At 38.0% G+C, this 71,443-nt stretch overlaps 5 protein-coding genes across 6 annotated transcripts; all 5 read right to left on the reverse strand.

Annotated features, from left to right (window-relative positions):
• Positions 1 to 1,856: 1,856 nt before the first annotated feature.
• On the reverse strand, positions 1,857 to 12,341 carry LOC132954308 (all-trans-retinol 13,14-reductase-like). The gene is made up of 12 exons (XM_061026842.1): positions 12,021 to 12,341; positions 9,998 to 10,180; positions 9,493 to 9,631; positions 9,101 to 9,203; positions 7,233 to 7,428; positions 6,956 to 7,153; positions 6,512 to 6,631; positions 5,510 to 5,648; positions 4,992 to 5,101; positions 3,514 to 3,680; positions 2,194 to 2,353; positions 1,857 to 2,104 (listed from the first exon to the last, which is right to left on the reverse strand). Exons 1-12 carry the CDS (start codon positions 12,184 to 12,186, stop codon positions 1,953 to 1,955), a joined length of 1,833 nt encoding a protein of 610 aa, XP_060882825.1. The 5' UTR covers positions 12,187 to 12,341; the 3' UTR covers positions 1,857 to 1,952.
• A 6,211-nt stretch (positions 12,342 to 18,552) lies between these two features.
• LOC132954470 (MAGUK p55 subfamily member 2-like) lies at positions 18,553 to 31,296 on the reverse strand. The gene is made up of 15 exons (XM_061027024.1): positions 31,234 to 31,296; positions 31,090 to 31,126; positions 27,635 to 27,683; positions 27,119 to 27,219; positions 26,846 to 27,001; positions 25,933 to 26,103; positions 25,707 to 25,814; positions 23,872 to 23,991; positions 23,554 to 23,685; positions 23,234 to 23,336; positions 21,500 to 21,568; positions 21,175 to 21,336; positions 20,110 to 20,312; positions 19,604 to 19,732; positions 18,553 to 18,988 (listed from the first exon to the last, which is right to left on the reverse strand). Exons 3-15 carry the CDS (start codon positions 27,663 to 27,665, stop codon positions 18,812 to 18,814), a joined length of 1,662 nt encoding a protein of 553 aa, XP_060883007.1. The 5' UTR covers positions 27,666 to 27,683; positions 31,090 to 31,126; positions 31,234 to 31,296; the 3' UTR covers positions 18,553 to 18,811.
• Positions 31,297 to 35,664: 4,368 nt separating this feature from the next.
• Positions 35,665 to 40,780, reverse strand: pyya (peptide YYa). The gene is made up of 4 exons (XM_061026818.1): positions 40,626 to 40,780; positions 38,681 to 38,868; positions 36,190 to 36,270; positions 35,665 to 36,076 (listed from the first exon to the last, which is right to left on the reverse strand). The coding sequence occupies exons 2-4, from the start codon at positions 38,866 to 38,868 to the stop codon at positions 36,052 to 36,054; spliced, it is 294 nt and encodes a 97-aa protein (XP_060882801.1). The 5' UTR covers positions 40,626 to 40,780; the 3' UTR covers positions 35,665 to 36,051.
• A 13,546-nt stretch (positions 40,781 to 54,326) lies between these two features.
• Positions 54,327 to 55,849, reverse strand: hspb9 (heat shock protein, alpha-crystallin-related, 9). The gene is made up of 2 exons (XM_061065886.1): positions 55,554 to 55,849; positions 54,327 to 54,986 (listed from the first exon to the last, which is right to left on the reverse strand). Exons 1-2 carry the CDS (start codon positions 55,775 to 55,777, stop codon positions 54,545 to 54,547), a joined length of 666 nt encoding a protein of 221 aa, XP_060921869.1. The 5' UTR covers positions 55,778 to 55,849; the 3' UTR covers positions 54,327 to 54,544.
• A 4,365-nt stretch (positions 55,850 to 60,214) lies between these two features.
• LOC132953989 (deleted in malignant brain tumors 1 protein-like) lies at positions 60,215 to 70,518 on the reverse strand. Of its 2 annotated transcripts, XM_061026402.1 has the most exons (10): positions 67,633 to 70,518; positions 67,435 to 67,470; positions 66,244 to 66,552; positions 65,626 to 65,934; positions 63,461 to 63,754; positions 62,722 to 63,045; positions 62,066 to 62,203; positions 61,011 to 61,970; positions 60,618 to 60,960; positions 60,215 to 60,565 (listed from the first exon to the last, which is right to left on the reverse strand). In XM_061026402.1, the coding sequence occupies exons 1-8, from the start codon at positions 67,670 to 67,672 to the stop codon at positions 61,921 to 61,923; spliced, it is 1,500 nt and encodes a 499-aa protein (XP_060882385.1). In that variant the 5' UTR covers positions 67,673 to 70,518; the 3' UTR covers positions 60,215 to 60,565; positions 60,618 to 60,960; positions 61,011 to 61,920. The 2 variants fall into 2 exon arrangements, with proteins under 2 accessions (XP_060882385.1, XP_060882384.1); XM_061026401.1 differs by having other exon boundaries at positions 60,215 to 60,960.
• Between the last annotated feature and the right edge of the window lie 925 nt (positions 70,519 to 71,443).

Raw genomic sequence — 71,443 nt, forward strand, 5'->3', positions numbered from 1 at the left:
TCGATGTTGCCATTTTTTTTTTTTTTAGAACTGATGCAAACAAATAAAATATGTAGGTTTTAGTATTTACCCTCTATTGCCAGTCAGTCAGCCTAAATAATTGTGTATAAATTATAATTTTTTGGTTCAGAGCAGCAAGACTCTGCAGAATAACACAAAAATGTGATTTTGCCATCAACAGCTTACTAAGTGTGTTGCTGAAGTGGTTAGAATAACAACGCTTTCTAAAGTTATTTAAAAAAACACAAACAGTAACATTTTCTTCAGCCAAAATTCAAATCATCATAAATCATCCCTCAATCACATGAAACACTTTGCTTTGCTGGCTTACATTAGATGTGACTTTTTGTGAAGGCATGATGTTCATCAGGAAATTCTTCTTTTCCAATTCCAGTGTTTAGATGAAATGATCATTTCACATTTATTCACTGCACTGCGTATTATTTATGTTTACATGTGTAACGTTTATGTGTAACATTTTAGTTGCTAATCTATATTCTTTCGCCTTGTTGTTTGAGGAGGGACAGTAACGAGTCTGACAGTGTAGCATTACTCATGCAGCTTCAGCACCTGTAGCTAATGTAATATCAGAGTGAAGTGCTGTGCTGTCTGGTCTTGTTGTGCTGGTGTTGATTAGAGTTCAATAAAGACAACTGTTGGAAGAGATAGTTTAACCTGCTTTTTACCCACAGCCAGATGAACTGGGGAAAAAAAACAAGAAACTATGAATGTGTGTGTGTAAATGGTGGGAATATTACGTAGCCAAAAGGTGCTTTTTTTAAGATTTATTTTTTGGCCTTTATTGGAGAGATAGGACAGTGGATAGTCTCAGAAATCACGGACAGAGAGAGAGAGAGAGAGAGAGAGAGGAATGACATGCAAGAAAGGAGCCACAGGCTGGATTCGAACCTGGGCCGCCAGCTTGGAGGACTACAGCCTCCATACATCAGGCACGCATACTAACCATTGTGCCACCAGCGCCCCAAAAGGTGCCTTTTTGAAGTATGTAAACTATAATTTCTAAAGAGACTAAAGACTATATAATCTTAAATAAGCATCCAGAAATCATGAGGGGAAAAGGTGTGGCCTCGTAGCCTACTTTAATAGTCAATGCAATGATTATTTTTCAACAAAACTTACTATCAATGTTCTATACCATGATTGAATGTCAAAAGGAAAAGTTTGGGCATACAAAGCATCTAATGAAAAATATAAATGATATACATTCTGCAACTTCCTTTATCCAGAGATAATAGATTTAGACAAGGTGTTCAACCTGAACAAGTTCCCCCTAGCAGGAGTCCCCTCGACATTCCATAGTTTGTCTGCTGGGTCGGTGAAATAGATGGTAGCACAAATGGCTGGATGGCTCATTTTGTGCCTCTTTTTTTTCAGGGTCAATACTGAAAGACCAAAATAAGGAGCTTTATTCCACTTAATGCTTATCAGTTTGCAAACAAGCAGCATTTCTAAGTGAAGATTACTTTTTCATGTTGAGTTTATTTACAATGTAGCCTAAGTGTATTACTTTTAAAATGTCTATTAGTTTCAATGACCATAGGAACCAGGATGTATTAAATGAGCTCTTACCTCTATCCCTCAGTAACTTGGGTTTTTAAGCATAGTATTTTCTTCTCCCAGAATGTGTTGTATATTCATCACCTGACATGTGTGCCAATCTATTTCTATCTGTTTCCACCTGCATCATTCCATTCGATTATAAAAAAAATAGCTCTTTCTTTCTGTCCCTGCTTGCAGTTTCTTCCTCGCTTCTCTCACCATATATCTTTATGCATTCCTCTACTCTCTAGAACATTTTTTGCAGTGCATGAAGCAACTTTTTACTGTAATATTGTGTTCAATAATGACAATACAGGTACAACTCGTAAGTTTCCATAATGTGTAAAAAAAAAAAAGGCATGTTCACAGGGTGCTCTCCCACAGCCCTGTTGCTACCAGATCTTCTTAGAATTTGACTGTTTGTTTTTGAGACGCATCTTCAGGGCCAGGAGGTCAATGTAGAGGGTCTGATTGAGGACAGCAGAAGCACAGAGTAGCCCACCGTGCAGAGCCCCAGCCATACCATTACAGAATACGTCCTGACCTGCACACAAACACACAGAAACATTAAGCATGGTGCGTCTGTTTCAGTCTCTGTTGAAACTAGTGTACATATGACATCAGTCAGGTCACCTGTTAGGTACAGTCCATCGATGGGTGTCTGTGGACGTGTCCTAGCAATTGTTTCTGGGGTGAAACGCTCCAAGTTGTGTTCAGCACCATACATCTCTCCTCTTGGAGCACCCAAATAATGGACATTAGTTAGAGGAGTCGCTGCATCAACCATCACCACCTGAAAAAACATTTATACAGATGTTGTAGGATTTTCATAGAATTGTAGTTTCTTCAATTTTCACTGCATACAGGATAATCTTTGATAATAAATGATGATCAAGTCAACAGCAATATTTTAGACTGGCAACGTGCGATCACAGAAAACCCATTCATTTTATATTTTGATTCAGTAATGTTTACATACCGTATAAAACAATTCTTATATGTTCTCAAGTGTTTTTGTAATATACCCTGGCCTTTAATAGCAGGTTGACAAGTGACACCTTTGCAATTGTCATTTTACCAATAAAAGGTCATGGGGTATGTCAAAATCCATACAAAAAAAAAGAATGTTAGTAAACATTGTCTTAAAACTCTAAGGTCTGGGGGCAGAGAAACAAATGAAATCAAACTGGAAAATTATATTCATAGCAATTGTCTGTTGATAAAGCTTACATATTAACAAAAAATATAATCCATGATATTAAAATGAATTATCTAAAGAAATTTAAAAAATATAACCAAATAGGCCAACTTAACAAAGCAACCATTTTAAATGTTAATGTTGCTAATGTTCATTTTAACATGCAACTACAAACAGTTTAACTTGAACCTATAAATCATGGCTAGCTACGTCAGATACAATAATACTGGTCTGAGTTGTGTTTTATCATTCATTTTTATGGCTTATTTCTATCAGGAAAGAGTAAGTTTAGCTTCTCCTTACGAAATGATACAAAAGGACTACACAGCTGGCCCCCTGGGGACCCCAATACAAACAACAGTAAGAACAACTATCAAGGCAAAATGTTAACCTACTTCTTTAAACACTTAAAAGTGATCAAATTGATGATATTTACAAATACCAGATATTGTTTTAGGAAAGTTAATTTATTTGCAAATTGTATAGAGGGAGGTTGAACTGTGTCTGATGCATCTTTGCTAGTGTGGTTGAAAATAGCTGAGTGACCCCCAGAAACCTGTTCTTCTGCATTAGGTCCCTCACTAGGACCCCAATGGGATGATTATTTTAAAATAGCAAAAAAAAAAGAAAAAAGATCAGGGTATAACAGTTGTTGAGATCAGCTAGGTAGGCATGGATGGAGGAATCACAAAAGGGCTAAAATGTAGCTGTATGCACAAGCACACATTTATCCAAATACAAACACTGACAAACACCTTGTCTCGCAGTTGAGGGAAAATTGTTAGTGCCCAGTCCAGCATCTCCTGGGCCATGCCGTCTTTCAGACTTTTGTAGTCCTCTCCCCTTTTGCCGAGCTTTGTCCCCTTCCATTCTTCGAACCACTCATAGCGTGCCATGGTAAGCAAAGTCATACAGGACTTACCTGCAAAGAGATACAGAGATACAGAGATACACAGGGAAATGAAGAAAGAATGTGACAGCTTATTAAACATTCGATCGTCTTACAAAGACAACTTTTTCACATCAAAAAGAAGCTGATTATAGGTTACCTTAAACCAGCCTTTCCCAAACTTAAGACTGCCGCGGCCCGCTTTGAAATAAAAAATTACTCCGGGGCCCATTATAATAATAATTTTATGACTACAGCTATAACTTTCAGTAAGGGTAAATTATTGGACATTACAACATGATATTATGGCAAGATAGACACGCAAGTTTAGTAAACAATATGTCCATGAATAGTCATGACACGCCTTACTAATCACTTCAAGGGTTGACTCATGGTAAATCATCATTATTGTGATATTTATTTTATTTTTAAAATTGGTGGAGGGCTTTTCGCGGCCCACCTGCAGTACCCACACGGCCCACCAGGGGGCCGCGGCCCACACTTTGGGAAGCACTGTCTTAAACCATTATGGGTAACCCAAGAAAATAACAAAACATCAAGTACAAATTTTACCTCCCAGGTACTGACACAAATGATTACAGTGGCATTTCATTAGTTGTATAACTCTGCCTGCTTTTTGGTACCAACTGTTCAAAGCAGCCAGAAAACATGCTTACACTAAAGAGCAACCAGCTCAGACTGCAAACTTTTTATGGCACTGAAATGATTTTATGCAAACCATCAGTTTATAGGACTTTTTGGCTAAGCTACATCACACGTGAAAGCCATAATCACGATACAACAAACAATAAAATAAACCTGGATGAGCATTAGGATATGCCATTTTGATACAATATATACAACCATGCACTATCAATAACAGGCATTACCTTTTAGCAGACAATGAAGCAGTCTAATGGGGATGCTCAAATCAGACAGTGGCATCAGTAAGGGCAGTCATTTAAAGAAGGAAAACATCAACAGCATCTACATCCCTGCCAACTACTTTTGATTAACTAATCATGTGATTTCTTCAAGAATACATTCAGAAGGTTGATCTGAAGACAGAGCTTAAAGATGACACGGCAGTCAAAGAAGACAAATGTGATACAAGATTTTTTTTAAAATTACAAAGTATAAACTTTGTTTTGAATATAGGTTCCATCTTAATCAACCAAGTCAAACACCTCCCTCTGTTATGTTAATTTGCTTTATACTGAACACCTAAGGCAGAGTGTTACACATCGCTCAAAACCTCACTGATGTTGTACTTGATGTCAGAATTCACTCCTCTTGTCCATTTAGATGATTGGTCAGGACTAATTGATGTATAATGTGAGTTACCTGGTTGTCTGATGCTGGATGTAGGATCTTTGGCAGATGGGAAGGTGATGAACATCATGGGAATGTTGCCCAGTACCTCCTCTTTGCTCAATGAAGAGTATTTCTCCATTCTTAACACATAATTATGAGTAAACAAAAACGTACACAAACACAAGTTTAGCAAGTGGAGCAGGAGCAAAAGTTGATGTAACACAAAACACAATAACATGGAGAAAGGGAAATGTTAATTATGATGAAATGTGGGTTTTACCTAAGATCTCATAACCATAAAACTTATTGAATTTGCACAATAACTTAAATTAGACAATATATTCAGTGATAGCTCAATGATACGAGAAGTCTAAGGATTGAAGAATATACACGAAACCTACAAATTCATAATAACTGTTTGTTTTTTTTAAACTCTTGTTTTTTGTCTGTCTTGCCTTTTGTGCGGTATTTGTTGTTGTTGGCCATGAAGTGTACATTTGTTATATAAAAACATCAAAAATATATATACAGTATATATAAAAACTTACAGTACATCCAAATCATTGTCTTTGTACATCCAGAAGTTGGTGGAAACAATCCCAAGCTCCTCTTTTGTTCCATCAAGTCCAACAAAGACCAGGAAAGAGCCCATACCATGACGCACCATACCCAAAAGTGATTGGATCTCTATTCACACAAGGAAACATGCAAAGGACAGAACAGATACATGGACCATTAAGGGTATGAATGAATTATATTTACTCTTATTAATGACACTGAAACCTTTTCATGAGCAACTTTTAACAACAAAATCTCCCCTGTCTATGTTCTTAACTACTTTATTGTTGATGTTTGTTTTTCACAAGTTGAGCTGAACCATTTTGTACCACCTGCAACGATATGATTACTTTCAACACTTATTAATTTGCTGAATATATACATACATGTACTTTTGGAAATTAAAATGAAAATAACAAGTAAAGAGCTGATAGCAAAAACAAGAATTGGTAGAGAAAGTTGTATTTAAAGTTATAAAATCTGTGTAGTAGAGGAAAAAATTGGCTGACACTAAATGATGAGTACCTGTGATTTGTTCATAAGTTGTAATTCTTTCACTACTAATAAATGTGTACAGTTGTTCTGTGCGTTGATTGGCTCTGCCTCTCCAAAACCCCTCCTTCAACATCCTTTTTCGGACTGCCTGTGGTGCAGCAGTATAGGGTGAAGCTGCATCTTCTTGATCATTTCAGCCTCCCTATCTGAAGAGTCGTGTGAGTCTGAGTGAGGCTGCTTCTTAACTGTTTCTTGTGTCAGGTCTCTCCGAAGTCATTTAAAATGTTAGAGCTATATCAGGGCTGAAAGAAATGCAGCCATGCACCGACTATTTGTATTCTATTTTACATTATTAGTTACTCAAAGAAATTAATTCCAAGGACTGGCTTAAAAGTATTCAATTATCAGTTCCACTTTATCGATCTACCATTGTGCATTTAAAAAATACAATTTCAGGAAACAACATGAAATAACAACTCTAGCACATTCTGTATTACCTGGTTTGTGTTGTATGCGGTGGGGCAGAAATTTCTGGAAGGTGTTGAAGATTCCCGCATTGGAAATGACAATAGGGGCACGGACTTCAATCTCCTCTTGTCCTTTTAACACTGTCACACCTTACAGACATAAACAAAAACTGATTATTTTAAGGAAAAATATTTTGATATACATATAAAAAAAGATAATTTCATAAAGGTTGTGTGGTCTTTTGGGGTAAAGTAGGGTGATCCATTATAAAAGGCTTGGTAAATGCTTTTGTTGACAAGAAAAACAGTCAATCACATGGATCCTGTCCTATCAATATCTTTACTTGCAATTGACTTAAGACATTTCTCTGGTAAAATATCTAAACAGGAAGTCAAATTAACAAAGAAAGTTGTGCACACATGCATTCCAAATTCCACTTCATAAAAGTTTCTGTGCGTCCCTCTTCTTCTCACCATAGACCTTCCCCTGCTGGTTGAGCAGGACGCGCTGTACAGGGGCCCTGACAAGCACAGTCCCCCCTGCCTGCTGAATAACTGGGATGAGGTGAAATGCAAATTCACTGGCACCCCCACGTGGGTAGTACGCTCCACGCTTGTAGTGATGGAGAAGGAGGGCATTGATGAGAAAGCTGGACTCTTTAGGCGGGACACCTAAAATGAAATAATGAAGAGCAATAAGAGGAAAATGCAGAGTGAGTGTGACTGACATGCAAGTTTGTATTTTTATTACCATAGAAGAGGTAGGCGGACAGCGCCTTCAAGTCCTTGTTCTGTGTGAGGCGGGACATTACTTCTGAATGGTTGGTCGCTGCTAGGCGGAACACACATGATATGCGATGTAATAGGCCTGTACGGACCAGAAAGTTAACCAGCCAATAGGGAATCATCTTCAGGATGGCAATGAGGGGTGTCCGTTTTGAGGCTACCTGCAAAATGAGGTAAATTATAAGAATCAGAGACACACTAATATTTAAAAATATTTTCCTTAAAGAAGCATTTTAGGTGGTTGGCATTTAAGGTACTTTCAGGCACCTGCTTACTGACATTTGCCTGGCAGTCTCAGCACGCCCTGCTACCTCCACCTAATACTCTGGCTATCACAACAGAGCTACTTTCCAGAAGCGGGTCTGTCAAAATGTGTCACCTGCTAAAACTAGTAGGCAGTTACTGCCTCTGTATCTCAGCTTTTAAGGTAGGATGAAGAAACGAGATAAAACCTTTAATACATTAGTGAAAAAGGACACTTTGGACTTAAGCTAGTAAAGCGCTTTTATAGTCTTCTTACTACTTAAAGTGCTTTTCACACTGCGTGTCACATTCACCCATTAACACCACATTCACACACTGATGGCAGAGTTTGCTATGGGTCTTTTTCAAACCGGCCACTACACCCTCTCCCTACCCACTACCCACTACCCACTATCCCTCACGTTTGAGCGTCCTCGTGGAGGGTCCGCCATATTAAGTCTGTCCCAAACCAATTAGCGGGGCGTGGTAGTGGGTTATAAAACCCTCCACCAGCGAGTGTGCACCGATGCCGACTTTCGGATCACGTGCAGCGTCTATTGTGTCCGGTCGTCATGGATTAAGCAACCTGTGAGTTCAAGGGTCTATAAACACTGCTCCAACTAAGATAGACATTTAATATCATCATACAGACGTTAACAACTTCACATGTGTTTTGTATTGAGGATTCAATAAATGTAAAGTGTTTTATATTTACAGGGACTGTTGCAAAAACAAAAGAATATTAAATCATGTTGCAGACAACTTTTCGCTGTTAATATTTATTTCTTATTTTTCTACTTTTGATGTCTTTGTGAAATCTCAATTCAACAACAAAAAAAATACACTTTTTGCTGCTCTGATGTTCAACAACATTATCCTTGTCTTTGCATTAATTTAGGACACCCTGTTCTATGAAATTACAATAAATATACTGAAATTATAAATTACAATAAACAATGTAGGCTCAATCTAATAGTTTTGTTAGAAGTCTACACTAATATAACTAAAGAAGAAGAAAAATCTAAGCTACATACATTTTTTTACAGAATGCATTAGCTAGCTACAAAAAAAAAGCTGTTCTCGCAAGATACCGCTGAGTAACCATGGTAACATACAGTTCCCATTTCCACCCGAGAGAGGGAAGTTTTTCCCAAAGCCTGCCGCTGTATTTCTACCCTACACCTTGATGAAGGGGACTTCATTCAGCTGCGAGTGTGACTTCTAACGGAGTGCACTCCATCACGGAGGGGGAGGGGGGTGTAGGGGTTGGTTTGAAAAAGGGCCGATGTAAAGTGTCCATCAGTATTAACTAATCCCATTCATATGCATCACCATGCTGCCTACACAGCAGCAGGAGCAGTGTGAGGTTCACACTCAAAGGAAACTTCAACATGTGCCTGCAAGAGCTGGGGATTGAACCCCGGCATCCCAGTTGAGAGACTACCACTGAGCCGCAGCCGCTCAGGTATGTTGGACATGAAGTAAGACAAAGAAAAATGTAAAGGAGAGGATCTTTGAATTAACTACCTTGATTGTTCTATTAAACTCTGCCTACTGACTTGTTTCATCATTACCTCCCTCCCATTCTACCTTCATTAATCTGGAAAATTCATCGATGGCGTCCTCTTCTCCTGGAAACTGCTTCTTCAGGCTAGCTGCCATCTCAGTCTTCCCTGCATGGATGTGATACTCCCTGTGAATTAGATAAATAAGGGAAGATGGGTCAGAAAATGTGGAACATATTTTGATTCATTTGAAGACAGGTTATTTGTCCAGTGCAGATACTTTCAAAACGATGGAAAAATTACCCTTATAGGAAATATTGTTCATTTTCAGGTTTTCTTCTGTTGTAGTTTATAACTTGTCATTTATACTTAATGATAATTAATGTTCTCATAAGCTATGCACAGCAAATACAGAAAGAAAATGAAACAATGATGAGAAGAAAGAATCAAGAACAATAGTTGTAAGACATGCCTTACCTGCGTTTGTCATGCTGACCCAGAATCAGTGTGTCAAAGTGCTGTTCCAGGCGTGTGAACTGTAGTTGTCCATCTGTGATCTGATCCAGGGCAACCCTTAACATGCTGTTTTCATGAAGCTGGCCTAGGTAATGAATACCTGTGGGTAACAGGAGAGAGATTTTATATCGTTAAAAACAATATGAAAACAGTACTGTCCTACAGTTTATAGCATAAGGAGTTACAGTTTTTATGTGTTATGTTCCCCCCACCCCCACATTAACATAACCGTTGTGGTATAAACAAGGTGAGTGAGTATTGTGGGCAGTCAGGTAAGATGGAGCCCTAAAATACTTCACTTGTTCTTATCTTTCTCACACCTATAAAGGCATTACATTAATACATTTCTTAATTTTTCTGTCTCTGGGTTAGATATAACTCACCCTCTGAAATAAATGTTGACACTTTGTAGGCTCATTGTAGCTGCAGGGAAAGAGTGTTTGCGTGTGTTTGTTTGCCTTCTTACCCACATCAAACTCGAATCCCTTATTCTGGAAGGTGTGAGTGCAGCCCCCCGCTTGATCATGTTGCTCCAGAACGACAACCCTTTTCCCAGCTTTGGACAAAAGGGCTGCTGCAGACAAACCTCCCACACCACTTCCAATAACTATGGCGTCCAACGCAGGGGGAACTCTGTCTACACGAAACCCTGTGAGAAAACACACGTTACACATTTAGTAGAGGGTTGTGAGACTGGTTTAGAAAGATGTTTTCTTTACTTCTGTATAATTGGTCAACTACATTTAATGGCTTCACATTATTCATAGACCCTTATGTTGACTGCAGTTATTTGTGGTATTTTTCAGACACCATTTTTAGAATAACCAACACTAGGAAGTGCTGTTGCTTCTAAAACTCAGCCTGGGTCCTATGGCAGGAGAAAAAGATCGGCCATCTGAACCTAGAGAGGCCTTCACCAACTGCAGTTCACCATTTTTCACTTCAGGGCACCATACAGTGCTTAACTTATGTCAAAGAAAGCTTACAAGGGTTCTTGAGATAGCGGTGTGTTAGTTGTGAGTAGGCTTGCATCTTTTTAAAAATATTTATCTGGACCTACATATCTCAAAATCAGGTAATTTGTTATTCAAGACATTGTCCCCTGCATCTGGTTGCATAGCAGTCATTGCTGGGCTCCTGAATGACAGAATTATGACCAAGGAGGGCGTCGATGTCAAGAGATCAGAGGAGCAGGGGAAATACCTTTTGGCAGCAGGGGGTGCTGCAGCTTCACTATTCGACAGCTTTACTCACCATCACGCAGCAAAAGTTGACGGAAGGGGAGGAGGTTGTTCAGGGGGAAGCGTATCATCACTGGATAGTGAGAACGATAATCTCTAAGACTTATTTAATAAACCAAAAAAAAAAAAATCAGCTTTTAGGTTTGTGACAATGCATTGCTAAGCTAGTCCAAGAGTTTTTTGGGGTGTTTTTTTTTTAATTATATAGCATGTATAGAGAGTTGGTTGTTTCTCATCTGTAAGATTGGGGTTGTACTCCTGCAGTCACATGTCTAAGTGTCCTTAGGCAAACTGAAATCCCTGCTATGCCGGTAGTGTGTGACTGGATTAGTGCTGATGAGAAGTTTACATAGCAGCCTCTGTCATCAGTGTGTGAGTTGGTTAAAGTGAGATGGAGTGAAAGAGCAGTTTGAGTAATCAGACAACTAGAGTAACCCAAGTCCATTTACCATGTACAAAAAATAATGACATTTAAATACCCAAACCTAATTTGAGAATTCTGGCACAATGTTTTGACAGTTACTTATAAGTCTACTTGAGTTTGGATGTTTACACTTCATCACCCCCTCTGATCCTAATGGAGTCATTATAGAGTAAGTGAGACACACATGTCCTTGGCTCATAAAATCATTGTAGTATTTTTTTTTTTTTAAATAGTCAAGCTGGTTATCTAATGGGAGTACATGAAAGGTGTACTGGTAGATCTTTGACAGATTTTGAGATACCGGTCTGGACCAAATTTCAAATCTAAGGCCCAGGCAAAAACAGCAGGGCTTCTCAGTCAAGGTAATTAAAAACAGGGCTTTTGTGACAATCCTTTAGCACATCCTTCAGAACAACGGAGTACCCTTTTACGTCTCTCTTTGCCCCAACCATCTCCCCTGATCGCCATCCCAGACAGACTAAATTATCATTTTATCACATCACTTAGAGCAGTTGCGTCTACTGCAAGCAAAAATTGGTCCTTTTTTGTATAAGAAGCTAACCCTAACCCATAGAAAACATATCTGCTAGCATTTATTTTCCTTGTTTTTCAAATCAGTCAGAAAAAAAAAATGTATTTCAACAGCCCAAGCAACAATCATTTAAACGCTACACTTGTGTTTTTGATACAGTCAAAATTAGTTCAAAATTAGTTGAGCTTGGAAAGATAATACGAAGCTCAGGTGGACAGTACAATTAAATTTGCCAGTAATAAGGAGACGCAATGATCCTTAGGGTTCTAGACTGTCAGAAACAACCTCTTACCTCTCTTCAGCCTTTCATCCCTCTCTCTGATGTCTGTGACCAAGGGCCCGGGTGGCCTCAGGGACTTTTCGCTGAACACCTTGTAGCGTTGCCCAGTGATCAGAAAGAACATGACGACCGCTGCCAGCATTGCGCAGCTTAGTAAACCAAGCAGCCACCACCACATGGTTTCTCCACAATAGAGCACTGGCAATTGGATGAAAAAAAAAAAACCAAACAACTGTAGAAAAACAGTTGTGAGGTAGATTGAGAGAGTAATCCAAAATGAGAAAAGATGGGGAGAGGGTAGGGCTGAAAGATGTCTTCCACGAAAGGCTCTCCCTTTTAAAAGAGTGCCTAACTGTAGATGAGGAATTATTAAAGGGAGGGGGTGGAGGAAAGTGAATGGAGGGAAAAGCCATATTCAATTAATGGAAGCAAGTCAAGGAACATTATAACACGTGACATTTTGGTAATTCCAACTCCTCAAAAAGCTGATAACACATTCTCCACACTTCAGACATGAGACCTGCAGAGAAGAGAGAGCTGACTGTTTGTCACTTCACATAAAGAATTGATTTGCTGCTTGTTACTTAAATGCCTCTGGGTGGTTATATTTTACAGACATATCAATGTAGCTGACATCATATTGGTTCCTCTCTACATAATTGGAAACAAAGATTCCTTTAGAGTGGCTCTTAATCAGTTACTAAAAGGGCACTTGGCTGATATGGTTTGGTTGAATTTCTTTAATGCCAAGTGTCCATTAACAACTATAGAGAAATGCTTTGTAGCAGGCCTTTGACGCTGTTGTAGGAAGGATATTAGTGTAAAATAGATGATAACGATTAATCTACTTAGTGTATCTGTTACGTCAAGGGAAAAAATAAGGAACTGGATTAACTAAAAGTATTAATTATCAAAAAGGCCAAACGCAAACAAAAACTGATGCTGCAACATACAACAATCAACACTGGCTACTTACAACACACAATGAACTGACACAGAAGGGAAGAAACACAGTTAGACATGGGTAATCAGACACAGGTGAGACTAATGACACAGGTGAAGACAATGAGGGCAATCACACTGGAGGGAAACACACAGCGGCAGGAGTAAACACAAGACAAGAAACACTGGAGACTAGAACTACAACATAAATCAAGAAACACGAAGATACACAGTGAACTCAAGAATGTAACATAACCACTAGAACAAAGAAACACAAGGATAAAAAAACTACAAAATAAAACAGGAAACAGTTGAGACTAAACTATGAAACATTAAGACAAAAAACACACAAGGGAAACATGCAACACTAGGATGGACAGGAGAAATGAAAACATAACCTAAACACTGAAATATAAGACCAAATCATGACAGTATCTGTATCAATCATATCGTAGGCTATGTGGTATTACCGGAAATGATTTGTTTTCAAAATGTAGAACAAAGCTGCTCTGTCATAGATTGCGCAGGCAGGCTACAGAAAGTCAGACAAAAATACGCACAAACACACACACACACCAAACTTTCCCCGCTCCCCTCCAGCAACATCATATCATTTAAAGCTAACCGTAACCCTCTTTTCCCTTCCTCGTTTCCACAGCGTGACCAAAGGTGCACACTTTGGGTTCTACTTTGAACCTATAAGCAAACATTTCAACTACAGTAGCATGACGTCCTACTGAGGGTGCCTTTTCATATTTACCACACTACCTCTCGTTTGCGTTTTTTTGGGGTGTGAAAATCGGGGGTCCAATTTCCACAAATCAAAAAATTGGAACTGGCAGAATTAAATGGTCACATTAATCTAGCCTAGTAATTATATATTTCTTAATGTAATGGAAATGTTGACATCAAATTTGTTTTTGTGGTTGGCAAACAAAAATATTGTGATTAGCCTAAAAATACAAAAAATGTAATAGGCCTAGGCCACTAAAAGTGTAGTCGGCCAAATCTTGCTATATTTTTGAGATACTCATGATGTAATAAGATGACAAGACAATCTGTTCATTATTCGAGTAATTAACAATAGGGATGGGATACTGACCTAAAAGATAGTAATTGGCCTTTAGAGGTCAGTCTTCTGTTATTTTTGTGTTTAAGAGAAGATTTAGTTAATATGCAACTCCTTTTTTTTAAGACCACATTTTTCCGGATTTCAGTTTTTTACACATTCATTTGGTAAGTTTTCACTGCAAGGGACAACACGCACTGGGAACATGTCTGCTTTTGTGCCAAAGATGAGGACACAGCTCCAACTTTATTTATAGAGTAGACTTTCCCTGGGAGGTTGAGACGTGTGATATCCATTCATTGGAGCACACCATCCGCTCCCCCTTTTTAAAAATGGGAACCACCACTCCTGTCTGCCACTCCACAGGCACTGTCACGTGCCTCCACGTGGCATTGAAGAGGCATGTAAGCCAAGCAAGCCCAACAAGGTCCAGAGCATTTAGCTTTTCCGGTCGAATCTCAATACATTTACTTAAAAACCCTTTAATTTTTAAACAAAAATTGAATTGAATTTAAAAAAACGTTTTAGTAGAGATTTATCTTTCTATTGAGAGATTTTATAAAGAAAACACAAAACCATATACTTCAGATGAAAGTTGTGTTTTGTCCCTTCCTGTCCCACCAGGTGTGGCAACAGAGACTTAGTGGCAGGTTTAATGTTTCCCAATTACACACTTAATCACAAGTTCAGCTTCTTTTGAATTGTCAATCTGTAAAAACTTTTTAAAAAGACAATCGTGTGTGTTTGTTGTGTTTGATTTAAAAAAAAAAAAATATTGGCATCTTTGGCAATGCACTGTTCTCTTTTTACACATTCTATTTATCTCTGTTTGATTTCATTGGTTTGATTAGGGATACATTTTACTAGATCTGTTAGTTGGGAAGCCATTTGCTTTTGTATGTCTCATTTTTCAGTACCGTTATGTTACCTTGATGAGGGGTCGCTACAACATTGTAATGTCCTTGTTATATTTGGCTGTATGTATGTGTGTGTGTTACTTCACTTTACTTTTTGTATAGGCTAAAGTGCACTTTTCCCTAAAATACCTGGATGTAGACTGCAGCCTTTCCTCTGGTATTCTCCCTGTATACTTGTACTGTTCTATTTAACCTTGGACTTGACTCATGCTGCCATTATTTAATGGTTATTTTGTCAAATAAAGCCATGTGCTTGCAGTGTGTTTTACGGTTTTACTATTGGGAACTATTGGAAGAATGGAACCAACATTGTGGATCTAAAAACTCAGGGATAACAGTAAAGTTACTCCTAACCACAAATTCTGCTTAGTGGCCTCTTGATCTTGTCATTAAATCTTGTTGTTGTGGTCAAATCAAAAATACATCATGTAAGTGTTAAAATGTCAGAAACTGTACTTTTTGATAAATAAAAGTATGTCTCACAATAAAAACAACACAGAAAATGTATCACAGCTGATTTCAATCAAATGTATTTACTCACTTTCAGGTGAAACATGAACAATGTCTGATTCCACAATCACAAGTCCTGCAATAAATTGACAAGGTTCATGCTTGATCAGAACTTTTATTGAAGGGTTTTATATGAAATGTAGTCATCCGAACTTAAAGGAGCACTCCACAATTCAGCCACTGAAAACTCTTTCCCATTGATGTCACATATGTTTTTGCTTAGTGTGGCTTTCTCTAAAAGTTTTGAAGATAACCCAGATGGAGTGAAATTGATGTCTCAATTATTTTTTATTATTATGTTTTGAGCCAGGTGACAAATCATACAACAGAAAAAACAGAACTATGTGGGATTCAGGGGTTTTTCATCTAGACCAATTTCTTTTAAATAAAAACTGAAATGTTTTTTAATTCTCCTAATATGCTTCATTTTGTTATAAAACCCTTCAATAACATGTTTTTGGCACATAAAGAGTATACATGTACAGTAAACCTAAACTTGGAGCAACCCCCTTTTTTATTTACTCAAAAATATAGCCAACAAACCTTTATTCATAGGAACTGGATATAAATCGGTAATCTCAAGACACTGGTCACTTGACAAAGGTATGGCTGTTCCATGAATTTCAAGTTTAAATGCATATCGTTAAAGAAAGATACAGCCGACATGGTTTTATTGCATTCATGACATTTTATAGAATAAGGACACAGTGAGGTTTTGGAATGTCCTCAAGAGACCACCATGTGGTGCATTACAACACCAAAGACTTCAAAATATAGCTGTCAGACAAAGAATATCTGCTATGTTCAAGCCACTTTTGAAAACTAGAGCATACATAGAAATGTTATTTACAAGACCCCATAAAAGGGTCTTCTCTAATACAACTATTTCTATACTGTCTAACAATTCATTGTGCATCAAAAGTACTCAGTAGCTGCCACAATATAAAATCTGAGTACAAACAAGCTGCTCAAGGAGCATTCTTCAATTGGCACCATGGGCAGTGTCACATGCACGGTGACCCACAAGGGCACAACACAACAGCTGAATGCAGAAGTGTTTACATGGCACATGTTCTGAAAGTTCACATTTTGTTAATACTAAGCAAGAATCTCATACTTACTTAAACAGGAGCTAGTATATTACTATGTATCTACATGCTATCTACATGCTGTTAACAGCTGAGTTAAGACTACAAAAAAAAATCTGTGAATTTGAATTATGAATAAAAAAAGTAAAAGTGCCAATTATAAATAATAGTTTCAGTTTGGAGTGGAATGTTTTCCGATTAAAAACACATGTATGTGTGCCCACGTACATGTGTGCTGTAAGTTTCAGGAGGAACTGATCATTTTTCAGCTGATGTGTTTGAGGGATTTTGTACTCTGATATTCTATGCTTGTTGATCATTACACTTTCAACTGCGCTTGCACCTGATAAGCAGTTTTGTTTCAATGTGCTGTTGTTTGATTGCTTCATGGTACTTTTCACGGATATGATGAACTAGGAGCTGTATGAGTTTGTGTGTAACAGGGCGGCACAATACTGTGTTTTTTTCTGCTGCAATTTAAATATGAATAAATAAATGAATCTGTAACCTGATTCATTCAGGGATATTCATGCAGTTCTCTTTTAAAACTGATATCCTTATGATTCCATGGATAAAAACAAATACCCCTTCCTACTTCTACAGGGTTCAGCCTTATCCCTCTAATTCTCAGACACAAGCATGGACAGGTGAAGACAGTACACAAGTGGAGCGACTCATTTCATAATCAACTTTGGGATCAACCTCTGTGTTACAGTAACTTAGATGTTACCCCTTCTAATGTTGTCTAATCAGCATGATGCACCAGCCCTGTAACAGTCACTTCATGAAATGAACTGTACTGACATTGACTCACACATTACACATCAAATAAAACGTATGTGCGCTACATGTTTAGCCACTGTAAGGATGCATGCCACAGCATGTCCTGTTAAAAGTCTGCATATGTAGCCTCGAGGTGCTGCTGATAAGGGGAATAGCCAACATGTATTTATTGCCACCTTGTGTAACTGTGGGTCTGCTTTAGGAATGCAGGTGATATTGTCAGTGATAGTAAACATGTATGTTCACGGGTATGGGAATCCAATGAGTGCATGCATGGCAGTCAGTTCTCCCTGTACTCTGGTAAAGGGCTTCTTCTCATTACACAATACAGATTTAACCTGGATTAGTTATGGAGAAGGAGAACCTTCATTTTTGTATCAAGCAGCCAAAAAGTAGCAGTGTGAGGGGTTTTGGTTAATATGTGTGACATCACATGTCCTGCGATGAGACAATTACACATGCGCACTTGTCACTGTCAATATTGAAACAACACATCATGCACACTAGTGTGCAACTACATTAAATATATGCTTACAAAAGAGAGCACAGATTGACAGTGGAGTTTACTTTCATTGTTGGCACCTGGTAATAAAAAGATTGAAATCTTATTTAAAAAAGTAGTTTGACAATAGAAAAGGTGTGTTTTTGTGCTTTTCACCGCAACTAAATCATTGCATGGGTTAGACAATTAACAGTTTAAAGATAAATTATACAAACAACTTGCCTTTTTCATTTATGCTTTTGTAAATTGAAGACCTTATGGGCAGCCACACTATTAAACAAACAGCTTTAATTTATCTAGTTTGTAGTTGTGATAGGCATTTGTCAATTTCTTTTTAACATTCTAGGATAACGTTTTGGTCAGTTGATAAGTTTGTGTTACGTAATTTACTGGCACTAACTGCGTACAAATGAGGTGTTAACTCAGTGCTGATCATGAAATGTAAACAGTGACAAAATCTGCTGATGATCATCAGTAATGGCACACAGATAATTAAGAAATACAAAAGTGTCTGCTCTAAAATTAAGCACAAATAGACAACTGCGCACACGCACACACGCACGCACGCACGCACACACACACACACACACACACACACACACACACACACACACACACACACACACACACACACACACACACACACACACACACACACACGCACATTTTTTCTCAATTCTTCTACTGACTTCTTTCTCGTTCATGTTTCTGTGTTTCTGACTATTCCTTTTTTTCCTGTCCTCAAAGCTAAGACAAATGTATTCCTGTTTAAATAATGGATGTTTTATCTAACACAATGTAAAATGTTCAGCATTCACCCCTGTAAAACTGCTATTGTAAGGGTCAGATCAGATTTTGTGTTGATAGGAACAAGTTGTTGTAAAAACATCCACTATTTACACAGTTTTATATTTAACTTTACACAGTAGCATATCTTCAGTGCTGTTCGCTCGCCTTTATTTCCTCCTTAGTCCTCCCTCCACAGACGCCCTCTAGAAAACCCAGGTGACGGGAACCCACTGAGGGTTTTTAGAAACCGTATCCAAGGCCGCCTTGACTGTGCGATAGGTCTCATCCAGGTTGTCATTGATGATGCTGAGGTCAAAGTAGTGGCCGTAGGCTGCCTGGAGTTTGGTGCTCTCATCACATGTCCTCTGCAGCTCCCCATCCTAAGATGGAAAACACAAGGTTTCAAACTAAATTTCTTAATGGGATTTTTAATGGAATGTCAGTAACCTTCCTGGTACCTTTTCAAGTTTATACTTTTTATGCAGCTAACTGAGGTGAAAGTGTCTAAGGTTCTGTTTAATTGGCATTTATCTCATGTATCTGTATCCCCAATTAGTGTGACAGAAAGAACATGTAACATAGATATATAAATATACCTAAAAATCTTCTAAGAGTACAGTAAACAATTACAATAAAAAAAGCTTAGATACAAAAAAACAGATAAAAAATAAAACCAGCAGCACAGTTAGCACCAGTCATTCAATTTATGCAGCACAGGTCCATCTGTTACTTATTTTATTTGTGTGAGAGGGTTGGGTTACGATCTTGACAGCCTGTGGAAGAAAAACTGTTAAGCATTCTGCTGGATTTAGCAGAAATGCTCCAAATACCTCTCGCCTGAAGGTAGGAGGGAGAAAAGTTTGTGAGATGGATGCAGGTGGTCCTTTATGATTCTGGGGGCCCTGCACAGCGCTGATTGTAAATCTACAGCAGGATGGGGAGAATGGTGTTTCTTTTCTCTTCATGTAAATGAAGATACTATGAGTTTTTCTTACCGTCAAGGTCTTGGTAACCACTCCTGCCTCTGCAGCCGACTGGTTCATGGCCTTGAGCACCTCGAAGTCAGGAGACTGAAGGAACACCACATAGGGCAGGAACTCTGAGGTCCTCAGCACTTTGAGAGACTGGAATATAACATGAACACACAAACAATTTTGATCACAAAGACTGTGTTGAAAATACTAGGTCAGGATTCCACCAGATGGCTGGAGTTTCCTTACTGGCCACACTTCAGTACTTGCTTTGTGCAGTCCTATTGCGTCAGAAAAATGCCCTTGAGTAAGGCACATGACACTCAGCTGACAGAATTGAGCTACATCACATTTTCAAGGCTGTTCTTGGTGTCTAACCTTCCCAGGACAGTGTTCAAATGAAATGTATTTGTATTACTTTTATGTATTGTTATTGGTAAAGTGTGTAGGCTATAAAGGATAGAAAGCATAATGCCACTTTAACAGCACTACAAAGCCAATGCTCAAAAATGTGGCATTTCTGTGTGTACCTGAGGGTTTGCATCTAGAATGCAGACACGCCCTGCCTCCACGACTTCATGTATGGAGTCGATCTTGATTCCATAGAGGCTGCCGTCATACTCTCCATGTTCAAGATAGCATCCGTTCTTGATATCAGCCTCCATCTTGCTCCGGCTGGTGAAAGCATACATCCGACTCTCTTGATCCCCCTTTTTGGGCTTCCTAGAAGTGTCTGGATAGTGGGGGAAAAGGAATCATGAACATGCACATATGGGTGCTAATAATCTTTGGCACTGACCCCTCAAAAATTGATGACAGGTTTTTTGGTGGCCACATGTAAAGTGGCAATCTGAAAACAATAGAAAAATGGAAATTTAACACAGCATAACACCTCTTTTTGATTTAAACTACGCATTATCAACTCAAAACCAAAGTTATTTGTAAACAATGGGGGTTTTAACTGACAGTCTATTAGTTCACTGCTTCTTGCACAACCCCAATTCCCTTTCTGACCTTCTGACCTGAAGCCTTGGCTGTGTTTCCCCTAGGTTTTACTTCTAGGGGCGGTGGCCCACCAGGCAGGGACATAAGCAGGGTAGACATATTTCTTAACTTTACTTAATTCATTAAAAGTCAAAGATTTATTTTATTTTTTTTAAACAGTACATTATAAATTATAAAGTTGAGATTCTACGATAACACTTGTTACTTGTTAGATGTTACTTTAGCCAGCAGAACAGAGGGTTCTGTTGATGAGACAGAGTGGGCAACAAGTACAGTACAGGGACTCAACTTGCACCCATGTATAAGTCAAACAACTTGTTAAGAACAAACATAAAAAGCAGAAGGTAGTGCTGAAAGTTCCAGCCTACTCTGACTACTCTAACTTGTTTTAAAAGCACACATTGTTTCGAGACACGCTCATCAACAGACAGCTCAGTGCGCTTTTCTCTCTCTCCCAATAAAAGTCAATGTAAATCAACCATCAACGAGCTCTCTCCCCCCCCCCCGCTATGAATATAAAACAACAATAATCCATCCAGGTCATCAAAAAGAGCAATAGACAATTTAATGTTTAATGTGTGATTACTTACATGGAATGGTGGTGCCAAAGAGTAAAGGATCCCTTAGTAGAAGCTTGTTCTTTAGTCTCCGCCGCCCAACACCTTGGGCACCAATCAAAATGAGGGTTTTCCTCTTAAAAGGTGGGACCTTGGCCACCTCCTCATAGAGCAATATTTCATGTCTGTCAAACTCTAAGAAAGGAAGTCCGACAGAAGAGAAAAAGGAGAGAAGACAAAGAAAAATAACTTAAAACTTTCACTGTTTTTACAGAGGTTAAAACTTGATTTATCAGTAGACATAGTTTAATGACTCGGCCCAACAATGCAGCATGATATAAAGGACATGCTTTGTTACCTGCATTTTTAGTGGTCACATACATCATTTTCTTCTTTTTCTTCCCTCCAACACCAGTACAAAGATTTCCTGCGGCATAGATGAAGCATTACATTACTTCAAGCACTGAAGTTATCGAGTCAAGTTCTTCATTCACCCACCCTCCTCTCTTAGCTTAGCAAAAAAACAACTTAAGATCGAGGGAAAATAGCTAATGGGGATCAGTGTGAAGGAAACACTATTGACTTATTAAATACCTAATCACTGTTTTACAGGGGGTGAGCCTATAATTACACCTGAGCCGCCAAGCCAATCATCTTATTACCACTTTACCCACTGTTTGTCCAATCAGAGAAAGTGAAACAATCCAGTGCGGGTAACAGTTCCAATCTCACCAACCTCTGAGCCATAACACTAAACCGCTATGGACAGATATTAAGTCAATGATATGCCCCCAGAATGTGTTTATGACACTACAGTGTTTATACATTTAGCCAACATACAAACATTTGGAGAGCCATGAATGTTTATCTTTTGTAGATGTTTGACTTGAAATGCAAAACTGTAAACATGCATTAAAAAAATCATACCAGAGAATAGCTAGATGCTCTCTCGCAGTTGAACTTTTAAGTTTTTTATTCTCTCTTTACAATACTTGCTTTGCTTTTATTCAGGGAGGCTGGACGAAAAAGTTTAACATGTCACCAATTTCACTGTGAACTACATACACAGAGTCAAACAAGAGAACATACAATTTGGCCTTGTAAGTCTGAATTAGAGTACTCGTGTGCTCGCTCATTTTAAAGAGAGCCAGCTCTGAGTTGGTCCCTGAAGTCAGACATCCATGGGACGGATGAAAACAATGTGCTTTCAAACAAATGTACAGGTACAAATTGTCAGAAAATATAAAATCATATGTCTTGTGCTGATGGTGGCTGTGTTATGTACAGACTACAGAACAACAAGATTGAAATGTTCAGAGGCGCTGCCATGAGCTTGTCAGGTACTTCTGCCCTAAGAAAACCAGATAGAATAAATGGAGGCCCTGCTGAGCTATGATAATTTATCACCAATCATACATAATTACTGCAATTACAAATGTATAAATTAATACTCTTAAAGTAAATAAAAGCTGACCACAGACACATATTTAGTCAGACATCAGACTTGGGCTAATGCATTTTTCTTACGTTATAAAAAGTCACACCTTACTTGAACATTTAAGACCGATTTGAACAATCAACATTTAACACTCCTACACATGTGGCCGTGTATATTGCACATTTTAGTACTAATTTAATAAGTAGATCAAAATGAGAAGTCGTTTTAAGCAAGCTGATTGTTAGTCACTCTATAAACCTATCAAAGACAGACGTAGACATTGTAACCAGACTATCTTATCTGTGGCAGGCTGCGTTATGTTTATGGCCTGGTGAAATGTGTCTTCATACACACTAAGCAGTTCACTGCTCCGGTGAATGGGCCCACATGTGACGTTATTCCAAACAGAGATTTATTGTAAAAAATTAGTCATGGAAAAAGAGATCCCTAGGAGTTATCGTGTTCTGCATGACAGCAGAAAAGTTGAAGCATGACGTGTTAACAGTTCATTCAAGTCAAATGCTTTTATTTGCAGATCTAGATCACAGGGTCTCCAATGTGCCTATAGCACATACACATATGCAAAGCACGCAAACAAGGGATACTCTTTAATACCATTACTATGCTCTTCTTGTTTATTTTTCTAACAGTTACCTGCTGGTGCAAGCTCAACATTTGTCTTGACAAATGCTTTCCTCTTCTCCTCCAGCATCTGACTGGGAATCAGCCCCGTGCTACCACCCTCTACATGACGGGCCTGTTTGAAACACATACAAAGACCCATTACCGAATACAAGCATTTAAAAACAAAAACCACAATCAGTGTTCATGTGATTGTATTAAACGATAATCTCTGGAAAATGGATTTAGAATGTCAATTTTAATGACTTAAAGCTTTCTGTGAATAACAAACAACACAAAAGGGAAAACAAATGCAAATGCATTTAAAAACACATTATGTGTTTGTACTCCACCTGCCACCAGTTGACATCATCTTGGTTGACTATCTGCAGAATGTCTCCTGTCTCAAACCTTAAGGCCGCCTCCTTACAGGGAATCAGGTTGTCGTTACCTGGGTCATAATCATAGTGACACTTAAAGAACACCTGGGAAAATGAAAAAACAGAAAAGGGACTCAATAACATGTTTGTTGTTTTTGCATTCTCAAAGATTCATTCTACAACTGTGTGCTTCTTACTTAATATTATGTCTGGCCATTTGTTGACCCATTTTAACTAAACTAATTAATGGTAGTACAACTATTCTCTGTGTTCTATTTTTGTAGCTTTTACCTGTCTTGGTGGTATTGCTTCATGGTAGCTGGGTAGTATCTTCAGTACCACACTTCCACTGGCTGCCTGCAGCTCCTCCTGCAGCACCCTAGGGTCCTGCCCCACCTCTCGTCCATTCACCTGTGGACACGTTTGATGAAGAAACCTTTCTGAATTGACAAACTGATAGACAAATTAGCGGCCCCTAATGCCATGTCCTCAAGGAGGTCTCAAACACAACAAGACTTTAGTGAGCAGGAAACATTAGAAAAGAGGTCACAGGAAAGATCTTTATGCCTTCACAGGCACAAGATCAGATCAGGATAGGGAGTCACATCATGTGCCTTGGTTGACAAAAATCACTGTTTATAATCATATCTGAATAGCAATGAAAGTATAACAATAGCAAACAATACTTTCTTTTGATCTCATTAAAGGAGCAATTGAACAGAAGCTGCTGCCATAGCCAAGCTAATCAAAAGAAATCTCCTCCTTGTGTTACACCCAACATCAATGCATCTGTTGGTTGCCCAATCTCTGTCCAACTCATGGCACTCATCATCATCAGACAACCAAGTGCCACGTGTATCAAACTATTTGAACAACTTAATACTGCACTACTGAGACTTATTGCAAAATCTTAAAGTGCCTGGACTGAAAACACATAAAAGATGTATTTCACAGGCTGCACACATGGTGGGTAGAGATGATGATTGTTTATTGAGAAGCACATGAAGTTCAAAGAGTGCAAGATAATGCTCCATGAAATGGCATCAGATTTGTTCTTGATTAAGTGCCACAGGAGATCACTGGAGGATCCCTTGGTTCATTAGCTCCAAGGGGTAAATGGATGTTTTATTGAATTTATGAAAACACATTTCTTTAAGTCTCAGTATCAGCCCCCTGAGGAATGAGGAGTTAACCACCCTCCTCTTCATTTTGGTTCTATGGGCTTACCCATAATTGTGCATACACACATCGCATGATCTTCCTTTCATTTGTGGATGAAGGGAGGGAACAAGACAGCATTTTTACAGTTATAAACTATAAAAACGAGGGGGGCACTCATTTGTTTTTCCCAAATTCGTTTAGGATCCTGTTTAATATTGATTTATTTTTTTCTGTCTGAGTAAAACAACATCATCCACAATCAACTAATAAATGAAACATTTTCTTTTTGGTCTGCCCATCATGTACCTGGCAAGAAAAACAAACCCTAAAATTTATAGCCCTATGAGGAAAATGAAGAAAGCAGACAAATAGCTACAGTAAAGAACATTGATGTAGGTTCAAGTGTTGAAACAAGACCTGATGATAAGCAAGGTGAGCATCCGAATTTAGACCACCATAACATAAAGAATACTATTTGAAATAGGGTGGTACAGACCAAATACGTCTACCTGTGATTAAATGCGTTTTTACAAAAAAATTATTGATATGTGATTAATTCATATTAAGATCTTAATTACCATTTACAGCAGTGTTTTTTAACATAAAAACATAATGTTTTCTAATATAATCTTTAAAATTCTTGACTAGGGTAAAGAATTATGTAGCTTTTTACCTTAACTTATCAAGTCCTCCAGTATTTTGGTGCTAAGCTACTCTGACCAGGCAGCTTCATGTTTAGCAAAAAGTCATATGCAGAGTGTAATCAGATTACATTTACTGGTACATGATAATATAATTATACAGTATAAAATCTAATTAAAAATAAAGAGATTGTAAAAGCATAATAGCCCAAACTACAATGTTTTAGATAGACATTAAGTGGGGTTATACAGTGCTCATGAGGTCATCAGAACTTTGATTTCAGAAGTTAAAGTGTTTCCAAAGTTGAATTTCAGTCGACCTACCTCTTTGATTATATCTCCAACATGCAGTAGTCCTTGCTGGTCTATCATCCCCCCATGGAGGATGCGAGCTATAATTAGCTCACCAGCCTCCACCTTAAATGTCACACCCTGTAGCAAAACAGCAAAAATAAGTTTAAATTACTCAACATTGTGTCCTTTTTCATTAAAAGCACAAACATTAGAATTCATTTGTGCCAAATATGTTGAATGCTAAAATAATACCCACCAGATGCTCCCCCGCTACTTTGCGTATGCCCACCATGCGTACTGCGTCAGGTGGTGGGTGCAGGTTGTGTTTGTGGCCGTCCTCCTGCTCATGATCCACACAGTCACATGGGCTGGGGGGTGGGCTATCACATGCCTGGGATGCTACTGAATCATGAGTCTCAAGTAGAGACTGGTGAGTAAAAAAGTAAAATAATCAAACAAAAGACATACAAAAAAAGTATATATAAATAGCATTTGCTTCTTTGGACAAATCAAATTCTGTTTTTAACTGTATGATTGGAAAATAGTATAGTGTGCAAAGGTCAAACAACCCATTGTATTGGCGGATTTAACAAAACAACCAGCCTTAATGGCCCATGTTTCCTCTGCCCATGGTGCATCTCAACATCAACATTGGCATGTGGCTATGCTAACTATAGGACGGATAGATGGGTTTCTGGATAGTAGATCAGATAAAGAAATATAACCAAATATTCATGGCGTAATAAATTGAACAAAATTCTAAATACAGAGATAATTCATGCATATGAAAACCCTTGATGTCTAATGATGAGCCCAAAGCCCACTCACCAATACATTTCTCTATTGGTCAGCAATCTGTAGAAGAGTGTTCACCCCCCATTCAGCACATGTTGTTATTATACTGCAAATTAGATGCCCGGAATTCATGGAGACTGTTTCTTACCCATGACACATGTAATCATTTTAGATGATTTAGACAAAAAATGTATGATTTTTAACTCACATGACAAGACAGAAAACTAAATCATTTGGTATCTAACAAGTCGAACACAGGTTAGTGCAGCGTACATTCCCCATTAATTTATGGTATTAATACAATCCAAGTTGAAGACAATTTTAAAGTGAACTATATTTACACTTTTTATTAAATGTATATATGTGATCTGCACCTGAAAGTGAGGCTGTGTGAGTATGAGCGCTAGCTCAGCTGCAGTGTCAGAGCGGGTTGTGAAGGGGTTGAGGTCTCTCAGGATTTCCTGCAGGAGCTCAACGTTGTTCTCCCTCACTGGTGACGGCCGTGGCTCTTTCAGGCTCTCCTCTTGTTCCTAACATCCATACATGTATGCAAAGACACACCATTATGTTTGAGTTTCTTATTTTTGTGTATATATGAACACATCATCAATGTACATTTTTTTTTTTTTTTTTACAAAACTCCACACCAGAGGGCTCTCCATGATGCCTTTGAGATAAATGAGGTCCAGGTCCTTGGCCGTGGTGGAGCTGGTGGTGCTGTCACTCATCACATCCAAGACCTGGGGCACTACACACACAAACGACCAAAACAGGAACCGCAGTTTTGTATACATGAATAAGTCATGGTATGGTATCAATAACTATTTTTCTAATTAGCTATGGTCTTTAGTGGAACTTTTGGCATTTGAGTCATCGCTGTGCCTGCACTATATCTTTAAAAGCTTAAGTTAGCAGTTTTTTGAAATATGTGCATCCCAGTCTAAATAATTTCCCCAACATGTGATAAAAGTCCTACAGCCATCCATAGCCAACAGCCAACAACTACATGTGTAGCTATTGCACAGGTAGTTTTGAACAAAGACCCCACTCTACTTTAGTATAACATAGATGAAACATTGCTGAAACACGTGAAGCATTTTTATATTCCAAAGTGAATACAAAAGAGGAAAGGAATACAGCTCCAGTTAGATATCTGGTCTTACCAGGCTCTGTCTTAGTCGAGGCCACAGGCATTGTAGAGCTTCAGTCGATCTAAGAGAGAAAGATGAGGAAAAGAAGTGAGATATGAGTAATGTACAAAGTCCATTGATCCAAGGAGTCCAAAAAGCAGAAAGAGGCTAATGTTGTTAGTTTCATAAGCAAATGCATGTATCTTTTTTAATTGTCTTGAGAGAAGATTAATGCAGCTCTCGTGTCTGCACTGTAAATTCTAAGCATGATGCTGGCTTATTTGTGTTATTGTCCAACAGCAATCATGCAACCTCTTTTGTTTCACAAGAAAAACCCATAAATACACAACAGGCAGTGATGCAGCACAGGAGGGCAGAGCTCCAGTGATAGTCCTAGAAATAAGCATCCCAACTATAAACGAGAGAGAGAGAGAGAGAGAGAGAGAGAGAGAGAGAGAGAGAGAGAGAGAGATTAAAAAGAGACAAATTATTGTAAGAGAGGGCGGTGGAGGTAATGTAGGCATAACTTCATATTGCCATGACGACAGACACAATAAGATAGCAATTTGAGGAGAGCAAAATAGAGAGACTCTTTGTCAGTTTTTTTCCCCTTAAACACAAACACACACATAAGAGCAGGTGATATTGGAAACCCCTTTTCACATAAATATTCTGCACCCTAAAGCCCAAACAGTCCTGTAACTCTGCATAAAGTGTCTCGAGATAACACTTGTTATGAGTTGACGCTATACAAATAAAAACTGACTTGATTGATATGCAAATCAACACAACAGTGTAATTTTAGTGGTCAAGTATTTTCACAGCATTCCAGTGTTGTTGTATCCCACCCTGAACAGGTTGTGGAAAAGGGACTTGAGATTTAAAGCAAACAAGAGGACAATCGAATGTAGGGATGAAAATGTACTTGATCAAAAATGTAGTCTGAAAAACATCACCCACCTACTGCCTATTTTTAGATGATATTATGCAAGCTCAAGGCAGCTCATTCTTCAAACAAGACCAATAAAGTTGTAGACAGATGTGCAAAAGTTTGTTTTCTTGTTCTCCAGAAACTAGGAAATTAGAGTTTAAAAAAAAAAGATGCACTAGACACAGGACCGATGGAGACATCCGAAACTAACTATTTCAAACATACTTTTAAAGATTCGGGATGTAATTTCTGACTGAATACTGGCAGCATATAACACCAATTTATCTGTGACAAGCATGAATGTTGTAACAGATTCAAACTATGTAATGGCTTTGTGTGTTACAAAGTCAAAGTTAAATACATTTTTTTAACCAGGACTTGCACATAATGTAATCTGTGGCTCACAGCGGGCTGCAGACATAAAACAATTTGGGGAAACCCCCTAAAAATCAGGATTCAGGCCCAAATCACAACACTAAATCCGACTCAAAGCATTAAACCACTGCTCCTGCATCTGTGTTGTGTTTCCTACTGAGATGCTCCATCAGGAGAAATGTACAAACTGAATTCGGATCCAGTTCAAACCACTAGCCTTATATACACTTTTAGACAACAGGATTTTAGTAGATGTCTGTAAATTATAGTTCAGTTCACAGTCAAGACGGATTTTTTTAAAACATCAAACAACACATTTTCAATAGCTTCAATGGTTGTACTAGTTTTAATCACAACATTTTTTGGTTCTAACAATTAGAAAACCTCTGAATATTTTGGCTCCAGAAATAAAACGAGAAACATGTGCTGATAAATAGATGCTCAAGGCTTACAGCTGTTCAGATAGATGGATTTCACCTATTTATGTGTAGCCATGAAGGTACATATTATGAAGAAAACATGTTTAGGTTAGTGTTATACTACATAAAACTACTTGATTTGTTTCCGGTGGAAGGCAGGAAGAGTAGCTGTTGATGTGGATAAAGTTATTGGGATGACAAATGAAGGGGACAGAAACAGGGTTGGAGAGGAAAACATTTTTAAAAGCTTGAACAACTACTTTTCACATGAACTATAATAATAATAGAAAAATCTTCTCACACTTAATCTTACATTACATCCCCTGACCTCTGTTATTCTCTGTCTCCTTTAATTTCCTTCTACTCATCTCTCATCCCATTTGTTCACTTATCTTTGTCAACATCACCAACTTCTGTCATTGCCCCATGCGCTTACTCTCATATGTCCCTTAATCTTTTGCCATTGCTTAGTGGCCCTACTGGCACACCCTACTGGAGGTGGCAGGAACCTCTGTTCACACCTCAAACTTGACAACTAAAGGAGATCGAGCATTTGTAGCTCGGGCTCCTCGGCTGTGGAATGACCTGCCTGAGGATCTCAGACTAGCAGCATCAGTATCTTCTTTTAAATCACTTTTTAAAACCCATTTTTTATCGTAAAGGCCTTCTTCTAATCCTTGTTTCATCCAGGATGTTTTATTTGTTTCACTGTTAACTTTAGCCAATCTTTGTCTCGGTTGTTTCTCTTTTCTCTGTTCATTGAATGATTGCTGCACTGTTGTTTTATTTTTCATGCTTTTAATAGGATTTTATTGTTGTGTATTTGTTGGGATTTTTTTTTTCTTCTGTAAAGCACTTTGTGACGTTGGTTTTGATAAGTGCTTTATAAATAAACTTTATTATTATTATTCTTGTTATTACTGTACCATCCTTACCTTCATATTCTCCCCCTCACGATTATTCCCTTAATAACCCCCCCCCCCCCATTCTAACTCCCACTGTCACCCATCTGCTCTGCTGCACCAGTAAAGAGAAAAATACAAAGACACATATAAAAGGTTTTCAAGCAATGTCCAGTAACCTTGCACGTTTATGCTGCAGACCTGTTTTCTTAAATAATAATTCTTGAATTAACTGTCGAAAAAACAATTTATTTTTAGATTTCACATTTTCCATGTTTCAATGGATTCATTTTGCAATTTATAGGCTATTATTAATACAGTTAATATTCTATTTAATTTTCCATGGATTATCGAATAAGATTTGAGTGAAGATGTGAGTGTAATAGAGAGTTTGTGTGTGCGCGCGCGCGCGTGTGTGTGTGTGTGTGATTTGAGCAGGTGGGGGATGTGATTTGCGGTGTCACGGTTTTTTTTTTTTTTCTTACGTCACCTGAACCCCGTAAACACTTGTGTGTTTCATGGGCTCTCATCTTTAATTAACGTTGTTTAATGCTTAGGTTGTTGACGCTGTGAAGGCATGTGCATCACTTCATGTGTAAACACAATTTACGTAGCCGGCTATACGTGGACGAGACGGTGCCCACTCAAACAGAGAAGGGTCTTCTAATTCTTTTCTGGAGTCATAACAAAGCATAATGGCGTACACACATAGGCACACAAAGACGCACATTCACAGGCAAACCACACAAAAAACGCAGACAAAAAAAAGGTCCGTCTCTTTAGCCTATCGCACGTACAGCTTTACCACTAATGTTATTTTCAGCGCTTTGTTATAAACACACACAAAGCACACGCTCACACCTTTGTCAAAGCAGTCCAGTGTAGCGTTATCTGCTCTCTAAGGAAAACGAGAGATGGTAGGAAAAGAAAGAGAAAATATGTACAACATTCGCAACAGTAGGACGCACGGTAGAAAATGTGAATTAAAAACCATGCACCAAGTACCTTTTGCACAATAAGACAAGATACCCACTCGATGCGATGTCTCGTGCGCTTCTTGTTGTCTATGTTTTTTTTTTTGTTCAATCGTCATCAATAGGCTCACATCACTAACACACGAGAAAGCATGCAACTTCCGGCAATATTTCAAACTTAAATCTCATTTTGCATATTTACAATACGTTATACAGAAACAATATGATCATATTATTGTTATAATCATGATATGTGTTCACCATGTGAATTCACTATGTGGAACATAGTGTGATGAAGGCCAGGTGGAATTTTAGCTCGTAGTCTACATCATTTTGGTGCTTCTTCAAGCTTCCGGTTAGATTCCTTATATAACTTGTCTCTTGATTCCCACCATTAGAGGAGGATTAAAGGACCAGTGCGCTTTTTTCCTCTTTTGTTGTCAATTTAAAACGGAAAGTCGCCACAGCTTTATATGAACGCTGTTTTGAGGAGGGAAAAATCTGTTTATATTGGATTGTGTTAAAGAAGTTAATTCTGCATAAAAAGACTTCTTAATATTCATCAGCTTTGTAGTTCAAATAAATGCGAATAACATGAGCAATATAGAATAGAATAGAATAGAATTACTTTATTAATCCCAAACTGGGAAATTGTGGAAAATATGTTATATATGTTTCAAATAATGTATTTACTTAAAACAAAAAGACAAATCCCCCTTAAAAACACATTTACACTAGGGTACAACTGGTCAGCCTATTGTAGTTCACTATGTTTTTTGGAGTAAACATTATTTTGATAAAAAATAATAATAATAAGACCCCCCCCCCTTTCAGTTTGAATAAGAAAAGACAAATGAGAAAACCAAAAATTAAACCAGCCCAATTTAGTCCCCCCCTCCCCCCTTCAACTATTGAAGTCTTCTATGTTTTAAAAAAAATATTTTTCCCAAAATGTTTGAAGAAGTAAGGAGGTGCAGTGACATGAAGTGAAAGTTAATATTTCCAAAACAAATACTTTTTTGATCGAGAAACAGATCCTTTGCTGTTTTAATGTTTGAGAATGAATGGCAAGGCGAGTCAGGCAACCTTCAGCACAAAAGCTTTAAACTCATCTGATGTCAACTTAGGTATCATGTATTTTTGTGAGATTATTATTATATTCACTTGCATTGCTCAATGATTTTGTTCTAATTTCTAGGCCCATATGTGAATTATTCTTCCTCCTATCCAATAACATTTACAATAGAACTTGTTGTTTCCCAGACTCTTACTTTAGTTTTATTTTTATTTTTATTTATCCTGTTTATTTATTTTTATTTATTCTGATAAATGGAATCATCATGGTAGGAAAATAAATACCACCACAACAGCCAGATCCAATCAAAGTGAAATGAATGGGCTGCTGAGATTTTAGCTGCTGACAGTTCTGTCAAGTTTGGTCTCTGAGACGTTTAAAGATGATTTTTTTTTTTTCGCATAATGATTTTTTAAAGTATACTGAATTAATAGTTACCATGTGAAATGAAACTATGAATGAACAGCCAAGAATTACAGGGTTACTTTGTACGCCTTACTGGATATGATTTCCAGTTTCGTTTTCCTGAAACATTCATCATCTATGCTGATTTGTACCCTTACAGTGAATGTCAAGCACAGTGGGAACAGACATGGTGTGTAAAAATGCATTATGTTATAATAACACTGCATTATGTAATAACTTGAGAAAATGTAATACATTTTCACTTCATTATGTAATAACACTTTTGTTATAATCTGCCGCATTTTGGAATAAACATCCTGAACCCTGTATTTCCCTATGTTTTGATTACATATTGTGGTGTACACGTCCTTATGCAAATGTTATTATATGCTGCGTAATAAGTAATAACCATCCAGAAATTGAAATAAATAAAAATTATAAAAATATTCATTTAATGTATAACATATAAGCTATGGCCTGCTTTCAGTAAATGTTGAATGGAAAATGTCTTTCTATTGATACATGGAAAAGTCATTTTTGCAAAATAAAAGTGAATTTTGCCATCACCTGCCTATGGACAACAGATGGAAATTAGCTAGTTAGCTAAATCTGGTACAAAGCATCTCTACTCTTCTGAGACTAATGTGTGCGTGCGTGTGTGTGTGTATGTGTGTGTGTGTGTGTGTGTGTGTGTGTGTGTGTGTGTGTGTGTGTGTGTGTGTGTGTGTGTGCATGTGTGTATGTGAATGTGGGTGTGAATGTGTGTGTGTGTATGTGTGTGTGTGCATGTGTGTATGTGAATGTGTGTGTGTGTATGTGTGTGTGTGTATGTGTGTGTGTGTGTGTGTGCATGTGTGTGTGTGTGTGTGTGTATGTATGTGTGTGTGTGTGTGTGTGTGTGTGTGTCTAACAAACGCTATAACGCAGTGCCATGCAGCTTCTTTACGTCTCTATATTTAAAGGTACATTTTCTATGAAGCTAATGAATACAGTGACACCTGATGTAGTTTTGACCCATGGAAGTTACTACTTTGCTAATCTACTAAATTTATTGTATTTTCTTATTATTATTTGAGGTAATATGATTCATACTAAAATGCATAAAATGAAAGTTTTTATAATGTATATTGGTTTTTTTTTATGAATGAAGACATTCTTTCTTGTTGGTTATTACATTTTGCATCAAATCATTACATTTTCAGAAGAAAGTGCAACTTCTGCATTTTGTATTAACCACTGCAATATATGATGTTTTACTACTGACCCATCATCTATCTCGCCCATTTTTTTCTTGTAAGAAATAATTGTCTCATTGGGTATTGTTGAATTGTTTTGCAAAGTTTTAGCTGATGGAAATCTGCTTTTTGTGTCCAATTTGTTTGATGCCTTGAAAAAGAGTAATTTCTCCTATGCAAAACACGCACTGCCTAAACAATTAGATTAACAGACACAACAGCTGCACAAACATGAACAATGCAGAGTCAAAAACACACATATTAAATATCAAAACGCAACTGAAAAATGCAGGCTATCCAGTTATCACAATAAGGCCTAAAGGGACTCAAAATGGATTTCCATTCTGATCAAACATTTTTTATGAAGAAAATAATAACAAAGTATCTACATTATGATGGTAAGTTTAAAAAAAGAATCAAAATGGTATTAAGGTCATTTGAATATGACTAACAAGGTTTAGCAATTGTTGCAACCATATGATTATATCTGCCTAAATCACAGATCTCATCATTGTTTGAAGCATTAGGTTCATTAGGTTTCCATTCAGGAAATGTGTATGTTAACCATTTCCTATAAAGATACAATGTGTAGTGTGTTTTTTTTTTTACTGTGAATATGTTTTAACATGATTCTATTTTTATTTGTGTTTTGTGACATTGCTGTCTCATCATCATTGTCTGGAGTCCAACAGATCAACTAATGGAAAAAAACAAGACTATTGTAAAATGGGCCATTTGGGCATCTGAAGTTCAGCTTCTGTTTCACGCCAGTGGTATTGTTGGTGCCAGTATTTCTGATTCCTCATCAGCCCTAAAGGGCTCATCCTCACTAAAGAGGCTTAATGTACTGGAACTGATCTTTCTATCAGCTCAAATGCCTACCTTCTATCCTAACCCAGAACTCTCACAGCTATTCATACAATTGGATATATGAGACAGTTGTCTTTGATTTGTCTTTGGTGTTGCCAGTCCATTCAAAAATAATTCTGACTTTTATCAGGGGGTAATTTTCTGACAAAGAGGAATATCATATATATATAATATCTTATTTTTAGATGGACTTGCAATAGACTCCCGTTGTGTTTTATCTGAATTTATGATCTTTACTATGAAACCTCTTTAAGACAAAATATAAAACATTATCTTATTCTACTTTTGTATATCCAAAGCACTGACTGTGTACAGTTACACCGGGTTCACTTGGTTTCCATTAAACACATTTATTTGTTTTAATTGGATGAAGTCCCACAAATCTATTCCTCAAAACCCAAATGTGTACTAAAGTATGAAATAAGGTTTATTTTGCCACTTAAAAAGTCCCCCGAATTAAAAACAAAATGTCATGACTGACTAATGCTTAACACATACTAAGGTGAGTACAACTGAATATTTGTGACATGTTTTTAATAATGTTTTGCTTTTTTTGGTTACCAATAGGCTTGATCTGCTTGAAAAAAAAAAAGAATGGGGTTTATGAAAAATATGTAGTGGTGGACTCAAATAATTGTGATTTTTTTGACCAGATGAGAACAAATAAAAACCAGCCTTATCTTTAGATATATATTTAAAGTAGTAGTCTTAGCAAGCACCCTTTGTTTTTGATTGCACTCTGAATAACAATCTAAAAACTTTTACCATGTATTAGAATTTGTCATGATTATTATCCAAAAACAACACAGATTTGAATATCTCTGCTTACTTAGATGGTCATATCATGAATACCCAAAGAGAGTCATTCATCAACAAATTTTAATCACACAGAAAAGTTTTATTGATCTCTTCTAATGTTGCTTTTGACAGCAGCAACGTTAAAACAAGACCTTCCTCCTGTAAACAGCATTGGACAGCGGCGGGACGTTAACGCTGACACACACAGACACATTCTGATTAGTAGTTCTGATCTTATATATATTTTACTTTGATAATAATTTATACGCAATTCTGTTGTAATGACAAGATGTACAGTAAGACAGCGACAAAAGGGACAAAGAGAGCTTGAGTTGTGGTCAGTGAGGGTTACTGGATGGGGCAGGGTTCAGGGGTCAGAGGCGAGAGGCACATTTTGGCCCCTCAAGGAGCATTCTGGGATGCACCCTGAGGGAATGCCTGATGGGGAGGGAGAAAAGTGGAGGAGTCACCACATGTAGGAGTCATCGTATCTGTGAAAGAACAAAAGAAAGGACTTGTTAATCTGTTATGATAACCACTTGTGTTGGTTAATTGAGGGTCACAGGACTCTCTAAACGTAAAGTATGCACATGAGGGTATTTACCGTGATCTCTGGCCTCTGTTGCTGTCGCCGCCAAACAACAGCTCTGCAAACACATCCTCCTGACCTGAACGCTTTCCATACCTGTGACAGAGAGAAGTCGAGCACTTCTTAGACAAGCAGCACATTTACTGACAGCTAATGGATAGCTCTCCTGACTCTTACCTAATAATTTGTGACCTAAAAATTGCTAATCATATAAAATATTGCAAATGTACTTAGAGAATTGCACTTCTACTATAAAGGATTTTGGAACTCTCCTATATTTATGATACGTATGTTGAGTACCTGCCTTTAGCAAAGCTGTGTGTGTGTGTGTGTGTGTGTGTGTGAGTGTATGTACGTAAGAGAGTTTCTGGGGTATTTCTGGGTCATGATGAGTCCTACAATTCTTTTGATAAGAAATCTGTGGGCTCCAAGGGAGCTGCAAATGTAAAATCACAGAGCGGTAAACCAAAAGGTTTACTTGGTAATGACTGTGTGATTATATGTGGGTCTAACAATGAAAAAGCATCAGTTTGCACAGACCCTGTGGTACAGCCTCCTGTATCGCTGTGTTCCCATCAGCCACCTGTTCACCCCCCTCTTATGACCCCAGCAGCCAATCTTATGCTTCGTTACACAAACAGATGTACGTGTATGCATGTGTGTGTGTGTGTTTGTGTTTTTTCTTGCCCTGTAGGAAAGCAGTCAAGTCACTCAAATCTTCTGTCTCAGCTGGCACCCGGTGTGACACATCAGGATGTAAAATGTTTCCTCTCTGATAATGGCTCGTCTGCTGCCCTCCCTGAGTCTCTCTGACTGGTCCTGCTCTTAACATTTGTCTGACTGGCTTATTTGTGCCTATATTCATTAATGTCTCTGTTATATTATCTGTGTGGTCTAACGGTTCATGTCTTTTCAAATCGTTTCCTGTCTGATTTGCTTTCTGATTTCTTCTGCTGCACTTTCCAATGTATTTTCATTGTGTGTATTTATTTTTAATTTATTTCTGTTTATATTACAAAAATAATCCCTTTTTGCATACACGTTGTCCTGAGTCACGAAGTTCAGAATCTGGTTTCCCCCAAAAGAAAAAAAACAATTCAGTCTTTGTAAAACCAAAGGGCTCAAGGTTAAGAACACACACAGAATCCTGAAAGATGCTCCTAAACACCTGAGTGAAAGGAGATTTGCTCTTCATATCTAGGTAAGTAGGTAAGACATACTATATGTCAGAGCTGTTTTCTTTTTGGACAACCCAAGCAAAATGTTAGTATTTTATTTCCCATGAAACTTTTTGAATATTAAAATGTATTGTCAATATGTCAAAAACTACTGAGCCCCTCTGGTGACATTGGTGAACATTTTATAATTTGTGGCCTCGAAATGATAATCTGTGGCCTCAAATTAGTAATTCATGGCCGCAAATTAATATTTTGAGGATACAAAATATTATTTCGAACCCACAAATTATTGTTTTGAGGCCTCAAATTATTATACAATTTTCATCAGAACAGGATTTCAAAGATTTGGTATGGATTCCCTCGTAAGCAGACTTGGTAACATAAAAAAGTATATTTGAATATTGTTTAACTTGCGTAATCAGTTGATTATCTCAGTGTGTCAAATTATTCTTGAAAAGATACTCTTTAGGTTTTGTTAATATTGAGATATTCAAATGATGCAATGCTAAAACTATCAAATAAAGTTATAGACCAAAGACCATCTATCATTTTTATCTGAGGTGTTAAACTGACAGCAATCACTTCTCATATAATTTAAATTGATAATGCAACACCAACACCTTTAATAATCAAATATTTATTTATATTGTTCTCCCCATTGAAAAGCTAAATGTTTAAACTTCACATACGTTGACTCTTTATTGCATTAGTATAGTCCTTTAGCCAAGTATCTATATTTAATGACCTATTTGACTTTCATGAATAAGAACAGATAGCACATGAGCCAGGCTGCTGTCAATAATAAAAAAGAATGCCTTCTTTCAATGGAGATTTCTACACCTGAGAGCAGCAGGCCACCGCTCAGGCTCTGCTAACTAGATTTGGGATTCTTTCTTGGTATCATCTGTACCCATTTTATTGCTCTGATCCTGCTGATGGGAAGGCCTGGAGGGTGTGGAGAGTGGCTGGTAATCTAATCTACTCAGCTGCTGTATGCTGGCAAAGGGCTAAGGAGGCTGAAGAGGGAGAAGCGCATCGCACGCTTAGGAACAAGAATGTCATAGATCTTGGTCACTATACACTATATAAGGATCAAAGAAAAATGCAAGACAGGTTCAGCTGCTGCTAAGAGCTGAAGATTAGTTTGAGAGTTTGATCATTTTTTGGAAATCAATATATCGTCCATTACAAATATGATTCAGTATCCTGTCCTTCTGAGGTTTGTCTGATGTGAAGTTGAGTAAAGTTATAGATTTCTGTATTTATAACACAAACACCTCTGTCATTCCTGAATGACAGAATTTTTTTAATGTAGTGTGTGTACATACCTCTGCCTGGTGATCAGATTGATGTAGTGTCTCAGCGCTGTGTAGTACTTGGCAAGCTCCTCAGGTGGGGCATCTTCACCAGGGTTCTCAGGTTTAGGGGGGTAGGCATCCGCCAGTGTTCCCAGACACATCAATACACACAGCACCACAGCCGCCAGCACTGTCCATGCTTTCAGCATCATGGCCATCTGCAATAGGGCCGCAAAGGGTTGGAAGTTATGAATTCCAGCCATCATTCTGTTGATCAGTTTAGAGTTTTTATTTTATGGTTTTTGTTCATTTATTTAATTTGAGGTTTTTGTTGTAATTGTACTGTGCTAAAGTCTTTTGTTTGTAAGTAAACAATGATAAGAATGAAAATCAAACGTTGGAAATGAAACACATATCTTGTTAAGAATCTATTAAAGAGTTTTGTCATTTATGGTATTTCTAGGTAGCTTCTTGATCTTCTCGTTATGATGATTATTATTATCATTATTATTTTTACTAGTTGTATGGGGATACAAGTCGTAGTATAGGTATAGTTAGTCAGCGGCTTCTTTCCTGCTAAGAATGAAAATTTACATTTTAGCGTTGCTCCCAAAATCTTTCATAAGGATTAATGAACATCTCTGCTTGAAAGGTTGCGCTCTAAAAATGTCAGATATTTCTTTGTGTCCAATAACGTTTTTTTTAATGTATTTAAATAAATGATTTGTATTAAAATTTGCATAATAATTAACATTTTAATAAATCATTTCAAGAGGTTAACACCTCTAGCAGAAACAAATGAGTTATGTTTTCTCTTGTTTTACCAAGAACTGTAACATTGGAATGTAAGCACTTCTTATAAGGACACCAAAAATACAAGTTTCTCAAAGGTGATGTGTGTGCCTACACTGCATGTGGTAAACGAAAGAATTCCAGTCCACCAGAAAGCCACATCAGGTGTTTCCAAGTGCAGGTTAAGATCTATTGCTCATTGTGAAACAGTCATAATATCTTCTCTCTCATGTTTTCTCTGCCAAACCACAAGCTGTATTGAAATATTTGTTTGTGCATGAGTTGGGTCGTGAAATGAATACATAAGCAAATATCCTGTTTAAAAACTCAATTTAAAATCCTTTTTTTTTAAATATCAGAAAGTATGTTTAAAGTTATGACGAGTACCAGGCCTTATTAACTGTTTAGCTGCTCTTGTGCTTAAATGCGCTTTTATCTTATTAACAAATACTTCTCATTGTACTTTGGGCTAAACAGCTTTAAAGGATCCTCACCGTTTCCCAAAAGCTGTCTGAAATATTCTGGTTATATATCGATTTAAAAAGCTACGCGCCGCTGTCCATGGTGCTGGATACATTCCTTGCAATCTTCTATAGAAGATTATATTATTTTAGCTTAAACCTATTTGAGATATCTTTGAACTGATTTAATGATGGCGTTTTAAAATAAAGCCAGGACAAACATTCGTGCAGATGATAAGGACTGTGTAATAAGTAGGCTATGCTACCTTATATTACGATGTGGAGTTTTAATTGAAAGGTTTAAAGGTTTAAAAATGCAATTTAAGTTTAAAATGCATGCTATGAATAAAATGCACATCTCAACAGTTCAAAAAGTAATTATACTTAACCAATACTTTGGATTGGAAAGATGCTATGAAATAAAAGGACATCTTGCATTTTCTTTTGTTTGCAAAAGTTGAAGAAAAAAATGGTTAAACCAAAAATGATATACAGGAAGGCTTTTTTACTTAAATATTTTTTTTTACCAACAACGTTGAAACTTTTCTCTGCAAAAAAAAAAATCATCGAGTGTGCAAGCACAATGAACTTCCTTTTAAGAGTTCCAGTTTATCAGTGCTAAGTGAGTCATCACAAACATTGTTCGAATTCCATGAATGCGCCTTCATGTTAAAATAGTTGTTTATATGCAGATGTGAAGAGTGAGCGCTACAAAGACTTACTTGTAGATTTTGGAGGTTGAAAGTTGAAGTCGGAGCCACAGGTGGTTTTGCACAGCAGCAGAGGACTGTTTGTTGTCTTCTCTCCTCTTTTATCTGGTTACACTCTGCAGGTCGCTTAGTTTGGTCGGTTTCAAACTCCGACTGAGGTGATTTTTTTTTTTATAGCTTACCAGTGTGGGGAGGAGGGAGGGGTCACACCACACCGTACTGCTGTTGTGCGCGCGCATGTACGCGTGTCGATGGCTGCAGAGGCCAAATGCGTCAGATGGTGATGATGAGCGAGACATTACTAACGCGACGGTCACGCTGTCAGTCCTGTGTTTTTGATAGAGTTGACAGATGACATTTTGTTCCATGACACTCAGGAGCTTCCTCGCTGGAAGAAAAAAAAGATAACTGATTTCCATCTGTTTTCTCAACAAAGCCTTTAATCAAACTTGGTTCAGACCAAACTTGCTAGAATATCCGGACAGACTAGAAATGACTAGTCTCTCTATATATATTTATATGATAGACCTGTACCAAGATGCCTGATATTTTACATTACCGATTGCAATAATCTAATAAAGGAAGTGAATAAAAAGCTAATAACACACATTTTCAGGATACTCAAAGGTTTTTCTTAATGAGAGTGAGGTATCACATATCTGCAAAATATAACTTAGCCTATATGAAGGATATTAATAACAACCAACCTGTCATAACTCAACTTTCATATTCAATGAATTCTCTTTCTCTAATTACTATTCAGGAATCACCAAAAGCTTTACACTATTAAAGCAAACACATGATACATAACACAACACACTTTGCGTATTAATATGGAAAAAATTATGTTATGTGCGGAAAAATGATAAGGTTTCAGTTTCGGCTGCAAATCAAACAAAAACTAATCAGATAAATCAAATTTTACTCTAAAACATATTTGAAAGAATAATGTGAATTTAAAGAGGAGACGGTTTGCTCACTGTGATGGATGCTGTGTTTTAATGGGGGCTGCCTTAGAGGTTAGAAATGATTCTTCAGTTATTTGTTTTTGTTTTTTTTACAGGGGATGGACAAATTCTGTTTGTTTTAGTTGTCAAATGGCTCTAATATTGAAACTTAAGCATGCTTCAAAGCAAGCAAGATAAGAGTGAAAATGGTAACTCCTAAACTAGTAATGTAATTAAACTTCTATACAAAAAAATACATTTTGTATAATTCTTCTCCCCTAAGTTCTGAGAATAATACAAACACAAATAAAAGTAGTTTCACCTAACTCTTAGAAATTTAGAATATAATTCTCCTCATCCTCTCATTGGTTTTCTTCTCTGTCTCAGTAAAATAAAAATCATGAAAATAAATACTTTTATTTCCCTATTTTCTTCCCCAAACAATCGTCCATTCATGCAGCATTTATGCCCCTTTTATTGTTTCACTTCCCCTTTTCAGACAAAGAAAGGCCATAAGCGCAGTGCAAAATGGTCTTTAAAAGCACAGAAGTCAACTGCCTAATGTGTGTGCGTGTGTCTGTATGTGTGTGTGTGTGTGCATGGGTACAGCGCAAGTGTGTGTTTGATGAAACGAAATCAGGAAAATGACAAGACTGAAAAAGATAGAAACATTTGATGTCAATGTTTTTAAGAAGGAGAGATCCAAATCACACTGAACAGAAAAAAAAATGCAATGATTTGGAAAATTAAATTGAGATGTAAACATGCAAAGGCACAGACAGACACCATGAAATGTATTGACGATAATAGCCCATGGAATGGAGTGCAATAGATCGCATGCTGGTCCTGCTGATCAAACTGAATGGACCTTTTCCTTAATTTGATATTGATTTGACTACCTTATCATATGTTTGCTGCAGCTGTATAGGGCAAGTGTTAAGGTAAACAGGTGGCCAGTCAGTTCTCATTACTGTGGAAACAATCGATGGTTTTATATTAACTATAGATCACATGACTTTTGATGAAAAAGGTCAGTCATAATAATGAAACCACAGAGTATCATGAAAAACTTCATGTATGTCATCATGTATGTTTTAGTATCTGAAGGTCCACAACTCCTTTGGTTCACTCTCAGCTGTAACCACATGTCATTCATGTTGAGGGATGGGGCGACAGTGCTGATAGTCCCAGTTGCTGTGTGTGATGTTCGTCAGCCTCATTTGCGGCCCCCATTCAGTCACGGATTGATGATCCACCAACAGGTAGAAGCTCGAGCAGAGAGCAGGGTGGGGTGGTAGAGCATTTAAGAAATGGTGGTGTTGAAAACACAGCTGAAGTCCCCAAAAGGGATCCTTGCGTACGTCCCAAGTGAGCCAAGGTGCGACAGGATGTAATGCAGCATCAGGTGGGAAACAGCAAGGGATCCCTGGGCCTGACCACATAATACAATCTATCTCCTTTTTCTTTTTTGGCACAGAAATGCCATGAGCAGTGATGATTCTAGAGTCTACTGGGGCTTAAGGGCAAAACCTAATTGGGGGCCCTACAACCCGCATTTGTCACTATCATGTCTGCCATCGTCCAAACGCTTACCCCTCTTCCTCTTTTTTCCTGTTTCTGATTTCTCTGCTAGAGATGATTTTTCATCTTAATTGTTCTTGGTTGACTTTCATTGACAAACCTCCGTTTTCACAGCAACAAGTGCTGTGCTGATGGGGCACCCTCAGGGGCCCCCTACTGGTCTGGGGCCCCAAGCCATTATTGCCTGTCTTGCCTGTTGACAAGCAACGGTTCTGGCCATGTGGAGTCATAAAGGCACTGGATTAGCTTTAGGCATTGCTATGCTTGGATTGGAATGGTGAAATCTTGCATTTTAAAATGATGCAAATGTGTTTCTGCCCATACTGCACTTAAGTAGCCAACAACAATGATGTGCACATTTGTGTCCAGTCTGCCCATTGTCAATTGTAATGCCTCCATGACTTGTGTGTGATTATGTGATAAAAAAAGAAACTTCAGTTCAAAAGTCAACTGTTGAAAGTCATGGTAGTAGTGAGGTGTAGGTGTGTCCCACAGCAAATGATGAGGCAGAGTGCAGTCTTAGAAGATCTGGCGGCAAATTTAAGGTGACAGTTCTCTCTTATACTCAGTCTTCTCGCTCTAGTTTTCTCAGACTGCCCTGGGCTGTCTGCTCGTCTTTTGTTGCAGCACCTGTTGCAGGTCCTAAGGCCACAGATGCATCCACACATAACCCCCCCCCCCCCCCCCCCCCCCACCCCCCCCCCAATCACACACACATAAAAGCACCCACACATGTGCACATGTAAAATGATTTTAGAACATCACAGTCTGACAGTTTTTTTCCTCTTCAAAATAATCCTTTTCCATCAGCGATAGGATAGCCTTTACTTTTTGGAATGTGTACATTTGAATTTGATCTAAATAATCTTATACCTTCTAAAAGATGCGGCTGTATGAGCTGCTGCAGGGATAGGAAGTACATAGGCTTCGTAAAGAAGTAGGGAGAGTATGCTTCCAAACCTTAAAAGGTGAACACATAAAAAAATTAATTCTGAGTTTCTTAGAATAACTTGAACATGCATTTTTATCCCATTTAACAGTTTTTTTGGTTGTTGTATTTGCAAGAGTGCATATAGTGTTGATCAAGGATCATCGTTGCCATTATTTGTTGATCCAACTCATCAACAGGTGACTAGTTGAGAGCTCTGGTCATCTTTTCACATGATTATTCAAGACATATAGCTGCAGATCTGAGAATAATCTCATCTAAGAATCATTCCTTGCTTGAAAATTGGGTTTTAATGGCCAATAAATATACCAGACAGATTTCCAAAAACAAACTAACAAAATCGATCATCCCGGACTTAGCCCAGTGGCAGGAGGCTTCAAACTCTGTTTAATGCATACGCATCAACTAGTCAGAGCCTTATTCTCTGCAATTTGCCGTCCCAAAGAAGCAACCATCTATCATTATTTCAAGATACTTTGAAAAAAGAGCAGGTCTTGAACTTTCTCTTTGTAATACTATTTACAAATACCTAACATTAATCCGCTTATCCAAGGTCTGTTCGAGATAGCAGCAGGCGAAGTAAGTCAACCCAGACTTTCCTCTCCACAGCAACATTATCCAGCTCCTCCTGGAGGATTCTAAGCGTTTCCAGGCCAGACTGGATATACATAGTAATCCCCCCAACGAACTCTGGGTCTAACATTGGGGTCTCCTCCCTGTTGGGTGTGCAAAGAAAACCTCCAAAGTGAGGCGTCCAGGAGGTATCCTTATATCCCTGTTCTTGTAAAATGTACATTTTGTTGTTATTTCATTTCTAAAAAGATATCCTAACACAATAAGTGCATTACTCTTTATAATGGGTATTTATTATCATGAGAGATAATAGAGTTTGGGATCTGCAAAATGACTGCTCAGGGCCGCTCTAGTCTGATTTGTTGTTGTGTTTTTCACTTCAGGGCCACCGTAGTGCCTGGCTGACTTTAAAATGGCCATTTTGGCCTTACAGTTAATGCTCTTTGTGGGGCAATGCTTGAGTCCGGTTTCAGTTCAGTTAACACACTTTTGAAAATCCTTTTGGTTACAATGTAAGCGTGAATTGGAGAAAATGCTTGGCTGAGTAGTGTAAAAGAAATGTTAAAAAGACAACATTTTTCAAATAACATTTGAAGTTACAGCTAAAGACATATAGGATCTTAAAAGAAGCTAAAAATGTTTGAGATCTTAGAAGAACATGATTGAAATGAAAGATGATTTGATCTTGAAATATGTTTAATAAAATAAAAACCAAGCTTCTTGATATCTTATAATATGTTTACAGATATAAAGTAATACAAAAAAAAAACAAAAAAAAAATGCTTTTTAGGTGTGTTGAAGCCCTGTTTTTGTTGGGGGAGGTTGGCTTTTGTGTTTTTCTTGGACTTTCAGGTGAGGATCACTTTTCCAGATTTTGACCTACATCATGAAATGTGACATGTTGGATAGCTGCAACATGTTCTAGCTGTGAACGTAATCATATGTATAAATGAGGGGGGAAAAAACATTCCTTAAAGTGCACGCCAGTGTATGTACACGTGTACTGAGTGTCTGTGTTTGATTGTATCAGCAGCAGCCTTTTAAAGGTGAAAGTCACCGAAGGCGGGAAGGAAGAGTGGCAGGAAACATTTACCAAGCCCTGATAAAACACACAGTTTTGTTGCTGTCTAATCACGTCACTCAGGATTGAATCATACACACCTGCACACACTCAGACACTCTCACGCAGACCCTTGCACATCTCTTACATAGATCAAACACAGAAGGTACTATAAATAGAGGTACATCAACAGTTATGTTAGCACATGTATAAACTTAAACAAACACATGCTAACAAACAGAAAAGCTTTTAAAGCCCATCTCCCATCTTGTGTTTATTTAAGTCTATGAGTCGTCTATCTGCATCTCCGCTCTGTCAGGACAGGATGACAGCTAGCTTCACTGATAACAAGCCGTATCAGCCCGATGAAACAACACATCAGTCTAATGGAGTGTGTTTATTATATATTTTCATATGCACGTGATTGCCTTTTGTGTGCTTCTGTCTTACGCCGACTTCTTTTCTGTGCATGTCTCTGTTCCTATAGCATTTATTCTTACACATAATAAGTCAGAGAAAAATCCTCAACCCCTTAATAAGATTTCAGTCCAGATAATATCATGGCTTAGATAAATCATCTCAAATTTCATAGCCATGTTATTACACTTTTTATTTTCCTTTTCACTAATGAAATTATTTCCCACTGCTAACAACATTAGCATTTCCTTTTTATTAACGGTGTATTGTTTTTTTAGTCTCTCATAGCTTTTAATATCAGCCCTTCTAGAATAATATGAAACACATCCTATGAAAAAAAGTACTAAATAAAAACAAAGTCAGTCCTTAAGAAATAAATCTTAATGTTTTTCTTCAACTTTAAGGTATACTCAAATCAAATGTAAGTTTGTCGGTTTCCATTACACAGTTCTTGAGGGTTTATATCGTTCACAATTGGTTTGTATGTGGAGCTCTTTTCAACCTGATGGTCAGAAGGTTGCACACTGTGTTTTTGATGATTTTTATTTTGCCTTTTTCCATCCAATAATAAAACAGCTGCTCAATCTAGTTGACGTGATGTAAGGCATTTTTAAGAAACTTTCAGATTGAGGTATAATTGTAAGTGGACCTGTGCACATGTTAAACATGATTAGCCTTTAAAATGGGACAAATAATAGAGCAGATGAAACTTGCTGCAGTTCACAGGATCAGTCTGTAAAAATGTATTAAATAAACACAGTGTTGGGGCGCTGGTGGCGCGGTGGTTGGTGCGTGCGCCCCATGTGTGGAGGTTGTGGTCTTCCGGGCGGGCGGCCCGGGTTCAAATAATAAAATAATAAAAATAAAATAATAATAAACACTGTGACTAACTTATTTTTATTGTAAATTACTCATTAAATCAAGTTTTCTGCTCTCAAATATTCCCCAGAAATAACACTAACATAAACACTATAAAATAGAATAACACACATCTGTCCTTGTCCAATAAAGAAATTGATACTGGATAATTGATTTGTATTTGTACATTTTTAATTTTATTTATTGAATGTACTGAATTATGAAAGTGCATAAATCCACATATCTATGTGTAAAAAGGCATCTATGTAAATATGCCAAAATCAGCCCAAAACCTAAGTTTTATTCCTTCTGTGTTGACTGAACCCACGTTAAAGGTAGAGTCAGTAGATGAGTTTGTTGCAGCTTTTCAACAAAACAATCAAATTGAGCCCCCCCCCCCCCCCTGCTGGGCTGTTTACCACCAGCGCATGTCAACTGCAAGGTTAACATGTAAGTTTACTGCTTGTATCTGCACTGCAAGCTACCTGAAAATGTTACATTTGTTGTAATAGTAAAGTCGATAATTTTGCCAGCTAGCACAAGGTAACCGCCGGTGTTGGGCACCTTCAAGCCTCCCTCCAATTTTGCCATACCTCTCACTTTGGACCTAAAATCAACCTGATTCACCTACAGAAAGCATTCCACATGATCCCTTTCAACAACCACAAAACTCCTATATGTATCTCAACCTTTAGATGATGTTTTATTTTACCACCCTAGTACCATTATCCTCACCTCCATTAAATGGCCTCCCAAACCTTGAATCAGCTTTCCTGAGTTTGGTGTTCCCTTTTCCCCAGAGAAAAAAGGAAGGCTCTGTACCTCAACAAAGAAACTCAACTGTATAACCCTGTATGTGTCATGGTGTCTGATACTGTTTTACAAAGAGACAACTCAAGTACTGCAACACTCATGCCCACCGCTAGAAATGTTTTTACCAAAACAGTAGTAAAAAGCTCAATCCATGAGAAGCATTATGGACTACTAATTTTGCGTGGCAGTGAAAAGCATTGCATTAGGATTGTTTATGCAGGGTTTGCTTTTCAGGAACTTTGAGGTTTTTCTTTTTCTCGCTCTGCCATGTGTCAAGCTGGGTTTCCTTTATCTTTGCTCCGTGTAATGTTCTCAAAGTCCTCATGTGTCCATCCACAGCGTACACCACAAACAATGTCACAGCTGGAGATGGACATTAGGTTTTCTTTTGTTCACATTTTTTCTTTCTCCCAGTGCTAATGGATTGAAAAGCTTCACTATCCACACATACTCTGTTCACACAGTCAGAAGGAGAATAAAAGATGGTGCTTGTGGTGTTTTGAGAAGCACACTTAGGCCTACTGTAAAATTTCAGTAAAAAAGCGTCAATCCTCAGAGTTCTTTCTGTAAAATACAGTTTTTTTGTGTGTTTTATACAGTTGAACATCTTTTAAATCTCAAAACAATGAATGTATCTGATCTGAAAATGAACAAATATAACATAAGTCGTTAGACTATTATTACATGTAAGTCTCCAATCTACAGGATTATTACATCACAGATGCTGTCGTGTGTATAACTGGTTGATGTGGTTCATATTTATCCCAAAGCAATTAAGGAATAAATGAATAAAGATTTAAAAGGATAAACACATCAGCAGATACCTTCTGATGTTAGCCGATGAACACCTAGAATGCATCTTTTATTTTTAGAAAGTGTTTAGAAAGGCAGATGATAATAATGTTGATTTGACTATTTTATTAATATAGATGGATGGATGACGGATAGATAGATTTTCTACTCATGTGGCACAAGCAATAGTACAGTAACTATGATGATGAGTCACAAAAGCTGACAAAAGCCCTTTTAGCAAAGTCAAGCAAATAGGAATCAAATATCTTTCCCTGTATTGTGTAAGATTTCTCACATTTCTCACAAACTGCAGTATGGAATCAGCATTTAATCAGAACAGTGTGTGGAAATGTAAATCATGAGGAATTAAATCTGTCCAAAATAGAGTTAATATTAAACATTTGCCTGATGAATGGATTGGGGGACAGAATTAGGCCGTGATTTGTTGTTTCAAAGTGAGCATGCCTCACAATCTTTCCTGCAAGTAAAGTAAGCTGAACCAATCTTTATTTAGGTCATCAATCTGATTTCGACAGACGCTGTGCAGCACACATACAGATGTGAGTTAGAGTGATGACTTATTTTTGTTTGTCTTATTGTGATACCTGCGGAGAGAGGAAAAAAAAATCACAAAATTAAGGCTGCAGGATAAATCGCTCTCCGCTGCACACACTGATGCTGTTGTGAGGTTAAAGCATTAGTCAAGAGGGGTGCCGTTACAGGCAGTGTCGTGGTATTAAAACCAAACAGCCCAGAGCTACATAGTGTTCCGCCATCCCCCTCCCTCATGTTCACTTACACCGTTTTTGGCCAAAAATAATAAATCAAAGCAAAACCATTGTTTTGAATGGGACATTAAAAATGATTTTTTTTTTTTTTTTTTTAAATAAGAGTATAAAATGTTTTTACCTGAGATTAAATAAGTTTGTCTGATTACTGCTTCAAATTATTATAAATCAAGTCTAGGAAAGCCAATTACTGGCTAAAAATTATAAATACATATTGAGTAGGATTTCTGACCACATTCTAAAGTTAAAAACCAACAGCTGATGTGCCTGTTTTTCATTCTTACCATTTTTTTGTGTTGCTGACATGACTGTAAGAAAGGAGTGTTATTTTCACATTTTGTGAGGAATCAACCAAAGAAATGTCCAGACTGGAGAGCTCACAAGCACAAATTAGATTATTGAGATGAGAGTTGTGCCTTTTTGGAGCGGTACGGCTGCCGGTCTAAACAGAATTCTCCCTCGAGAATGTCTGTAATCACGAGAAACAAAGTTTACGACCTCAGTGGGCTGAAGAATCCATCATCATTATGACACATTACTGTTGTCATTGAAAACGTACAACGCTTGCCAGCAAAGTGTTTCTGTGTGTGCGTGCGTTGATGATGGTGTTCAGGGGAAGGCAAATCATCATGCACATGCAAGGGAATTGTCATCTTCTAAACCTTTACACATACAAACACATGAACACAAGATACACACTTCTATAACTTAGCAGCACAGAGATCTTACACACCGCCAAAACACTGGTACACAAATAACATAACATGCACAGTCACAATCACATACTCCCACAAACACTGAACCCCTGTAGAGCTTGTGAAGACACAGGATTCTTAGAGGACCGTTATGAAAATGAATGTGGAGAGATGCATTAAGATACACAAAGAGAGGAAGACAGAACAAAAGAAAACTTTAATTCTAACACAATTTGTGTGACCATCATATAAAGAGAGAAGCTTTTTAAATCAAGAGTACTATGTGTAAAAAAACTATCTTGTGGAGTTGATGATTGACCTTCTCTTGATTTAAAAATACTTACATTTTTCGTATATTGGTACACCCTGTATTCATTCAAAACATTCCCAGAAAAAACAGAAAAACATCAGCTGATAATGCCTTCGCTTAGAGAGTTTGGAGTAAAGAGCTTGCAGTAAAGAGATGAGGGTAAAAGTTCAGGGTTTAAGGGATGAGGTGATGACAGTAAGGGTTGTGGGATGAAGGGTTTGCGGCATATGCAAGTGTTTGGGAAAAATGTATATTAGGTGTATAGCCTTTGCATGTAACTAAAAGAAACCAGACTGTCATGATTTGGTTTTGTATTTGAGTTTCCCTGTTTTATCCCAGTGTTGCTTGTTTCCCTTGTGTGTTAATGTTCCCTAGTGTTGCTGGTTTTTCCCTTGTGTGTTTCCTAGTTTTGTCTTCAGTGTTTTCTGTTTGATTTTGTCATTTATTATCCTCGTGTATCTCTGTGTTCTAGTGTGTTTTGTTAGAGTCTTGAGTTCTGTGTGTCTTTAGTGTTTCATGATTTAGGTTGTAGTTGTCCTCAGTGTTTATTGTATTCCTGCCTCTGTGTGTTTCCCGGTGTGATTGCCCTGATTGTCCTCACCTGTGTCTTGTTAGTCTTACCTGTGTCTGCTTAACCCTATGTCTATTTAGTCTCTGTGTGTCTTCCCTTCCGTGTCAGTTCATTGTTGTAAGTTGACAGTGTTGTTTGTCGTATGTTGGAGTGTCAGAGTTTCTCAGTGCTTGTCAATTTTTGGATTTTCTCAGTTTGGACATTTTGATAGATAGTTTTAGTTTTTGCCTCTTTGTTTAAATGAATAGTTTTATTAGTTTATTCTGCACTTGGGTCCACCTCCCTTGTTTTACACACCGAACCGTAACACAGACAACGCCACCTCGGGAGTTTCACGCAAGGAATTACTTAGTTTAGACAGTACCGCTATAGGGCACTCAGATTCTTAATAATAGGAAGCAGAAGATGTGGTTCTAGTTTTAGTAAAAAAAACATTGTTACTATATTTTACATTTAAAATAATTGTAAAAAGAACACCCGGTCCCGGTCACACAGGGACAAAGGAGGGGGTCTTATCGGGGTCTGAGGTGTACCAGTGGTGAGATGAGTTGAAGAGGGGTGAGAGGAATCCCAGGAGAAAAAAAAACCCTATAAGGCTTAAAATATAGTTATAAATGACAGGCACACACACATGCACGCTATGGTGGATTGAGTAAAATGGTACTTATATTGAGAATGAAAACTAGAAGGTGCAAGACTTGTAGTGAGGTGTCTACATACCGATCAGGCCGTCAGGGAGAGGAGAGCTTCATGCTCAAGCAACACATCAACCACTAACATACCTGCACTGGTGGCAGCGGGAGTCAGGAAATGGGCAAGTGATGAAAAAAGAGAAAAATTGGGGTGAACATTAAACACATTTACAGTTAGGTCTACATAACTGCTCAAGGAACTTTATTTACATGCCAACTGCTATGAGTCCAGTTATATGAGCGAGACCCGAGATGCTCCCTTTTAAACAGTAAGCCAAAGTCTCTGGGTTCATACTGTATGTTAGGAAGGCATGGAATTGTAAAGCCTATGAATGAAAACGTCCTCGTCTTTTCCAGTGCTTCCCATTATTACAACAGAAAAATGTACATTTCCAAATCACCAAACCAAAAACAAAACAATTAGAATAATTCAAAGAATACTCGATCCAGGCCGTCATATAATTCAGAATAAGAAAAAGAATGATTTATTTTTTTTGTCATTTTGATTAACTAAGGTCTTTAAAGCTTTCTCTGTGCTTGTCTTTTTCCCTCTTTCCTCTGTATTGAAACCCTAACGGCAGGACTCATAAAACATTAAACAGCTGCACTAGCTTGCCAATAAATAAAAGTGTCCCTGGAACCTTTTAAAGTTACTTAGCCACCTGAGGCTTGTTCAAGGTAATGCTACATGTTCACCACATTCACCCCGTGGCCATTATTACTTTGAAAGCAATATCAGAGTAGGAAACCCAAAAGCAGTCATAGTGTTATAATTTTTTGTATTACAGATTATAATTAGTTTAAATGCAGGGTACCTGTAAATAGTGATCACTTTTTGATAAATGGCCAAATGAGCAGAAAATTGACTGTAAAAGTATTGAGGTAATCTATATAATAAAGCCACCTCAAAGTAAAAAAGTAAGGCTGTTGGCATTAACATGATAATTATACTGGTCCATAATAAACACAAAACTCATGCGTTATTTTGTCCCTTTCATCCCTCCTCTGGTTTACTGCCTCATAGTCTTACTGCTGCTGCAATGATGGGAAAAATGACAAAGCGCCTTTGAATGGCAAAGTACAGAATGAGCTTCTGTACTCCTGCTGTGAATATATGTGTGCGTCTTGTTGCCTCCTTCCATTTCTGTTTTCACTGTTTTTTTAGTCTCCAGATTATGCTTTCCCTTCTGTTTTTGTTAACTTGATATTTATTTCTAGTCTACCTTTTCTTGCTGCCTCTGTCACAATGTCTGCTCTTTCACTTCCTCAAATTCTTAAATGTGCTGGAACGCTTAGGAATGTGGTATTTTTCTTTTGCCTTATTGATCTTGTGTATTTGAACAATATTGTATATTGTAAAGCAGACTGTCAGCTGTCCCTGTTTTAATGCTTGTCAATGTGGAAACTGAATCACTGCATTTTATGATCTTGTTTGAGCTGCATTGCCATCAATATTGCAAACAGTTCCACTATAAATACTGTAAAATAATCAGTAATTATCTTATTATTTTCAAGTTTTAGTCAAGACACAACATCTGCAGCCGCTGTTTCAGGTTCTTTTGGTCTGTAAATATGTACAACCTGTCACTGTACTCGTTTTCCATACAAGTGTTGTATTCCATGACTAAATTTGCTGTCCTATTATTTCGCTTTATCTTGGGATTTTATTCTTATTCTTATTATTTTAGAGGACCCATAAAGGTCTTTCACGTCACACTACATTTAAACAGAATTCTCTATTCAAGTCTCATGTCTTCAGCGACTCTGTCCTCTGCCCCGCCGAAACATTGTTTTTCTTTTCTTTCCTTCTCCCGACAATCACTCTCTTTCTTGGATGACAATGCCCCACCGTTTAGACTGACCCAGTAATTGTCTTTCCTAGACTTGAAAAAAGCCATTTGCACTGTTAACCACTATGTGCTGCTGCCCAAACTTTTAAATTTACATTTTCTGATAAGGCTCTGCAGTGGTTTGACTAGTACCTTAGTGGAAGAGTGCAATGTGTAAGAGTCAATGGGAAAAGCCCACTTTCTGCACCAACAGAACAGATGTATGCTGATGATACGGTTATCTATACATCTGCAAGATTGGTTATACAACAAGTTTAAACAGTGCGGCTGTGGCTCAGTTAGTAGTTAGTACCCGGTAGTTAGCAGAGTTGGTCATTGATCCCCAGCTCGTGCAGCCACATGTGCGATGTGTCCTTGGGCAAGACACTTAACCCCAAATTGCTCCTGCTGCTTCCTCAGCGTCGTATGAATGCGTGTGGGATTAGCTACCTCTGATGGTCACTTACAGAGCAACCTCTGTCATCAGGCTGTGAACAGGTGACCTGTGGTGTAAAAGCGCTTTGAGTAGTCAGAAGACTAGAAAAGCCAAGCTCAAGTCCATTTACCATTTAGCATACATTTGAAATATGGCCATAATTCTGTTCTCTCAATATAGTAGTACTGAATCAATAGCTCCAAATATATATGCATCACAACATGGAACGCAGTATTAAAACAACATTTGAGCATCTATCCTCGTCTCTGTTCTTCCTGTTCTATCATGTGCCTTCATCGTCTGTGTGGGTCAGTAGCACCATCGTGTGGTCACAAAGTAAACACAATGATCCATCAAACAACTCCGTAAAATGAAGAAAAACACCAGTGTTACCATGGAATATCATTTTCTGAAAATCAAACACTTTATTTTATACAATAGTTTTTACAAATAGCAAATTATTAAAAAATAAATATTATTTAATTAAGTCATGAGAAACTGTAATTGTTCTAAAAAGTTTTTTTTGTTTTTTTTAATTAAATTGTGGTTGTGATTGTCAAAAACCTGTATGTTTGCTTATTAAAAACTGTTTCAGTATGAATGTTGTGTAAGTTAGTGCATTAGTCTTTGTGTTCCTCCTCTGTCTTTTCTTTGGTAATGGGAAACTCCAGTGATGACCTGAAGCGAGTGGGCCCTTCGCTCTCCCCGCTGATAAGTTGCTTGGCAGCAGGGGCATGGATACGCAACTGTCCGTCATCCATCAGGGAGCAGGAGAGGCCAGACAGATCCAGGTGAGCGGGCAGGTCAATCTTCTGGACAAATCCCATCTTTGACGAGGCAGAGGAGCAGAACGAAGCACAGGAGGAAGAGGAAGAGCTAGACTGTGTCTCTTCTGCGCCAGCCTGCTTCATGGCAACCACTGCAAGGCTCCGCCCCTCCACTTTGACAGTGATGTCATTGGGGGAATAACCACGGGCATCTAGGGTCACCAGGAGGTCATCTTTGTTATTCTTCTGTAGCTCTGTGCTAGAAGTCTCTCTCTGCTGCTCATCATCACTACGCCTGAAAGGGAAACAAGATCTCAATCAGAATCAGCTCAGTGACTTCATGAATGCGTTGATATCAAAGGACTCTTTCAAACCTACACTAACTAAAATGTTTGAATCAGATGATGATACATATTCACACTTGGTACGTTTCAGTTGTGGGCAAAAATGAACACAAATGTTTGCAGCATGAATATCCTAATAAAGACCTAAAATGAAGTGTCCACAGTGCTTTACTGACAAATTCTGTTTTGTTTTTTTTGTTTTGGAGGGAATGTGAGCTTCCCGTAACCTGACCAGACTTATAGGCCTACTGCAACTTTGAGCTAATAGCTTCTGTAGTTCATCCAAGCTCATGCCATTCTTAGGCAGAAAACAATGAACTCTAATCACAAGACATGAGACCCATCGACATCAAACAACTTAAGAGAACATTTTTTAAAAGACTTGGGTATTCAGTTTAGCTTGCCTTGCCAACTTATTAACACTTTAAGGTCAGCACAAACCATATCCAGTTTGAAATCAGCCACATATAAAACCAATCTGTTATATCAACAACTGCGATCAACTGTTTTTACCATACCTCGCCAAAGTGTTAGAAAAGAAGGGAAACTGGCAGAGTCTAGTCAGGTGAGTCCCATCATGGAGCTCCCTCAGGAGGCTGCCCGCCAGCTTGGTTCTCTGGTTGAAAAAGTCTTGCTGCAGTGAGGAAAGGGACTCCTGCCGCAGCGGCCAAAGCGGCTGCTCTTGGCTGAAGAAAGGGTCATCGCCAAAAAGGCCGGTCAAGGCTGCATGCTGGGACATCATGTCCGTGTCTGAGAAAATTCTTGGAAAAAAAAACGTTTTTAAAAAAATCGACCTGTGAGAGTTGTGTTCTTATCCTCTACTCCCTTTGCGTCTTCTATCTCGTACTTTGTGACATTAAAAGGGGTTTCCCTCCCTTTTAAATCCCAGCTGTCCTGATCCCCTCCCACAGTCCTATTTAAACCCCATGAGCTCACTGCTGTTTGTAAGCATGTGCCAGCCAGGAATGACCTGCAACTCATCAAAACTCTAAAGACAGCTCATGGTCATATCCGCTTTGGCTGGGTGCGGCTGTGTATGCTGAACAATACTTTATTTAGATGCTTGATCCATGTACAGTAAAATAAAAACACAGGGCAGTATTCATTTTCTCATTCAACACGCAGCAAGACAGGCAGAAAGGTCCGTTTTCCAAAGTGTCAAACTTTTCTTGAGCATATGCTCACATTGGACTTTGTCAAAGCTGCAAGGATTAGGTTGGTTACACTAGCAACCCTAAATGATTAGAAAATAGAATAAATGAATCTTACTTTTTTTTCTTGTAAAAATCCAACTTTAACAGCAACTGTTCAGAAGGTAACATGTTGACCAGGAGTGTGAACAAAGCAGGTCAAGCCTCAGGTTTCAAGGCCTCATCACAGCTGCTTTGAGGGATGAACTCAGAGTGTCAACATTTCCCAGAGTCTTTCTGCATGTGTGTGTGTGTGTGTGTGTGTGTGTGTGTGTGTGAAGCAAGCATGCTCACATTACAAGGAGCTTGTGTCATAACTATTTGTGGCTGTCAAAGTGTTCTACTGTAAAACTGCTATTTATATGCTTAAAGCTTTCTTCATAGTAGTGTAATGTCTAAGGGCCTTATTCCTTCTACAATATTAAATCAGGTTTTTGCCTTTCCTGAATACTAAAATGTTGACAAATGTTAAAAAAGCCTTTCTCTATCCCCATTGCTAATGAAATCCTGTCAGCATACAAGGTGTCCTAAGTGCCAAAATAACTGTCTCCCATTTGATGAAAATGCTAATGCTGTGTGTATACTCACATTAAATCTCAGTTGGAGTGGGGTTGAATGGGATTAAAAACTATTTTGACAGGGGGATAGAGTGAGTAAGTGGTGGTAAATGGTCAATTGACTTGAGCTTGTTGAGCTCTTTTAGTCTTCTGACTACTCAAAATGAGTCTAGACCACAGGTCACATCTACCCATTCACACACTGATGCAGCGGCTGCTATGAGTGACCATCAGAAGGAACTAACGTCATTCATACACAGTCACAATCTGTCAGTTAACTAGCAGGAGCAACATGGGGATAAGTGTTGTGACCAAGGACTCATGTGGCTGACCTTCCGGTTGCGAGACGACTGACTCTACCAACGGATCCACAGGATGTGGAAGTGAAAATTTAAATGTTATATATGTGAAAGTTAGCTAGTTTTAAAATTGAATTATTCATTCCTTTATCAAATTTAGTCACCACAAGAACCTGTGTTTACAGTAAACAAGTTCGAGAAACAAATAAAGCTTTTTCAAGACCATTTCTATTATCCAAAAAGATTGTACTTCAGTGCGATTAATAAACTTTAAGATGCACAGCTGCTCCATTAAACACATTACAGAAATTCGGAATTGTATTGATTGTTTTTCATTTTGTTTATTTTAAAAACACTGCATATAGTTAGCATTGATCATTTTATATGTTATTAGAAACAGACTAAGGGTATTAAAATAACACTGTTATGTTTGTTAAGTTGATCGGAACGCTGATGTGATTTTGGTCATTTGAAGTCTTTGCGCTGTTGTTGTGTCATGGGTACCGTCTACATTATGTGTTCTTTGTGGTCTGGATACAAACTGACTTTAAAAAAATGTTTTTTGGTTGAGACATTGGTTGGTAGACTGAAAAGAGAAAGAAAGTAAACATTAGATCATGAGAAGAGCTGCTGCAAAAATAAAGAAGTGTGTCAGTGAACCAGGGGTTTCAGAGACATAAATAGAAAGGATGATACAAGATGGCTGCTGATAGCTCAGCTCATATTACTGAGTTGTTATTATTACACCACCCAGAAAAGACTGGTCAGTATTTATGGTTGTATGATGTTATTAGTGGGAATGCTGTAAACAGCATTCATCTTGAACATCTCATAGTCATGTCTGCTGATGTGGATTTCCTAAGTACAAAACTATGAGCTGACACACAAAAGTAATGTTCTTAATAAACATAAACACATGCATTCAGCATTATCTTTACATGTATTTATTTTTTGTTGTTGTTCAAAATATGTATCATCCGATTGGTTTTAAAGAGCCCATATTATGCCCTTTTTGGGGTTCGTATATTTAATCTATGTACCTACTAAATTATGTTCACAATAGCTGTGGAATAGCTCTGAAGTGCCCACGTTCAGAGTCTCCACATGTGCCAAGTCTGATCTGATTGGTCGGCCTGTCGGCTCTGCCGTAATTGGTCAGTCGCTTAGCACGGTTCTCTGAAATGTCCCGCCCCTTCTACCATATTGGGAATGCAGCCACTGGCTCCGTCCGAGGGGAGCATAAACATTAGCACCTTAGCACTACTGTGCTACCGCAGGCTACGGCATATCGTGGGCGTGCTACAGAAGTTAATGGGCGTGCAACATGAGCTGCTGGGCTTGCCACAACGAGCCAATGGGCTTAGATCAGTGATATCACACTGACAATGACGTCACACTGGCAATTTTTTTCCGAGGGGGGCTAGAACCGAGCGTTACATGAAGCTAATGCTGCAGCTAACAGGAGGACGTAGGAGAAGCTGCGTTTCCGCGGACTTTGAATTTTTGCACATAGATGTGCTTAAACATGCACAGGATACTTTGAAAACACACTAAAGAGCATATAAAACCAGAAAAAGCAGAATATGGGACCTTTAACAAAGTGTTATGGCAACACTGTCCCTGATAGGTTGTATGGCATGGCTGTCAAGCTAGTAAGGGGGAGGCGGGCCTTCCTGCCTGGTCAAATGGCCAATGGCAGGGAAGCCACCGTCTTGATTAGCTGAGGCGGGCAGGTATGCGGGACACAAATGTTTGGGAATGTGAGAAGCTTCGTGGTAGTCGGACGAGAGACTGTCGGTGCCTTCCTGTGTTCTTTGTAATTAAGTCTTTGAGTTATTGTAGTGTGTTTTTGTTAAATAATGAACTGTCATCCGACGGACGAAAACGTTGGTTTGGACCGAGCAGAGTGAGCTGGTCCAGAGAGTGACGCATCGTTGCGCCAAGAGAAGACTGCAACAGGTAAAGTCCGTCTCCCTTACCTTAGTTGGCAGCCACAAACAATTATGCCGCGGGCAGCAGACACCTGGAAGCCCTAGACGTAGTAAAAATCCCAGGGTTGTGTTTGCCGTGACAAAAGCAACAATTATTCCCAAGTATAAATGTGCTTAAGAACATTAACCTCCACTATGGTAAATGATAAATGGACCTGTCGTATACATTTATACATAAATATCTCTACATGACATGTGTAGGTAAGTACCAACATCAAGCCAATCCTGTTAAATGAACAGTTTGGTGTTTTTGAAGAAGGGTAGTATAAGGTTCTTGCAATAGTATATATTGTCCACAGGAGATGTTGGTCAGCTCAGCTGTTCGGGCGTGGAAACTATGTTATACATTGTTTGCTCCACGCTAAAATTTAGCTAACTAAAAAAAAAATCAGCTGGTTGGTTCTGCAGGCTTCAAAAGAGACAACAAATACATCCAGATTAAAAAGTGAGCATTTTTTACAGCGAATATTACTAGCCATTAAAATGTCTCAATAATATCAAAATGTCACAGTATAATTATCAATCTACATTAACAAAATTCAAGATGAGTTGTACGATGTAGACCTAAACAGCTGATCAATGTGCTGTGGATTAAAGAACATGTAAGCTATGTGGTGTGCCGAAGCAGTGCAAATTTAGTATTCATTTACCCCGACGTAGTTTTTCATTAAAAATATTTGAATTTCCTGAGGGAACCTTCCCAAGGGATTAATAAAGTTCCTATCTATCTATCCATCCATCCAGCCATCCAGCCATCCAGCCAACCAGCCAACCAACCAACCAACCAATCGAAAATTAGGGCTTCTCCGAAAGGGACAGCTCCTACCTTATCACACGTATCTCTGGAAATCAAAATCAGAATTTCTGAATTTTAGCAAAGTTTTTAACAATACCATTTAAAATTTTTGAAATATACACACTTAAACACACATGATGTGGTTTAGGCGAAAATTTTAAATTGAAAAAAAAAAAAATCTTCTTAAGACGGTTATCTTAACATAGAAGAAAGTTATTTGACTTTTCACTTGACTCAAAGCTGTCACCAGCACCTAACAGGAAACTAGTGGAGCCAGGATTTCACCTATTACTGTAATATGTGGGAAGAGTAGAAACTACCAATAGATTAAGACTAAACAACTTTAATATATTCTTTAATATACTGTATATATTATAAAACATTTTATAGACATTCCAATTTCCATTCCAACACAGCGTTATATGTAACCTTAATGAACACAGTCTTATATGTAACCTTAGTGAACCCAGTCTTATATGTAACCTTAATGAACAGTCTTATATGTAACCTTAGTGAACCCAGTCTTATATGTAACCTTAATGAACACAGCCTTATATGTAACCTTAGTGAACACAGTCTTATATGTAACCTTAATGAACACAGCCTTATATGTAACCTTAGTGAACACAGTCTTATATGTAACCTTAGTGAACACAGTCTTATATGTAACCTTAATGAACACAGCCTTATATGTAACCTTAATGAACACAGTCTTATATGTAACCTTAATGAACAGTCTTATATGTAACCTTAATGAACACAGCCTTATATGTAACCTTAATGAACACAGTCTTATATGTAACCTTAATGAACAGTCTTATATGTAACCTTAATGAACACAGCCTTATATGCAACCTTAATGAACACAGTCTTATATGTAACCTTAGTGAACACAGTCTTATATGTAACCTTAATGAACACAGCCTTATATGTAACCTTAATGAACCCAGCCTTATATGTAACCTTGATGAACAGTCTTATATGTAACCTTAATGAACACAGCCTTATATGTAACCTTGATGAACAGTCTTATATGTAACCTTAGTGAACCCAGCCTTATATGTAACCTTAATGAACACAGTCTTATGTAACCTTGATGAACACAGCCTTATATGCAACCTTAATGAACAGTCTTATGTAACCTTGATGTGTAAAGCCTCCCACGATCTTGATGATAAACGACCTCTAATTATGGAAGAGAAACTTCTCTTCTGAAGAATGTATGGTAAAAACTGCTGAGTTGTTTCTGTCTGTGTATAAATATGTGTTCTTGAGTCCTATGAACTCCTCTCACACACTACTCTGTACTCTGTGAGATTTGCACCTTAATAAAGAAACATCTGAATTTCTAACAATAATGCTTTAAAGATTATTTGATATTTTATAACAAAATGAAAGTCATAAATGTACAAAATAACTTTCAAAATGCAATGTATCCTGCTAAAAAAAACAAGGTTTAGGATTAGATCTAAACAATGACTAGTGCACAGTCTTGCATGCATGCCAGAAATGCATTAAGGGCAAACGTTACATAATCTGGGCACACAGTAAGACAAAAGTACAGAGGGGCTGTATCTTATAATGGGGCCTTTAATTACTACAAAGGGTAAGTAACATAACTGCCTTTTACTGCTTTTAGATAGCTATTTGTTACAAACCTGCAGACACCTCATATAAAGACCAACTAAAATGTTAGCACTTTAGAATTTGTAATATTCTGACTACTCAAATTGCTTTAAACTTCATGTTGGAATTCACCCAACACACATGGCAACCTCAAAAGATCTGATAAATGTCCTCATGCTTTCCACAAGTGCCATCAGTTGTTCTGTGGTTCTACATTTTCATAGTCATCTTCCTCTTCACTGGTTTCTTCTTCCTCTTGTCTGTTTTCATCTTCACTGAGACAGACCTCCTTGTCCTTTCTCAAATGTGAATTTAGGCCTACTTCTTCAGAATCATGATCATCAACTCTCTCTGGTTCCTCATAAATATTGTCCTCACCCACTGTTTCCCCTTTGAGGTTCTCCTTGGTTTCCACCGATTCCACATTTACATAATCATCTTATCATCTTTGCAATACTTTCCCACTCTGACAGCCACTGAAACAGAAGTATTAGAACAATGTGTGAGTTATGAAAGATCTTTGGAGAAAGTGTGTATTCAAAATTTTAAAACTGTGTGTCCTGGTGTGTACATTTGTCGTGGACAAGGTTTGGCTGCTTTGCTTGTTTTCTTCTCCCGCAGGCCAGACAGACCACCACCAGCAGCACCAGCAGCAGCAGCAGCAGCAGGAAGCCAGCAGCTACTGAGGACACCATCCGCAACAGAGGCACTGGGAGGGAAAAGCATTTGATTCATTTATCCTACAAGTACATATTTAACCTCTCACCATTGCCTAGTCGAATGTACTTCTGAGATATAACCCCTAGATGTATCATTTCTTAACCAAGCATCACATGAACAAACCTAATTTGATTTCAGTATAACTGAAAGACTGGAATTCCAACTCACTCTCACCAACCAGCAAGAAATCTGGTCATTTTGATTTATGACCCAACACTGCCAATACTGCACTTAGAAGGTTGTGTTCTTTATGAATATGGGCATTTTAAGACTAATCTGTTTTTACTGAGGATATTTTAAACTGTTTTTAAAGCTTCACTTGATTGTTGTCTACTTGTTGTTATTAGTCTGCCTAGCTTTGCATTTTGTTGCACTGGTGCTTTTACACAAAGTAAGGGAAATAAAGAGAGATCACACAGCTCGTAAAGATTTTGTTAAGGTAAAATATAACTCATCAGTGGTTTTGTTCATGTAAAAATGCAAAGCTTAATGCTCCCACCTACTTACATTTAATGATAACGCTGATTGGTCCAGTCTCAGTAGAATTAAATCTTCTTGTAGGCAGTTCGACCTCATACACACAGCTGTAGTTGCCCTGGTGTTTATAATCAGCTACAGGGAAGTCAAAGGAGGCCGAGTGGTTGACTGTTCGCTTTGTGGCAATGGTGTTGGAGTCAGAGGAGATGAGAAAGAATTGGCCCTCAGGATAGCTGCAGTTAATGGAGCAGGTGAAGATAAATCTGTAACCCATGGTGACCTCTGCACCTTCAGGACTCCAGACCAGCCCTCTGTCAGGAGATGTGAGAGAGATACTCGGCTGCTGCAGTCTCACTGGTTTCAAGGGGGTGAGGTGAAGAAAATATAATACAACAGGATTTATTTACAGAAAAGATAAGATCTAGATCCAATAAATCAATCAATCAATCCAAATTTGTATAGCGCCAATTCATGACAAACATTATCTCAAGACACTTAACAAAAGAGCAAGTAAAAGACCTTACTCAGATTGTGAGTACATATTAAAGAAAGATAAATCTAAAAACAATAAACATCATTGAAAAAATAAGTCTAAAACTAAGTCCAGTCTACATTGGAACAAGCCTCGATTTAACATGAACTGGATGACTGAGAACCTACACAGACAAAACTGAAAACAAGAAACTAAATAAAATAACTTATATTGTATATTTAGAAAAGTCTTTACAAATCAACATAACATGTTAAAGAGACTGACTTTTGTCCTTACCACTAATGAAGAGTCTGAGTGGGTCACTTAGGACAGAATTGAAATTTTGACTTGAAATGCTTTTCCTGTACTGACACTGATAGGATCCTTCATTTTCCAAGTCAACTTGAAGAATGTTGAACGTAGCAGAGTTGGAACTTGGTGTTTGCGTCATTGTGAATGAGCCTGGGATTTTCTGAAGAGTGAATGTGCCACCTCGAAGCTCAGCTGTGATGGAACAAACGATGACGATATCCTGACCCCAGGTAACCTCACCAACAGGTATCATGGAGATTCTGGGCTTAGGGAGGCTAACTGAAAAAAAAAAAAACAATACTTTGGTGATACAGTTCTCTTAATTTATCTTCAATCCGACAAGAATATGCCTATGTTTTTCAGATCGTATTCAGCATATTCTGGCAAGCCACAATCATCAGAAGTATGTAGAATACACCAACTATCAAATAATCATCTGGTTAACTTGTTTTGTATAATCAAACCGGATGTGTTGAATAAAGGACAAAACATTTTTATATCTTTATGAATAAACAAGTACATTTAAAAAGTATGTTTAATCATGGTACTTGCTTTATTTGAGTTTTATTATAACTTTGCTTCCTCTGAGCTTAAAAGTGTTGTTAACTTTGATGATACCACTACCACATATCCCGCTAGTCACAGCAAACTTCTGGCACCAAATGAAGAGGAGCAGGAAAGGGTTTGAACCTCACAAATACACGACGTGCCAGTGAACACAGCAACCCAAATAACAGACGCTCTGCTATTGCTATAACACATATATTTGTGGTTAAGAGTTATGTATTTTGTATTTTGTTAATGTACTATAAATTCTGTTGAGTTTCAGGTGAACATTTGTCTTAGTTAGAAATACTCTTGGCATTTATTGAATGTATGTCCCCACTTAATCCAATTGAGGCATTGAAGTTGTGTGTGAAATGTGATAAGAAGTAATTGTTACATTAATGGTGGTAAATGGACTTGAGACTCGCAAATTTTCTAGTCTTCTGACGACTCAAAGGACTTTTACACTGCAGGGGCTGTATTCACAAAATCTCTTAAGTACTAAGAGTTGCTCCTAGTGACAGAATTCTCAGAACATTTTTAGAATCGTGACATTTCCTAAGAATTTTCCCTCAAAGTTAAGACTAGATCCTTGTTAAAAACAGGAAAGTTATTCACGCAGTGTCTTCGCCCTTAAGAGAGCTCCTAAGGCTACAAACTGTTAAGGAGTAGTGAGGAGGACTTTTAACAGGTTTAAGAGTTTTTCAGGCTGAGGAGAAAATGGAAACATGTTCCGCAAACACTCCATGAAGAATATTCGTTTTCCATCATTGTTTGGCCGAAGAGACAAAAAGGATTTGTGCAGACATTTAATAAATCCATCTGTGACTTCTTTCAGTGCAAAGTGAGACATGTATGTTGAGTTTGTCTACATGTGGTTACCTCCACAGGTGCATCCAATCACTAATTAAGGACCTTCACATGTTGATATAACAATCAGCATGTAAAGAGGCTGCTGCACAAGTGGGCATGTGATTTCAAACATTTTGTAGGCTATTTATTTTTAAAGTATATTTATCCCACGGAGATGTTCATTTCTTAGTGATCATAATTACACAACGGGCCCAATCGATTTCACTGTCTATGGCCATTATCACTAAGACAGCACAGTTTTTTTCTCCATTTATTAGATCAACCAATGACAGCTTCTGAAAGAAATGTGTCATATCTAGCAACGGAGTCAACCACGCCTCCTCATTAAGACAAAAGTTTCCGTCTCTTCCTTGCTCAGAGTTGCTCTGAGAATGTTCCTGAATCGTTCTTAGGCTAAAAGTTAGGAGCTCTCTGAGAGGATTCTCAGAATGTTTGTGAATACGGGCCCAGAACTCCCGGTAGAGAGATGACCAACTCAACCACTGAGCCACAGTCGTCCTTGAAATAAATGTAAGCAATATTAATAATAATGAATGATAAAGTAAACCTATGAGTAAAAAGCAGCTTCTCTCTGATGATAACACTGCGTTACCATGAGTGATTACACTGACTTCATCTTTGTTGAGTTGATGAGACTCAGCATTCTCTCCTCCAGCCCTTTAGGTTGCCTTTGATATTTTCATAACTTTAATAACTGCATCAATATTTAAAATGTTAAAAACTATGCTCACCAGAACAGATCACACCAGCATCCTCATTGTGTTGACAGTTGTGTGTCTTCATTTTTGTGGACTGACACTTAGTTAGAAAACTTTCACTTCCTGAACAGGCCACATTATCCAGCAAGATTGGGCCAGTTCCTTCACCAAAAAGGGCACCTCCAGGAGCACTCACTGCTGTCCCACAGCTCAGCTGTCTGCATACCACCTCAGCATCTTTTAAGTCCCAGTCATCATCACATACTGTTCCCCAGGTACTGCCATAGAAGAGTTCAACTCTTCCAGAGCACTTAGTAGATCCAGCTAATCTGATCTGAGCACCTGAGAATTGATCACAGTAGAAAAAACATTTCTGGATGAAACATGCCTTTCTTTTCTTACTGGGTCATTTGAAAAACTGATTTGAAGATAAATGCAGAAAAACATTATGATTCATTTAGAAATATTGTATCAACAAATCACGATTGTCATTCTGCTCTTAAATTTAAAGAGCATGCGGCAGGGTGTGGTTACCAGCTTTTACATGTGAAAAAGTTCCTACAGGCTGCACATACCCACAATGACAAAAACAGGTTGATTTCAAAAAGCACACTTGATTTTTCAAAACATTTGTTACAAAAAGGTTCTTACCTGAGCAGACCACGCCAGCATCCTCATTGTGTTTACAGTTGTGTTTCGTAATTTCTCTGGATTGACACTCAGTTAAAGAATGTTCACTTCCTGAACAGTCCACATCATCCAGCAGAATTGGGCCAGTTCCTTCACCAAAACTGGCACCTCCAGGAGCACTCAGTGCTGTCCCACAGGTCAGCTGTCTGCACACCACCTTAGCATCTCTTATGTCCCAGTCATCATCACATACTGTTCCCCAGGTATTGCCATAGAAGAGTTCAACTCTTCCAGAGCAATGACTAGATCCAGCTAATCTGATCTGAACTCCTAAAAAGAACACATAGAGGAACAAGCACACTTTTTTTTGAAAAAAAACATTTTTTTTGTCATTTCAAAAACTGCTTCTGAAAGACACCTTTGATAGATGTTATTTAAATGGTAAAAGGTAAATGGACTTGAGCTTATATAGTGCTTTTCTAGTTTTCAGACTACTCAAAGCATTTTTACACTGCATGTCACACCCACCCATTCACACACTGATGGTAGTGATCGCTATGTAGTATCATCCAACAGAAGTAACTAATCCATTCATACACCGGCACCGAAGCAGCAGGAGCAATGCAGGGTTAAGTGTCTTGCCCACGGACACATCAGACATGTTGCCCAGCTGGGGATCGAACCCTCAACCGTCCGGTTGAGAGACGACTACTCTACCAACTGAACTGGAAAGGCTACACATACACAGATAAAATTCATTTGTTATTCTGCTCTTGAATTCAAAAAGCATGCAGCAGGGTGTGGTTTACATATTTTGCGTGTGAACAGCTCATAAGCTTTACAATGACGATGAAAAAGCAGGAAATAACACATTCATTTAACTGTTTATTTAGATCTCTTCTCATTTGAGCAGCCCTCATCCACACCCAAACATGTCTTCAGTAATGTGTCCTTAGTTTTCTGAGCTGACACTCAGTTATTGACCTTTCAATTGCTAGACAAGCCACCTCATGAAGGCTGTTTCCTTCCCTCAAGTAATTGGCACTCACTGCCGCACAACAGCCCAGCCGTCGGTACACCACCGTAACATTGTTCTAATTCCAGCTAAACTAGCCCAATTAATCTGATCCGACCACCTTTCAGGCACATAATACTTAATACAGGCTATGGTATCGTTGTGGAAATGAAGCAATTTGAGAAAATTGGACTGACCTGCAGCAGGCAAAGAAGAGGTCCAGAGTACAGAGACTATAGAAGAGAAGAAAGTTACAATAAGTGCAGAAATATAAACGTCCTGTTTTCATCTAACTCTCTCTGTATATTTGAATTAATTGAGTATAATAAAATATAGTATAATAACTATTCTGTTAACCTGCTTTCAAATGTTGAATCTTGGAACATTCTTCTTACCCAGGGTCAAGTAAAGGTGTCTCTGTTGTATGCTCCTCATGGCTGATGCGTAGGGTGCTGGTATCAGGTGAAAGGACAGACCGAAAAATGACTTTAAAAAAGCCTGCAGACGCACTTAACTCTGCTTGTCTTTTCTGAAATACTTCCTCTTTACAGTGCTTTTACATGTTTTTTTTTAAACAAAAAAGTTCAGCAGAACTCAGCAGCTTAAATTGGAACCACTGCTGCACAGAGACAGCAAAGACAGCAAAAATATTTTCAGTTCTAGGGCTTAATCCTGTGAATTTTATAAGAATGCTGCTGTGAGGGTTGTAGATAAACCAATTGGTCTTTCTCAGCTCTGGTCCCTACAAGTAAAACGAGCCATCCGTCATGTAGTGGGGCTATCCTTGTTAAGTAATGTATTAAATTCATGTTAGGGTATTCAGTTACCACTTCCAGTTTTTACTTGGTTATTTTTGTCACTTGGTCCCTTATGCAGCCTTTCTTCCTTCTCTGTCTTTTACCCCCGGAGCTATAGTCCCTGCATTTCAAGTCTCTTATCTCCTTGTTCCTCTTGTTCCTGAGTTTGTATTTTATAGTCCTGGTCTAAAAAACTGTTTGAAATATGTATTAAGTACGAAAGCATTAGCTGATGCTGCCCTCACAAACACATGTCACTTCAAGTGATAAAAGGACATCCCATGTGTCTATTAGGGGTGCACGGGTACCCGAGTACTCGTTCATTAAATAATAATCGGTTACAAAAAAAATGCAATCGATAATCGTTTTGTAGTCCACATTTTTGTAAATGTTTCTTGTTGCATTGTGGGTTCTAGGATAGGTCTAATTCAAAACAGAAAAAAAAGGAGCACGAGCGCAAAAATGAAATAGATGAGCTGATAAAGGCTCTGTGCTGAAACGCGTCCGTTGTTGATCCGTACGCTGCTACCCTAACAAAAATATCCCTTTAATTAACCCCCCTATGAATTCACAATGAACAAAAAGTCCCAAACAAACAAAACATGCAATATAATCTACAAAAGTTCAGTTCAAATTGTCTTTTTAGTCCACAGAAAAAGGACTTTCACTTTGCGATTACCGCTTTACTCCGCTAAACCAATGACGTTTGATCATCCAGGACAGAGCAGCAGAACTAGATGTTTTACTATATTTTGGAATTTTAGATGATTATTCTTTTAATAACTACAAAATGGAACAACCTTATAGGGAGAAATAGCTCATAGCGGACGGACGAGCGAGATTGAGCGAGTGTCATTACGCACAGAGGAGAAAGATGAAACAGACAGACACTTTAAATCGTTCACCTGTTCTATTGTAACTTCATTTACCAGAGTAAAGTGTGCTCTACACTGCAGACTGTAGTCTTTGTTAACACAATGTTGCTGTCAAAACAGCTTCAACGTGCGATGAGTGCGCATTGAGGTCTGCACGTCCGCTCGCCATACTCACTGCTCTAATTATAATAAAGTGTTAAAACGATCATAACACGTCTGTGTGAATTTTTATTTGAGGTTTGCTGTCTGTTGAAGTAAGAAATGTCATATCTGAATGTTAATACAAAGGCATCTTACTAACAATTATTAAAATCCAGAAGATTCAAATTAATCAATAGATACAGTCGGCATCGCGTCATAGTTGGGGGCGGGGCCTCCCGTGGGGGAAAAGAATCACAGAAAAAAAAAAGAACTACAAAACGATTACTCGAGTACTCGCTTTAACAACGGGAAGAGTAATCGATTAGAGAAAATTTTGCATTTCTGCACCCCTAGTGTCTATAGTGACATATTGTCTTGTTAGTTTTCACCTTGCATAGGTATCTCCTTTCATCTTTGGTAGGACGGACTACAGACACAAGCCTGTGAGTGGGCAGGAGGCATGGATGCAACTTAAGGGGCCTGGGTCTTTTCCGAATAGCCACAGATCAGTAGGATGTGCAGACTTTTCAGTATGGAGTTTCAGTAGACTGAACCCTTGTGGTCATTCAGTGGTCATTTTTTGGGTCCACCTCAGTAGACTGGACATTTCAGCATGGATACTAACTTCCGGGTTTCATGCATATGGATTGGATACATCGTTTCAGGAAATGAATTGTATTTTACCACCCACAAAGCAAGGAGCAGTATGAGATGTTGATGTTGATAAAACCATCTTAGAGAAAATACTTCCTTAATAACAATTGGCATTTTCTCAGGCTGTGACTTTACTGGCAGTTGAATCAGAGCTTCTTGTGTTCATAAACACCTCAAACATAGAATGTCTTAAAACAAGTCCAAAACCAAAGTTGTGTCTTGATACTTCCTCTATATGAATTATGCTTCCTCAAATACATACATACGTGAAGCTCTTTTGGGAGGTGCTCTAAACACATTGCCTAGAAGTATCTTGAACGTATGTTAGTCAACTTCAGTTTATATTCACGGTGTATATCTACACTTATTTAGCTGTTTAAAAATTGTTTTCTTTGCATTGTTCACACTCAATTGAATATTTTTGTTATCTTAAAGGCTTTATATGCGATTTTTCACACTTAAATTGTAATATAAATCAAGTATATCCTCTGAAAATAACTCTGTGAGTAATGACTCTACAATGGGTGTAACACCTGAGTCCCACTGTCTGTGATGTTTTCAAAGTTTACAAAGTCCTATCTTGAGTTTGTTTACATCCCCTCGCGTATAAAAGTTGTTTAATTGAGGGACTAGAGAAAAGAAGAATAACATACTGTACTCACTGCTTAACTGTGTTTCTAGATCACGCTCATTTCAGGTAAATGTACCTGAATGTGTGAATGTGTGAAGATACGAGCGTAATAAAGATCGCTAGCATTAGCATGCTAACACAACAATGCAGCGCGAGTAGTTTTGGTTTCATGCTGGTGCTCAAGGGCGACATCTCCTGGATCAAAAAATCACATATAAAGCCTTTAACCACTTGTCGTTCTCTGCAAATACAAGACGTGAGAATATGGAAGATAGGAAGTTTGGAGAAATGTTGTATACAATAAAAACAGTTCACTTTTATTAAAACACAGTCCGATAAACAGTAGTATTCATTTTTTACAAATTGAAATGGTGTTATGATTTTCTATATAGGATAGATTTAAAGCAAAATTATGTTGCTAGAATGAATAAGGAGGAGAACAAGGTAATATATCTTAGGCATAATGTACTGCATCACAATCATGGCCCTTGTATCTCTCTGGCTCCTCATATATATTCTCTTCTTCCACTCTCACCGTTTCCTCTTTGAGAGTCTTCTCGGTGTCAAATGAACAAACATTCACATAGTCCTCTCTATCATCTTCATGACAACTCCCCACTCTGGCAGCCACTGAAACAGAAGAATTGGAAACACATGTCAGTACTTATGGCTGAACTCTTGAGAAAGTGTGTATTTAAAATGTAAAAGATATGTGGCTTGATGAGCACATTGAGTTTGAACCAGGGTTCCCGGCTGCTTGGCTTTTCGTCCTCTTTTGCAGAGCAGACAGATCACCAACAACACTACAAACAGCAGCAGGAGGATCCCAGCAGTTACTGCGGACACCAGTGGCAGATTATAGAGCGGCACTAGGAAAGAAAACATTTGATTAGTTTATCATATATAAATGTTTATTATCTCTAAACCACATACGGCTAAAATAGTGTGTTTTTAGTTTAAACCCAAGACTTAGATCTAAGGGTGAGGGTATCCATTCATATGCTACACTAGTGGAAAAAAATGTAAGCTTCCATCCACCTCAGCTTTACCCCAACGACATCTGCTGGAATCTAGGTTACTATGATTCATGACCAAAACATATTTACAG

The sequence above is a fragment of the Labrus mixtus genome, chromosome 20 (genome assembly GCF_963584025.1).
Source record: "Labrus mixtus chromosome 20, fLabMix1.1, whole genome shotgun sequence".
Classification (NCBI taxonomy): domain Eukaryota; kingdom Metazoa; phylum Chordata; class Actinopteri; order Labriformes; family Labridae; genus Labrus; species Labrus mixtus.

Bases quoted from the DNA above. Each gene is read 5' to 3' on its own strand.
- hspb9 (XM_061065886.1), bottom strand. From the start codon at position 55,777: ATGATGTCCCAGCATGCAGCCTTGACCGGCCTTTTTGGCGATGACCCT. The intron at 54,987-55,553 runs GTATGGTAAAAA...TTTCCCTTTCAG, and splicing joins TTTTCTAACACTTTGGCGAG to GCGTAGTGATGATGAGCAGC.
- LOC132954470 (XM_061027024.1), bottom strand. From the start codon at position 27,665: ATGCCTGTGGCCTCGACTAAGACAGAGCCTG. The intron at 25,815-25,932 runs GTGGGTATTATT...GTTTTGCTACAG, and splicing joins AAGTAGCGGGGGAGCATCTG to GGTGTGACATTTAAGGTGGA. The intron at 21,569-23,233 runs GTAACTGTTAGA...TCTATGCCGCAG, and splicing joins TGTTGAGCTTGCACCAGCAG to GAAATCTTTGTACTGGTGTT.
- pyya (XM_061026818.1), bottom strand. From the start codon at position 38,868: ATGGCCATGATGCTGAAAGCATGGACAGTGCTGGCGGCTGTGGTGCTG. The intron at 36,271-38,680 runs GTATGTACACAC...TCTCTGTCACAG, and splicing joins AATCTGATCACCAGGCAGAG to GTATGGAAAGCGTTCAGGTC. The intron at 36,077-36,189 runs GTAAATACCCTC...GTTCTTTCACAG, and splicing joins AACAGAGGCCAGAGATCACG to ATACGATGACTCCTACATGT.
- LOC132954308 (XM_061026842.1), bottom strand. From the start codon at position 12,186: ATGTGGTGGTGGCTGCTTGGTTTACTAAGCTGCGCAATGCTGGCAGCG. The intron at 7,154-7,232 runs GTAATAAAAATA...ATTTCATTTTAG, and splicing joins GTCCGCCTACCTCTTCTATG to GTGTCCCGCCTAAAGAGTCC. The intron at 5,102-5,509 runs GTAAGTTTTTAT...TTATGTGTTAAG, and splicing joins GACAATGATTTGGATGTACT to AATGGAGAAATACTCTTCAT.
- LOC132953989 (XM_061026402.1), bottom strand. From the start codon at position 67,672: ATGAGGAGCATACAACAGAGACACCTTTACTTGACCCTGG. The intron at 63,046-63,460 runs GTAAGGACAAAA...CCTTGAAACCAG, and splicing joins ACTCAGACTCTTCATTAGTG to TGAGACTGCAGCAGCCGAGT. The intron at 62,204-62,721 runs GTAAGTAGGTGG...TTTCCCTCCCAG, and splicing joins AATCAGCGTTATCATTAAAT to TGCCTCTGTTGCGGATGGTG.